Source organism: Rhizophagus irregularis, chromosome 10 (genome assembly GCF_026210795.1).
Source record: "Rhizophagus irregularis chromosome 10, complete sequence".
NCBI lineage: Eukaryota > Fungi > Glomeromycota > Glomeromycetes > Glomerales > Glomeraceae > Rhizophagus > Rhizophagus irregularis.
Genome location: NC_089438.1, coordinates 2,888,088 through 2,958,454, shown reverse-complemented (window position 1 = coordinate 2,958,454; position 70,367 = coordinate 2,888,088). Strand labels below are relative to the sequence as shown.

General features: G+C 26.2%; 12 protein-coding genes across 12 annotated transcripts in view; 6 read left to right on the top strand and 6 right to left on the bottom strand.

Annotated features, from left to right (window-relative positions):
• Positions 1-4,470, top strand: part of OCT59_002150 (uncharacterized protein) — a gene marked incomplete at its 5' end in the record, with an annotated part of 5,870 nt that extends 1,400 nt beyond the window's left edge. The window contains 8 exons of the mRNA XM_025312355.2: positions 1-253; positions 320-1,381; positions 1,464-1,764; positions 1,850-2,381; positions 2,457-2,901; positions 2,988-3,651; positions 3,741-4,111; positions 4,210-4,470. The exon at positions 1-253 is cut by the window's left edge and continues 278 nt beyond it. Coding sequence (XP_025189938.1) covers positions 1-253; positions 320-1,381; positions 1,464-1,764; positions 1,850-2,381; positions 2,457-2,901; positions 2,988-3,651; positions 3,741-4,111; positions 4,210-4,320 — 3,739 coding nt within the window. The 3' untranslated portion in view covers positions 4,321-4,470. The remainder of the gene's footprint in view (positions 254-319; positions 1,382-1,463; positions 1,765-1,849; positions 2,382-2,456; positions 2,902-2,987; positions 3,652-3,740; positions 4,112-4,209) is intronic.
• Positions 4,471-11,460: 6,990 nt separating this feature from the next.
• Positions 11,461-13,555, top strand: OCT59_002149 (uncharacterized protein; the record flags this gene model as incomplete). Its single annotated transcript, XM_025309744.2, has 2 exons — positions 11,461-12,787; positions 12,870-13,555. 2 exons carry the CDS (start codon positions 11,461-11,463, stop codon positions 13,553-13,555), a joined length of 2,013 nt encoding a protein of 670 aa, XP_025189939.2.
• A 4,549-nt stretch (positions 13,556-18,104) lies between these two features.
• On the top strand, positions 18,105-22,302 carry OCT59_002148 (uncharacterized protein; the record flags this gene model as incomplete). The annotated part of the gene is made up of 10 exons (XM_025308936.2): positions 18,105-18,599; positions 18,664-18,739; positions 18,819-18,988; positions 19,068-19,389; positions 19,466-19,762; positions 20,058-20,360; positions 20,430-21,248; positions 21,329-21,964; positions 22,111-22,185; positions 22,265-22,302. 10 exons carry the CDS (start codon positions 18,105-18,107, stop codon positions 22,300-22,302), a joined length of 3,231 nt encoding a protein of 1,076 aa, XP_025189940.2.
• Positions 22,303-25,974: 3,672 nt separating this feature from the next.
• OCT59_002147 (uncharacterized protein) lies at positions 25,975-27,465 on the bottom strand. The gene has a single exon (XM_025323771.2). The coding sequence runs from the start codon at positions 27,455-27,457 to the stop codon at positions 26,039-26,041; it is 1,419 nt and encodes a 472-aa protein (XP_025189941.1). The 5' UTR covers positions 27,458-27,465; the 3' UTR covers positions 25,975-26,038.
• Positions 27,466-28,250: 785 nt separating this feature from the next.
• Positions 28,251-30,852, bottom strand: OCT59_002146 (uncharacterized protein; the record flags this gene model as incomplete). The annotated part of the gene is made up of 6 exons (XM_025312356.2): positions 28,251-28,276; positions 28,357-28,428; positions 28,502-29,134; positions 29,214-30,231; positions 30,312-30,706; positions 30,774-30,852. 6 exons carry the CDS (start codon positions 30,850-30,852, stop codon positions 28,251-28,253), a joined length of 2,223 nt encoding a protein of 740 aa, XP_025189942.2.
• Positions 30,853-32,506: 1,654 nt separating this feature from the next.
• Positions 32,507-33,155, bottom strand: OCT59_002145 (uncharacterized protein; the record flags this gene model as incomplete). The annotated part of the gene is made up of 3 exons (XM_025329310.2): positions 32,507-32,745; positions 32,832-32,843; positions 32,906-33,155. The coding sequence occupies 3 exons, from the start codon at positions 33,153-33,155 to the stop codon at positions 32,507-32,509; spliced, it is 501 nt and encodes a 166-aa protein (XP_025189943.2).
• Positions 33,156-35,901: 2,746 nt separating this feature from the next.
• On the bottom strand, positions 35,902-38,454 carry OCT59_002144 (uncharacterized protein; the record flags this gene model as incomplete). Its single annotated transcript, XM_025308933.2, has 7 exons — positions 35,902-36,365; positions 36,429-37,101; positions 37,173-37,348; positions 37,413-37,826; positions 37,897-37,946; positions 38,065-38,228; positions 38,308-38,454. The coding sequence occupies 7 exons, from the start codon at positions 38,452-38,454 to the stop codon at positions 35,902-35,904; spliced, it is 2,088 nt and encodes a 695-aa protein (XP_025189944.2).
• A 1,083-nt stretch (positions 38,455-39,537) lies between these two features.
• OCT59_002143 (uncharacterized protein) lies at positions 39,538-39,964 on the bottom strand (the record flags this gene model as incomplete). The annotated part of the gene is made up of 2 exons (XM_066144304.1): positions 39,538-39,618; positions 39,713-39,964. The coding sequence occupies 2 exons, from the start codon at positions 39,962-39,964 to the stop codon at positions 39,538-39,540; spliced, it is 333 nt and encodes a 110-aa protein (XP_065995478.1).
• Positions 39,965-43,659: 3,695 nt separating this feature from the next.
• Positions 43,660-45,778, top strand: OCT59_002142 (uncharacterized protein; the record flags this gene model as incomplete). The annotated part of the gene is made up of 2 exons (XM_025329878.2): positions 43,660-44,977; positions 45,093-45,778. The coding sequence occupies 2 exons, from the start codon at positions 43,660-43,662 to the stop codon at positions 45,776-45,778; spliced, it is 2,004 nt and encodes a 667-aa protein (XP_025189945.2).
• Positions 45,779-56,979: 11,201 nt separating this feature from the next.
• On the top strand, positions 56,980-57,587 carry OCT59_002141 (uncharacterized protein; the record flags this gene model as incomplete). The annotated part of the gene is made up of 2 exons (XM_066144302.1): positions 56,980-57,011; positions 57,218-57,587. The coding sequence occupies 2 exons, from the start codon at positions 56,980-56,982 to the stop codon at positions 57,585-57,587; spliced, it is 402 nt and encodes a 133-aa protein (XP_065995477.1).
• Positions 57,588-59,830: 2,243 nt separating this feature from the next.
• OCT59_002140 (uncharacterized protein) lies at positions 59,831-60,566 on the bottom strand (the record flags this gene model as incomplete). The annotated part of the gene is made up of 6 exons (XM_066144301.1): positions 59,831-59,919; positions 60,000-60,033; positions 60,105-60,137; positions 60,212-60,228; positions 60,310-60,326; positions 60,556-60,566. 6 exons carry the CDS (start codon positions 60,564-60,566, stop codon positions 59,831-59,833), a joined length of 201 nt encoding a protein of 66 aa, XP_065995476.1.
• Positions 60,567-70,096: 9,530 nt separating this feature from the next.
• OCT59_002139 (uncharacterized protein) overlaps positions 70,097-70,367 on the top strand; it is a 2,351-nt gene continuing 2,080 nt past the window's right edge. The window contains exon 1 of the mRNA XM_025312357.2: positions 70,097-70,367. This exon is cut by the window's right edge and continues 1,174 nt beyond it. Within this exon, the coding sequence (XP_025189948.2) occupies positions 70,182-70,367 (186 nt within the window). The 5' untranslated portion in view covers positions 70,097-70,181.

Sequence of the window (70,367 nt, the reverse complement as noted above, 5' to 3'; positions counted from 1 at the left end):
AAATTTAAATGTTAACGTTAACGATACGTTTTCTGCGGAAATGGAACGAATTACCAAAAAGAAACCACCAAGAAATACGACTATACAAATGATTTTTACTGGATTTAATGAACACGAAAATTATAATGGAACTATTTCTCCGGTCTTTAAAGATTTACTTCCATATCCGGAGCAAGGAAGAATATATATTGGTTTCTCAACTCATCAAACCACCGGATGTTGTTCCCATTTAGCAGCTCGCGTAATCCCTACTGTATGTATTAATATTGATAATTATACACTTTTTACATATATTTATTAATATTTTATACTATTTTAGGTTGAACGAGAATCAATTGATTTAGCGGAAAAAACTCTTTCGGTATATAACAATGAAATGTTATGTTTAGCGGGAACATTATGTAGAATTTTATATGAAGACGAAATGGCTTATATAGAACAACTTTATAATGAAATGATTAGTGATGATAATTCTGATTCTTTTCGTAATTGGATTGATATATGGGCAGCATATAATTTAACATATTGTACGTTTAGAAATAGTACACCAAATGAGAAAGTTGGTAGAATATTAGAATCACAATTTTTTAATTGTACAAAGAAAAATTTACCAATCTTATCAACGAATGGCGTCCTTCCGATATCTAATGTTCGTATTCCTAATCCAGAAATGGAGGGGTTCATAAAGATCGTACCACTTGTTCCGAAAATATTATTTGATCAATGTATCGGATTTTTTATGAAAGCAAAAAATTCTTTTCAAATTATAGGAGAGTTAACCCTTAATGATGTTTTATATGAAATAAGAAATCGAACACTTTCTGAAGATGAAATGGCTAAACTTTTAAATTGGATGATCTCTTATAGGTCAAGAGGAAATATTGTCGAACCTTCTGAATTTAATCAATTCATGCAATTTGCACGCATCGATAAGAAATCACAATCTTTAAGTACAATTTGTTATTTTTTGAATCCAGGAACAATTACTTCAGATGTAGATATTCCGGATGATGTGTTACCATATACTATTTCCAAAGATTTGAATCATCAAGATCTTGTAAAATGGTTTGGATGGTCGGAATTACCTTTAGTTAATTGGGCAAAATTTATTATTAATAAACCTGATATAGAACTTAATCCCGCGTTTGCTGAAAAAGTTCATTATATTTTAGCAAATAATTTAGATAATATTTCACAGAATGATAAAGAAACAATTCGTCAATTATTCGTCCAAAAGCAATGCATTCCAACTAGATTTGGTATGATGTATCCTAATAAAGCTTATTATGAAAATGTTAATTTATTCCCCAACTTGCCAACAATTCAATTTCAAGTACCTTCAATGGTTCAGAATATAATGGATCTTCTTGGCGTTCGAAAAGTAAGAAAAAAAAATTTTTTTTTTTTTTTAAATATTCCTTCCTTGAAATATTAAACAATGGAACTTGATTAAACTTTAATAGGTTGTTGAATTACCACTCATCTTTAGACGCCTTCTTGATCGGGGAGATTGGGATCATATGCAACTTGTAAAATATCTTGCTTTAAAATTTAGCGATCTCAATGAAAATGAAATAAAGATACTAAAGAGCGTAGCCATCTGGCCTAAAAAAAATCCACAACAAGGCAAGAAAGCAGCGAAGCAAGCACAAATGATTCAACGTTTTGTCGCCAATAGTTTGCATGTACCTTCGCCAATCCATCGTGATCTTGGTTTACCGATAATTGATTGGCAAGGAAGATGGGATTGTAATGCACAAGAAGGTATATTAATTTCGTTATGTAGTAATAATTTTATTTACTAAATTAACCTTTTGTAATTCAAATAATTTTTTTTTTAAAAAAAAAGAAAAATTTCTCATTGAATTGGGTATACGAGAATATCCTACACTTCAAAAGATCCTGGAATTAGCATCACCTCCAACTGATCCTGAAATTTGTAAAAAAGCTCTTAAATACTTTATCACTAATTTCGACGAAAAATATTCTAGTGATTATAATCCAACTGCAGTTAATGTTGCATTTTTACCTTGTTCAATTCAAGGCATTTATGCGAAACCTTCAGAGTGTTTTATTAACCCTAAGTGTTCGATAATGGGATTTCAAGTTATACGACAGGATTTAAAGTTTCAAGTGGAAAAATTGGGTGTTTTTCAAAATCCTGATCCCGTTAAACTTTTAGATATGTTAAAAGCGAATCGACCACAAGATGAAAATAAAGGAAAAGAGATATTTGAATATTTAGCATCACAACAGGGAGACTTTATCACTGCTGATTGGAATCTTCTCACTTATCTTGAATTTATTCCATATAGAGTTTACCCTGACGTAATTGCTCATGCCAGTCCATCTAAATGTTTCTTTAAAATTCAAGAAGATTTGTATGTATATCATTTGTTTCATATAAGTTCATTCTTTTAAAAAAAATTAAAATAATTTTTTTTTTTTTTTTTTAGTTTAACTGGTTTCTTTTTACGTGTTGACTTTGGAGAAAAGGCTAATAAATTTTTACAAAGTTGTGGCGTTAAATGTGAACCAACTTCAATAGATTTTGCTGAATTATTAGTAACTTCATCGAGTGAATTAATGAATTCAATTCAATTAAATGGAGGTGATGTAGAAAAATATTTATCCATTTTGAGAAAGATTGCTATGGATGTTAAACTATATGGTTCTATAACCCGTAAACTAAATTTGATTGAAAAGATGAAATCAGCACCCATTCTAATAGCAGTAAAGAGACAAGATAACGTTAATAATATGAATGTTGTTAACCAGGAAGTTCAAAAACATCAATTAGCTACAGCAAATGAAATATATATAAATGATGACATAGTATATCAAGAGATTTTTAATACATTGACGGCTCCTGAGGAAGATTACTTGGAACCTTTATATAAGGTATTTAATTATTTTTATTTGTTTATCAATGCGTGTGAGATTAGGAATGAGGAAAGTGTCTCATTTTTATTGATTTTTTTTTTTAGTGGTTAGGATGTAAATCATTGCATGACGCTGTAAGAGAAGCTTCAGTTCCAAGAGGAATGATTTACCAAACTGAAAATTCTCAACAATTACAATTAACGATTAGGGAAAGAGCAAGCTTATTCTATTTTAAGCATCCAAAACATGATATTAAAAGAGATGAAGAATGGCTTAAAAGGTTAAAAGTTATGGAGGTTTATTCTATAGTAACAACATATTCATTAGGATCAAAGAGTCATACTAAAGAAAATAGTACTAGTATTCTTCAAGATGCAGGAGGCATGAATTCATGGACTCTTTATATAACATCTAAACTAAAATTACTCGATATTTCAAAACATATAGCTAAAAATATCTTCAAAACACGTGAATTTAATAGTACATTTTGCATTCACACACTTTTAACTACGTCCTTATCAAGTTTAAAAGGTATGGGATATCCGGTTGATCGTATTTTACAACATCCCAAATTAAAATGTTTTGAGAATAGTCAACAAAGATCACTTAAGAGGAAAGTTTCCGCTACTCCTGATGTTATTCAAAATTTAAGAAAATCTTTACAAGATTCCATAAATGGCTGTAATTTATTTGGTGGAAATATTGATGGTATTAATACTCAAGAATATTTTGAAAATATTCAAATAAGTTATTGTGATATTATACCTGGTAAGTATTATAAGTGATATTGCACAATTAACGTATATATATATATATATTTTTTTTTTATTAATTGTAATTATTTCGTTGTTTTTTAGCTCAATCTTTAACACATGTTGGATTTTTACAAGAAATCAAACTTTTCACTTATAAAGATGCCGATCCATCGGAGATCATGTCTCATACACGCACGGCTCCATTAACACGTTTTATTAATATACTAAAAGATCTTTCGGGTGTTTTTGGAATTGTACCAACAAAAGTTATTCATTTATTTTACGATGATAATACGACTTGTATTGCATTCAATTTTAATCGATCATTATTTTTTAATTTCAAATTTTATTTGGGGTATCACGATAATGAATGTATAACAAGACCTACGGTTAATGCTATGACTTATTGGTTTATGACATTTTGTCATGAACTAGCACATAATTATGTTCACGATCATAATGCTAAACATGAAGTAAGTGTATTATTTTATTTGAATAATTTTTTGTGATTCATGAATTTTTTTGTTTTTTTTTTTAACCATAATTTTTTTTATTATTATTATTTCAATAGCATTATTTTTCATCATTTGCAGAAGTATATATGCCAAAATTTTTAGATATATTAAAAAATCATGAGGCTCCTAATGAGTTACTTCATAAATCAAAACGAGTGAAATATTAAATCTCTCTCTTTTTACATTGTATATTTGTTTTTTTTTTTGGAATCATTCCTATTTTCTGGTTTTATTATACAAATTTTTATATTTATATTTTTGTAGAAAATATTTATTTAATCTTGTATAAGTAGTATATACTGTATTGTAACAAAAATTATTTAAAGGAACGATCGATATTTAAAAAAACCTTATTTATTAAAGATCAACTTTTTTTTTTTTTGTAAATTAAATTAAAATAAAAATAAATAAAGTTGTGAATTTATACATTTTATAAATTTAATTTTTTAAAAGTAATATAATATTTTTTAAAAACAAAAAGTTCATCATTAAAATATAATTTAAAAGCGGAATGCTTCGCAAATAATTGAAAGCGAGCGCTTTCTGGCCTGCATTAAGATGATCGCGCTTAATTTTTGGAATTATTTATTTAGTATTCAATAATTAAAAGATGAATTGATTATTTTATTTAATAAAGATTGAGAATTTTAAGACTTTCGCACGTCTATCAAAAAATCTATCAATACCATAGTTACCATACGGGTTTATGTACACATCTAGATAAAAATCATTACTGCGTAAAATCAAACCAACGTACCATACATTACCCATTATAGCTAAACTAACGAACGCCAGACTATTATTTACAATGATTACAATACAAAGGATTTGTTACGTAAATTGATTATTAATTATTAATTAAATCACTAATCAATCTATAACCGTGAAAAAAAGAGATTTTTAAAAGAAATCGTATGATCCGTTGGCGTAAAACTTATGCATGATAATTTATATCTTTTTATCGCGAAAACGAAACATCAAGAAAGATGTATAAAAACTCAACAAACTTTTTAGCTTTTTTACTTGTGAACGTTACTCTTTAAAAAAAAAAATAATTAAAAAAAACAATTATGTTTAAACATTTTTTTTACACCTAATTTCCGTTAACAAAAATGTAATCCTTAAAATAATTCCCTATAAAAAACGAAAATTTTTTTAAAAAGAATTTTTAAGGTGTAAAAATGAACAAAAATCTCATTTTATTATGACATACACTATTTTTTTTTTTATTAAAAAAAAAATGACTTCCTTTATAAAAATAATTGTTAATACAATATGAAAATAATTCTGTATACGTGCCGCTCCTATAAAATTTTATTTTTCTATTTGACTTATAAAAAAAAAACTTATGCTTATAAACAATCTTATGCTTAAAAATAAAAACTTTTAAGACGATAAAAAAATCTCGTTATATAAATCCGGCTTCAAATTAAAACCCGTAAAAAAATTACAATCCCGGCACTTTAACGAACGTAAAAAAGAAACTCGACGTGATTTCGAAATCTAAAACGCTTGTAATAAAAACGATGAGATGAAAAACGTAATTCGAATAATTCAAATGTAAAAAAAAAATGTAGTAAATGGCGCAGTAAAAAAAAACGCAAGAAAAATAACAGGTTTAATTTTTAATTTTTACTCTTAATATTCGATTAATTAATTCCACGCGAATCATATCGGGTCACCTAATAAATTTACGTAAACGTGACTCCTATATAAACTTTTTTTTTTTTCTTTTATTCGATTAACTTTTTTAGACTTTAATATAGAAATTTTTTTAGAAATATCATTGTAATATTAAAATAATTAGTTTTTTATCGTTTACTTACTTTTTTTCTTTTTGTTAAATAAAAAATTATTTGCTTAATTTATAATATATTATTATTTACGAAATGACTAGTATGTTTAACAATAGACAAATTGTGATCTTTGAAATTTGTTTATAATAAAAGATAATTAAACACGTCTTAACAAAAAATATGAATGGTTCGTGTTGTAATAATTATTACAATCATATGATAATACATAATTACTGTACATTATTACATAAATCATTAAAATAATTGAAATTCCATAATCCTCATCATTTTGAATTTTGTTATAAAATGACATTGCAATACATCAAGTGCAATTTTTTTGTACTTCCTAATAAAACTTTTAAAAAAAATCTTTTATAAATTTGATGACTTTATTGATAAAGGAAACACTTGATTTTATAGTTCTTATGATAGTACGAACCATACCCTTTACTAAGAAGAAAGATAATTTTTTCTTTGGTAAAATCATGTTGTGATCCCAAAGATATATCAGGAGCTCTTATATTTTAGCATGTTTTATATAACAACATAGAAATGAGACACATATCCTGGTCAAATACAATTCTATCTTGAACATACAGTTCATCTTCCGGATGGTCATGGTGTTACTTGGTGAGAGATGCAAATGTATCATTTGCTTGAACAAAAGCAGACAGGGTCTTTCATGTTTGGTTAAGGGAAACTTTTCATTGAAGTAGAACCAGTAGAAATGAATGGATATGGCACAAAGATCATTCTTGATCAACTTGGGATGGTTCTATAAATTAAATGCTGCAATTTCAAGGGGTTTCATGTGAAACATTCTTAAAAAAAAGTGTTTTTTTCTCTATATACATACAGCTGGTGCTTGAAATATAAACTTTCTCAAATAGTAAAAGAATGAAAGATCCAAATATATTTTAACCATGGAATTTTCACTTTATTATTAAAAAAAGTAATAAATGGTTCTATTAATTGATTGTACATGTTAGCCTAACCTTTTTAATGCAAATTAATGAATCTGTCAATTATGAAAATTAGTTGTTAGTTCTTGGACACTATATTGATAAATCTTCTGATGGTAATCCAGTACTCCAAGCTGGTATAACTTACTCTAACATTACCATTTTTTTATAACTACCAAAAATACTTTTAGGTTTGTTGTTAAAGGAGTTTACTTAGAAATGAAATGAAAAAATAAGTATTATACTATACACTATTAATGGTAAATATCCAGCAAAAGATTTCTTGATATTGTTATATTGTATTTAATTCCATCTATCAATAACTTACTATGCTATTTAAGATTCTATTATGTCTATAATTATGATCATTTCTTTATTTTATCTTAATCTTATTAGTGTAATTGGTTTTAAATATATAAATTTTATTCTTAGTATATATGATTTCAGATTTTTTTAATTTTTTATAGTATTATACTTTTTTTGGTTTATCTTCAATTAATGTATAAGAAGAATAAGATGTAAATAAGGATGGAGAAGAAGACGAAAATCAAAAAGAAGAGGTGTAAGCATCATATCAGAGGGAATATGATAGTATTAGTGAATAGTGATTAATAATCAGTGGGATGGTCAAAATAGTGTAAATAACAATTTAGCAATTGGTATTTCTGTAAACCAATTTTTTAATATATTAAATATTTTAAATATTTTTAAATAAAACCGTAAATTTCAAATAAATTTTGAATAAAAATGCATGACAATCAGAAGATTTCTTATTGTTATAAATTAGCCAAAAAGTTATCAATTGGTACACTGATATTTAATCAAAAAGTTATCAATTGGTATACTGATATGTCAAATAGTAAATATCCTGACCTGGCCCGGATCTGGATCCGGGTTTGGGCCGGCAAACTTTCTTCAAAATTCACCTGGGCCGGGTCCGGGCTGGCACATGAATTTTCGTTGAACCCAGATTTTCGTAATTCTGGCCAAAATCGTCTTAATTCCGGCCGAAATTAAACTGGCCAAAATTAAGTCTGGGTCAGACCGGGCCGTGCACTTTATGTTAATTTCCAAGTGCGGGCTGGGCCAAGTTGTAAAATAGTGGTCAATGCAGACCTCTAATCCGGGTTACTGGATTTCACCTGATTGGCATCATTTGACTGGTGGTAGTTAATATTTTATTGATCTAGTATGTTAGCATATTTTTTTTAATTTTATCTTACATTTACTGCTTTCTTAATTTTATTTTAATTTATATTTGATTTCAAAGGGTTTCTACTTATTTTTTGGTTAACAGTTACTGGAAATGTCACAAAAAAAGAAGGCAAATTTTTTTCACTAAAGTTGGTAAAAAAAATTTTGTGGTACAATATCCTCTTTAAGTATACAATATATGTATATAATTAAAGTTGGCCAAAATTAATTAAATCGGGATAAATTTGCAAATCAATAATTCATAATTCTGGCCAAAATTTTGTTAATTCTGGCCAGATTTATAATGCCGGCCTAAATTTAGGTAAAATGAAAAAATTTAGGTTATATATCACATCATATTTATACAATATAATCAGTTTAATTAAAAAAAAATTTCAAACTTATTGACCACTTCTACAATTTTATTAAAAAAATATTCACATAATCTTTATTATTCAACTTGAATCTTTATTTAAAGTTAATGTATTTTTTATATTAAAAATAAAAAAAAATAAAAGATCGAAAATTAGTACTATTATGAACAATGACAATTGCGCCATGAGTATTAATCAAAAATTCATAAAATTTAAAATACAAATACTTTTGACATTGCTGAACATTTTTTACTTAATTTACAAAGTCGATTTACTTAGAGCCGAAGTACCGAAATTACGCTCTGAAGTTTCAGATCAGGTGTATAAAATATAAACACTAATTACGCCATAAGCATCAATCAAAAATTCATGATAATTAAGATGTGAGTAGATTCGACAATGCTGAACAATTTTCACTTAATTTAATAAGACGATTTACTTAGATCGAAAGTGCCAAAAATACGCTCTGAAGTTGTTGATCAGGTGTAAAAAAATTTAAAGATCGAAAATTAGTACTGTTACGAATAATGACAGTTGCGTCATGGGTATTAACTAATAATTCACGAAAATTAAAATACAAGTATTTTCGACCTTACCGAACATTTTTCACTTAATTTACAAAGTCGATTTACTTAGGTCTAAAGTGCCGAAATTACGCTCTGAAGTTACTGAACGAAATTTAAAGTTAGTTTAATTATAAAAATTAAAGTAGTTACGCCAGTATTATTAATAAACTTACAAAATTTGAGATATAGGTAGTTTTGATCTTTCTGAACAATATTCACTTAATTTACAAAGGCGATTTACTTAGAACTAAAATGGAGAAATTACGCTCCAAAAGTTTAATAATATTAAGAAATAATGTAATTTTTCTATTTTTTCATATTTTATGTAAAACCTACCCAAATAACCTCCATTACAAGCTTAGAAAATCTTTTTCTACTCATAAAATTACATATATTTTTGCTTTTAAAACTGCATATTTTTTTATACTTCAACTTCAATCTTGAAAAAAGTGCGTTTTTAAGGGAAGTTTTTTGTGAATTATAAAAAAAAAAATTGTTAATAAAGATCGGAAAATAAGGATAGAAATTGATAGAACACATGATAATCTATTAATTTTTTAACTTGTATAAATATAGTATATTGGAATTTAGCATTTAACTATAAAATAACATAATTTGCTCAATGTTACACAAAATAATTTTAATATGAAAATGATCTGCATGTGACATTTCCAGTGACTGTTAATATTTAATAATTGGCATAAAAATATTTTTATGAAAATCTGTATTTGAATACTTTATGCAATGAAATTAAGAAAAAAAACATTAAAAACATTAAATAAAGTAAAATAAATACCAAAGTACCATAAAAATAAATATTAAAAATCTGAAATTATTAAAAAAAATATATATATATACAAAATAATAAAAATTTAAAAATACTAAAATTAAATTAAAAGAATTTAAAATTAAATATTAAATTGAAGAATTTCTATAAAAATACTACTGTAAACGGTTGATTAAAAAGAAGGTTCATTTTCTTCTGATTTTCATTATTCAAATATTATAATTTTGCCTAGGTATTACATGTAAATATTTTTTCTGATTATTATACACGTTTTTATTTTTTTATAACAAAAAATCGAGTAATATACATGGTAGTACAAGGTTAACCCCTGGAATTTGTATTATACCCGGGTATCTTAGACGGTAAAACCAAAAATTAATAATAAATTTAAGAAAATAAGTTACAAAGATAAAATTGATAAAAATAAAAGAGAATGCTAATATAGATCAAAAAGACAAATTACATTAACAAGATCAAGATAACATAAAGAAAAAATCTTAATAGAATCCTAAATAGCATGGTAAATTAAGCAAATTTTTTAAATTTTATACTATAATAGACAATTTATTTATTTAATAGTATTTATTTAAAAAAAAAATAAAAATAAGAATCAATTTTATAGATTTATTCAAACTGTAAAATTTATTAAAAAAATTTCCAATAAAATTTCCCAATAAGTTTCTTATAAAAATTTTTGATGAAATTTTTTATTAAAAGACTACCAAACAAAATTCTTCATCAAAAAAGACTCACTTATAAAAAAACTCTTCAAACAACAAAACCTCTACTAAAGAAAATTCTCAAAAATTCCCTATCAAATTTCTATCAAAAAAAAAAAAATTCTCAACAAAATTATTTATCAAAAAAATACTCCTCTTTATTAAACCTCTACTATCAAAAAAACCTCACCTGTTAAAAAATGTTTTTCCAACAAAATTATTATTAAAAAAAAACTACTCTATTAAAAAAGTTTATCCAATGAAATTTCTATCAAAAAAAAAAAAAATTCTTTTCTATAAAAAAAATTTCTTCATTAATTATCTCGACCCATTTTATGCAAAACCTTTTAAATGAAATATGCAAATTACGTATTTTGATTAATGAAGTTCAAGTTAAAAAAAACTTCCCTATTAATTTTTTATCGAAAAAAAAAATTATTTTTTTTTTCCAAAGAAATAAAAAAACTTTGCTTATATTATCGATAAAAAAAAAAATCTTGAAGCTTTAGTCGAATTAGAAGAATTTGAAGAAGAAATGGATGAAGCTACTGCTGATTTAACTGATCAAAAAAAAAAAAATAATTTTTTTTTAAAACTACGCTAGACTTAAACCATGTGAGTGAGTATATGCGGTTGACAAGGTTGCCTCAACCCCGGTGGTTCTGGCAATTTTTGTCACTATGCACTACAAGATAAAAATCCATACACTACATGTTATCGTAATACCCATCTTTTTTTTGTCGAACCTTTTCGTCCAGCTATACTCCTGTATTACGTTACAGTAATATAAAACAATATTATCGTAACCAAGGGGTAAATGTAACTAAAACAAAAAAGGTGCACAAATTATAAATATAAAAAAAAAGTATAAACGAATTTTTCAAAGCAAACGAAGATATTGCTGTCGTAATGGAGGAAGTTAAAGAAGCTCTCAATATAGTGGGGGATATTATGGGTACATATTTGCCCTTAATTCAATCGGCCACAATTGTGATTAATGATATAATAAAAATTTGTGAAGCAGCAGAATATAACCAAAATATATGCAATTCTCTATTGGACCGAGTGAAATTAACTAGTACCGCTATAGATTCATTAAAACGTAGAAAACAGAAAAATGAAAATAAATTACGTAACGAAGTATATTATCAGGCTTTTCATAAATTTATTTATGTTTTAAATGAAATTGAAACATATACTGCGGATATTTCAAAAATTCACGGTTTTTGGAAATACAAAAAAGCAGATTCCGTTAAAGAAAAATTTATGCAAATATCAATAGATTATGATAAATCGATGAATGATTTACATTTTACTATAGCAGTTGCTAACGAGGAGCAAAAAAAGATTGACGAAGAAGCTTTAGCAGAAGATCTTGCTGACTTTGATAAATTTCTTAAAACTATAGATAGAAAAACTGATGATCTTCATGAAATAAAGTATATTAAGAATCACACAATTGAAAAGTCTTTACATAACGTAAACAAGATTAATCCGATATACCTAAGCCTTCCTTTACGAAGAACTCATGATGATGTCCGACGTGGAAGTAATTTTGTAATAAAAAGAATTTTTAAAGGACAAGAAGTTGCTTGTAAAAAAAGTTTAATGAACGATAAAGAAATAAAATCAAGTCCGGAAGTGCGAAGACTTATTATGATTTTAATCAAATTATCAAATTGTAATCATATTCTTAAATTTTATGGTGTCTCGAAAATTGGTATTGATAATGTGATGATTTTTGAATGGGCTGAGCGTGGAACTTTGAGAGAACTTTACGAAAAAAAAAATATTAGTTGGCATTTTAAAGTTAGGATCGCCCTTAATATTTGTCGTGGGCTTGTATTTTTACAACAGGCTGAAATCTTACACCATAATTTAAAATGTGGTAATATCCTAATGACGCAAACTTTAGAACCTAAAATTTACAATTTCGAGTTAGCACGGTTTGATTCTGGATATTCCATTTCAATAGGGAGCGAAATCCATGACGCTATACGTTGGATAGCTCCTGAAAAATTAAGCAACTTTAGTCGATATACAACATGGTGTGAAATTTTTAGTTTCAGTATGTTACTTTGGGAGCTTGCTTTTGAAAAAGTTCCGTATAGAAATTGGACATTAGAAAAGATTATGGCTCATGTGACTAAAGGTGGTAGAGAAACGATTAAATTTGAAAAATCAACTCCCGAAATTTCTATACTTCAAGAAGGTTATAAAAGAATTATAAATGATGGTAAGTATTATCAATACCTTTTGTTAAGTTTATTATCTATTATGCACTTTAAATTTTCTAATCGATTTTATATATTCTATAGCTTGGAAACAAATTCCACATGAACGTAAACCTCTTTTGAAAATATTGGACATGTTAGAAGAGTTACATAAATCCATTAGCTATATGTTTGATGACAATTTACAAGAATTATTTCCTGATAAGGTATTAGATTTAGATAAGCTAAATGAAGTAAATAACGATTTAGATATGCAAGATGATGTCGTTAGTGATGTCAGTGATTTAAGTCCAATAATTATTTCATTAGATGAAGGCATATTAGCTTTTCAGGCAAGTTTACATCAAAAAGCATGGAAATGCTTTGAATATCATGCAGGTAATGATAATGTAATAGCAAAATATTGGAAAGGTCGTTATTTATGGGATGGATTACATGACAATGTAAAAGAGCGCGAAGAGGGTAAAACATTACTTAAAGAAGCTGCCGATAAAGGAAATCCTGATGCTCAATTACGCTATGCGTTTACCTTATTAAAATTTATTAGAGAAGGCAATAATCGGGAAATAATGATGGATTATATCACTAAAGCAGCCATTGGAGATAATAGCGCTGCACAATTTCACTTGGGTGAAATATATTATATGGGAAAATGCCGGATTTCAAAGGATGAAAATGAGGGTATTAAATGGTTAAGAAAGGCTGCTTTACGAAGTAATAATAAGGCTATTAAATTATTACAAAAATTAGGAATAGATGTTTTAGGTTAAAATATAAATATATTACTAAAATGTGAATATATCATTTATTATCATTTATATGTTCTATATGATTATTAAAAATTCAATAAACAACTTGTTTTTAATTAGGTGATTTAACGCTTAATTACATTACATGAAACATCTGAAATTTATAATATTAATAACCAACTGTAAAAAGGAAAACTCTCAGAAAAGATAGAACTGACCTTTGTGTAAGTCTACATGTGTCTTTCTTTTTTGCATATATAACATACTTTTTCACTATTCGTGTTATTGAAGTTTACCGGTTGTTTTATTGTTGTTATTCATCTAACGCCGCCACAAAAAGTGGCTACCTTCAAATTGTTCGCTCCTCGCCTGTAAAAACGTTGATCCATGTTTATATTTCCGTGATTATATCATTTTCACGGAATTTTTACGAATGCCACGGAAATATTCGGATAAAAATTTTTTATAGGGTCGCCCTTTGTAAATCTTGCTATAAATCAAATTTAATTGCAACGAGTTTTTGTCATTATAGATTATTTGCCAATCTTTCGCTTTCATATGCAACATTTCTTGATTTACACTTTATCTCTTGGTAAACCGTTAAAATTTACTTCTTCTTGATCATTCCTTGATGCTTAATTTCTCCGGCCATATTTCAATTCCGTGATTTCTTAATGTTAGTCTAGTAAACTTTCATTATTAAAGATTTTTATGTATATAGTCTAGTACCTATACGATAAATAAACATTTTCCTAGTTTTTATTCCGAAAAAAATTCAGAAAATTTTTTATGGAGCGTAAATTTTATTATTGAAAATTTTTTGATAATGGTGTAGTTAGCCAAAAAATTCAGCCGAAGGCGCAGTAAATTTTCGGCTAACAACATCCAGCCGAAAAAAATTCATGTTGATTTTGAATATTTTATTGATTCAACATCTACTATTTTCGGCTGAATATTTTCGGCTAAATACACTTTTTTTAAATAATAGCATCAGGAGAATAAAATAAGCGTAGATCTACAAAATATTACACGTGTGAAAAACTACGCAAATCTACACCACTCGCGACGATATACGAGTGTGAAAAATTTAGAGTAATTTTCAATAGTATAAAATAGTGTATTTTTAAAATTGACGTAGTTTTTTTAATAGTTAAATTAATGTATAAAATTTTTCTTTTAATTTTTTTCACGTTTTTATTATTTTTTTTACTTACACTAGTCAAACTGATTGCATTTTATTATTTTTTACTTACATTAAGAGTCGAACTTACCTCACATTTTATTTATTTATTTTTTTTACTTACACTAAGAATCGAACTGAATACCTCAAGATTAACTATGATATTAAGTCTCATTATCCGACCACTACACTATTTATTCTTTTTTTTTAATTATTATATTATATTTCATATTTATCTTAGAGTAAAAATGTATTTATATAATTTTTTTAGTGTTAGACTATAAAAATACCAATTATTTTTAGTGTATGTCTATTTGTATAAATTTTATGCAACTTTTTTAAATACAAAATTATTCAAAATATTTTAAGTTACATTTTCGCGTGGGTTATGCAAAGTCATGTATTTATGCAAATTTCTAAAGCGTAGATTGCTGGAACTACCTACTTATGTAGAATTTATGAAACTTTTTAAGTTACAAAATCAACAAAATATTTTTTAAAATTGTTTTTATGTGTAGATTACTTAAATCATATAATTAAGAAGCTATTTCAAGATAAAAAGTGTCATAAATTTTCATAAATGGGTAATTTCGAAGTTTTATAAGATACTCCTTATTAAATAACTATGTTTAAGTGTAAATTATGCAAAATTGTATATTTATAGATTTTTATGGAGTATAAATTTCCAGGGATTATACATATTTGACAACTTTACGCTAATATTCGCCTCATATAATCTCCTGATGAGTGTAGTTAGCCTAAATATCCAAATAGCAGTCATTGCTAATGTAACCTCCTAATTCACTTTATTATGGCAATAGCACCCTCTTTAAATTGATTTAAACTTTGCAAATGTATTATATATTTGAACTTGTTTAATTGGCTAAATTAATGATTTTCGAATCCATAATTCTGGCCGAAATTTTCTTAATTCTGGCCTAAAATTGGTTAAATTGAAAATTTCAGGTAAAATGTAACATCGTATATATACAAAATAATCTCCAAACTAAATATGGAATATATAACTTCTTGTCAGTCTCTAAGTGTTTATTGAAATATTTTTTCAAATGCTTTTTGTTTTTTGAATTGGATCTTAGCTAAAAATTAGTATATTAAAAATAAAAAATAATGCAAAAAACTTATAATTTGTGAATAATATAAGATTTTAAATTAAAACAAAAAAAATTTTAAAAAAATAAAATAATGTATGTATATTTTCAAATACAATTCAAATCCCTTAAAAAAATTTCCCTTTTTTTATTTTATTTGTATAGTTGTATTGTTATAGTTTTAATGGTTAAATAAACTATTCATTAATTTAAAGAGCAATTAAATATTAAAAATATTTCTTTTTTACAATTAAATTACTAAAATTCTAATATTGAAGTATGATTGGACAGAAATAAATGAGTTAAAAATAACAAATATTTTGTAGTTTTATTTAATAAAAAATAATATGCACTGTCCAAAAATAAGTATAGTAATGTTATGTACTTCTTGTTTTCTATAATAAATAAAATTTTGTCATTATTTCATATTGATTGCTATTTGGATATTTCGGCTAACTACACTATTATTTAAAAAAAGTGTATTTAGCCGAAAATATTCAGCCAAAAATAGTTAGATGTTGAACCAATAAAATATTCTAAATCAACATGAATTTTTTTCGGCTGGGTGTTGTTAGCCGAAAATTTACTGCGCCTTCGGCTGAATTTTTCGGCTAACTACACCATTATAATTTTTTGTAGTATTTATTATTTTATTAATAAAATTATTAATACATATAAATATATGAAAACTACGTATAATTTGTAAATAAATTATTGAATATTTCTTTTGCCTGATTTTCTCCAAATAGACTTATAACTTTCTCAGCTATTGTACAATTTTCCTTTGTTCTGTACGTACTTACGTATTTCCTTGAGATTGTTAATAATATCTTCTTTATTAATGCTACCCGCCGATGATAATTGTAATTTTAATTCTTTCATATTTAAAGTCATATTTGGTGAGTTTTCAGATCCAATTTATTAAAAAGTCTCTCAACCTGCTGCTGATGAATCATAGTAAATTCGTTCTGGTGTATAAGTTAGTATAATCGTAAAGTTCAGAATTTTTAACCCAACAATATGGATCACATGTGGATCGGCAATTAATTAAATGCACCATTTGGCTAAAAAAAAACAATTCTTTTATTCTTGTACAGGTTTTTTATTTTATCATTAACGTTAAAAAACAAAAAAATCTAACTACTATAAAGTTAAATCGTTTTGAACCTAATTGGCATCCAGATTAGAAATTTGATTATGGATGCACAGATAACTTGTTAGTAGGTTAGGTCTTGCTTATATAATCATGATCATCCATCAGCCTATAAAAAAGAAGTTCGGACATTATCATAAAAATGTCCAGAAATTGTCAGGCTTGGTGTCCTGAAAGTGTCCAGAATGTTGCAATTTTTCAGACATTTTTCATTTCTGGACATTTTCGATGACAATTTATTTCTGGACCATTCTTTTTTAATAATAGGTATAAAAAATAAATGTCCGAAAAATAAAAAATGTCCATTTTTTTGGTACAAATCTGATACTTAAAATTTGATATATCTGGACCTTGTCCAGAATTGTCCAATATTTGTCCAGTATAAAAATTTTGGACAATTTCTGGACACAGGACAAGCTCTGGATGAGTGCTATTTCGTAAGTAAAAAAATGCAAAAACTGGCATTCTTAACCTTCTTTGCCATACTAATTTTTGCTGAGCAAGCAAAATACTATATATCTGCGATATAAAAGTTCAGGTTATGTACAGCAGTAATAACGATCTTCTATCAAATTTTACGAAAATGTATTTCTGGTCAAATTTCGGACAAATATCGGAACAAAAATGAGGTGTTTTCGGAACAAATTTCTGGACACAGTAGCCCTGTTTATTTCTGTTCTGTTCCGTTCTGTTCCGATTTTTGCATATATTTTTTTAGCCAATCAAAGAACAGAATAAATTGAGCAGAAAAATCGCATTTGATCCATTCCGTTTGCTCCCAACCAATCACATCAATTAAAAAACCAAGCTAAAAAATTTGCAAAAATCGGAACAGAACGGAACAGAACAGAAATAAACAGGGCTAGTGCCTGCACGGACAATTTCCGGAGATTTATTTTTTATAGAAATCATAAAAAAATAAAAAATGAAAAATCAATTACGTAATCGAAATGGTCAACCAGTCACTGTGGCGAGTGTGGCGTCATGACCGTCATGTGGTCTGAAATTTTTGTGATACTTCTGTCACATGGGATACTGCATTCCATATGCCTTAAATAAGAAATCATGCAATTTCACAATTTTCCTATAAATAGTCAAAAAAAAAAAAATAGTATTTCGGTTGAAATCATGTCAGAAGTTCCCTCATCTTCTTCCGCTACTAGTCGACCTATAAGAAAAGCTTGTCAAAAATGTAGGCAATTGAAAATCGAATGTGATGGAAATGCTGAAAATGATGTTCCTTGTTCAAATTGCGATGTTGGAACATGTATTTATGGTAAAAGTTCAAAGAAAAATTATCAAATTGAAAAAACTAGTGAAATTCTGGAAAATACTTTATCGGAAACACAATCCAATTCAGAAATGGTTCATATTAATTTAAACGAAAAAGAAGACGATGATTATAAATTTTTGAAAAAGAATGATTATGCAGATTGGTTAGAACTATCAATTTCCAATGAACAAATTGCAGATTATAAATATTCAGAATTTAAAAACGAAACATTGATAGGAAAAGGTTCATTTGGAAGCGTCTATCGTGCTTTTTGGAAAAATACGGGTCAAGTTTTTGCTTTAAAAAGCTTCAATAGAGATAAGACAAAACTGAAAGAAGTTGTTAATGAGGTATTAAATTTATAAATGATTTTGATAAATATTTTTAACTTTTACTAATTAAATTCTTTTACAGATAAAATTACAAAAAAGAGTGGATTTTCATGAAAATATTTTACGATTTCATGGAATCACAACAGTGAAAAATCCTAGTAAGACTTTACATGTAATAATATATATATTATTAAAGTACTTTTTAATGAACATAAATTTTGCTTAATGCATATTTAGATATAATTCAATACGTATTAGTTTTGGAATATGCTGATAGCGGCACATTAAGGACTTATTTAAGTCATCATTTTAATAATCTCAGTTGGGATGACAAATACCAGTTAGCATTGCAATTGGCCAGTGCAGTAGCGTGTATACACGAATGTAATATTATTCATTGTGATCTGGTAACAATTAAAATGTTCTTATTTTTTAATGTTGATCTTATATAATCAGTATTAAACTCTCTTTATTTTATTAAAATAGCATGCTGATAACGTATTTATACATCAGAAAAAGATAAAGTTGGCAGATTTTGGTTTATCAAAAAAAATCGCTGCATCAAGTATTAATTTAAAAATATTTGGATCGATACCTTACACTGATCCAAAAAGACTAGGTGATAATAATTATAAATTAAATAAGAAGTCTGATGTATATGGCGTTGGCGTTCTAATGTGGCAAATTTCTAGTGGATATCAACCATTTGGTAATAACTATGACGTAAATTTAGCCTTATCAATAATAAATGGAAAAAGAGAAGAAATTATTGACGAAACACCTGCTGAATATAGTAAATTATATACAGGTAATAAATATTTCTATTATTTAATTATTGCTTAAGTTAACGTTAAAATATAAAAATATTTGATTTATTTAAACAGAATGTTGGAAATACGAACCATATGAACGTCCAAATATGCAAGTCGTTGTTTCGACTCTTAAAGCTTTAGTTATTCCTGAACAAAATGATACACACTTTGATGATATTAACAATAATGAAGGAAGTAATTCATTAAAAGAAATTAAATCAATTCCAAGATCGAATGAAGAAACCATAGATGTAAATGTGGATTTATCGGTAGGTTCAGATATTACTATGCTAAACAATATAGGATCTGGGAGTAGTTTATGCTCACAAAAACAAGTATCTGTGGTACAATCAAGTATATTAAGCATAGGTAACTTATTTATTTATTTTATATTTTTCTTAAGTAATTATGAATTTATCGCCGTTTTCAAAATAGTATACGCAATTTATTTGTGATTGTATATTCGAATACCAATATTCGCCCGGTTTTCGTCCGTTTTTTGTCCATATTTCGTCCGGTTTTCGTCCGGTTTTCGGTTTTCTTTTTTTTTTATTCAATTTAACTGAATACATCATTTTGAAAACGGCGATAATTCACTAATTTACTTATCAGTTATTCCGAATTTTTCTAACTAAATATCAAAATATATCTGATGATTTTCAAGGTCAAAATGTTAATGTGATTGAGCGGATTTTACCAAATAAAAAAATTTTAGATCCATTAAAACTGATTAATGCCATTATAAATGGCGATATAATTAAATTAATTAAAATGAGCGAATTATTAAATATGGAAAATATTGGTAATATTTCGAAAGCTATATGGAAAAAAACAAATAAATTTGTAATTTGTAAAAGATTAAAGAATAATGAATTAATCACTAATAAATCTATCAAAGATTTGCTTTATGAATTAAAAATGCATAGAATATGTCCAAGAATAATATGTATATTCGGTGTTACTTTAGGTAATCTTATTTAATTTTAAATTCGTATTACTATATTTACGATAATTAATTTTCATTGTTTATTTACAGATGAAATCACAAAAGAATATTTTCTCATAATGGAATATGCAGATGGTGGGAATTTACGCACATATATTAAACAGCATTTTTCAGGATTAACTTGGGATGATAAAATAAAGTTAGCATATCAAATTACTGAAGGAGTAAAATTTCTACATGATTTAGATATTACTCATCAAAATTTGTGCTATAAAAATATAGTAGTACATGAAAAAGAGGCTAAAATTATGCTTAATATTGTAAAAAATACAGAGAATGATTATGAAATGATTTCATATATTGATCCTAACCTTTTTGAAACTCATTCTTATCAATTTGATAAGAAGTCAGATATTTATGGTTTAGGAGTTCTTATGTGGGAACTATCTAGTGGTTATCCTCCTGAAACTGAAAATATTTCAAAAAGTTACATAATAGGTGGTTATAGAGAAATTCCGATTTCCGGCACTCCCATTGAATACTTAAATTTATATAAATCATGTTGGAATTATGAACCAAATGAAAGGCCATCAATTATTCAAGTATATAATAAATTAGAAGAAATGAGCAAAAATTCAGCATCACAATTGATTAATTTAATAGAGAAACATAAATTGATTAAAATTATTAATATAGATGAGTTATCAGATGTAAAAAATATTGATAGCCATATTGGCATTATTTCAAGAGCTATATGGAAAAGAACAAATAATTATGTCATTTGTAAAAAATTAATAGATAATGAATCAATCAGTAATAAACCAATTGAAGCATTTCTTCATTTATTAGAAATGCATAGAAGATTAGACTTTTGTCAAAGGATAATACGCATATTAGGCGTAAGTTTAGGTAAACCAAATATAATTTCAATATTGTTATTACTTATAATATATATATATTAATATTTATTGTCTTATCTTTTATTGCAGATGAAAGTACGAAAGAGATTTTACTCATAATGCAATATGCTGATAGTGGAAATTTACGGCAATATCTTAAACAAAAGTTTTTAGAATTAACTTGGGATGATAAAATAAAATTGGCTTATCAAATTACTGAAGGGATAAAATATCTTCAAGGAGAAAATATTCTTCATCGAGATTTACACTCTGGAAATATAGTGATACATCGCGGAGAAGCTAAGATTATTGATCTTGGTATTGCAAAAACTACAGAAACTCAAGCGGATCTTTATTCGGGTGTATTTGGGTCAATTCCATATATTGATCCTAAACGATTAGAGAATTATTTGTATGAATACAATGAAAAGTCTGATATTTATAGTTTAGGAGTTCTTATATGGGAACTATCTAGTGGTAGACCACCTTTTACCGATAAAATTATTAGTGGAAATCTTTTAATAATTGATTTAATAAATGGTCTTAGAGAAGAACCAGTACCTTGTACACCTGATGAATACTTGAAATTATATAAATTATGTTGGGATGATGATCCAGATATAAGACCAACTATTTATGAAGTTTTAAATACACTAGTTAGATTAGGAAGAATGAGAGGTATTCAAGGCTTCCGAGATATCAGATATGAAGATAATGATATGCAAGGTTAGAATATATAACAAAAAAGTATAACTTGCAATAATAATGTCTGCTAGAATATCAATGCAGTTAATGATTTATTTAAATTATTTCACTTACAGTACTTACAGTGTAGTATTTATTACATTAATTGTATATTGATTAATTATTAGGCGAAATTCAAGATGTTCAAGATGTTCAAAATGATCAAGATGTTCAAGATAATGATTATAGTACTGATTTACAAGGTAAACTGGTAAAGATTATTAATTATTAACAATTAAAGTTATATAAATAGTAATTTTCTATTTTTAATAATTTATACAGAAGTGACTAATATTAAAGATGCAGGTAATAATTGTTAATGCATAAATATATGTTTTTGTTTTAAAACGATTATCTATAAATTCTAATTGTTTGTAAAATTGCTCATGAAAGGTTATCATGATGATTTAAACAGTAAGTTCATTTACATTAACTCTTTATTATTTACTATATAAACTAATAATTTTTGTATCCTTAGTTCCCGATAAAGTTGACTAAATTGATAAAATTGCCATAAATTTCTTAATAGTTACAGTATTATATTTAAAATATAGAATGATACTGAAATGTTTGAAATGGTATATTTTCAAAATTGTTTGTACCCGGTATTTTTTATAACTTAAAATAGTTCTTTTAAATTTAAGATTTCGGAGTTTAAATATAAATATTCAATTACAAGTTTATGAAAATAAAATTTATATATAATCAAGTTAAAAATATTACACGAAATATTCTATAATTTAAACGACTTAGTTTTTTATTAAAAAATTATCAATATGCATGAAAACCTGATGCGTTATTTATTATCAGTAAAAATTATCTAAAATTAATTTTGCTTAATCAATTAAATCTAACCCACTTATCTATTTTAAGTAAGGAACTGAATATTTTTCAATTCATTAGTAATCAATAATAAATTAGTTAGTTCAATAAATAATAATTTCGTTATTTACCAAATAGCCGCAGTATAACATCTATCTATTTATCCATGTTCTTATCCAAGTTCTTATTTAGCTAGATAATTAGTAAATAATTAAATAATAATTACGTTACTTACTAAAATAATGCAGATTCCACCATAAAAGTTGAAATTAGTGATTTTGAACAATATAAATTATAAGTTTTAGCATGGATGAAATAATGAAATAATAACAATGGTTCCCATTGATAACAGCTATTTTTGCAAGATTTCAAAGGTTATATTAAAAGGAAATAGTTCAGATTAGGGATGGCAACGGTCGGTCATGGTCGGTCATCGGTCGGTCATGACTGGTCAAGAACCTTTGACCGACCGACCGACCGTTTGACCGACCGTTTGACCGATCATTTTTTTTTATATTTTCGCAGTGTTTTTATTAAGGCAATTGAAAAAACGTGCAAAAACGTTTATTTTTTATTAAATTATTAATAAAAAAACGTGCAAAAACGTTTATTTTTTATTAAATTATTAATAAAAAAACGTTTTCGCAACGTTTCTATTAAAATAATTAAAAAAACGTTGCGAAAACGTTTTATTTTAATTATATTATTAATAAAAACGTTTTCGCAACGTTTTTTGTTAAAATAATTAAAAACGTTTGCGAAAAACATTTTTTTTTAATTAAATTATTAATAAAAAACGTTTTCGCGACGTTTTTTATTAAATTTTTCATAAAAAAATTTGGTCGGTCAAACGGTCGGTCAGAAGTCTTGACCGACCGATATCGGTCACGTTCATGACCGATCATAATCGGTTAATGACCGTGACCGTTGCCATCCCTAGTTCAGATGATTTAGTTATTTGTAAAAATTTAGAAATATTCTATTAGATAAAGTTTCTTTTATATAAGTACCATGTATTAAGCGTAAGGTTATGTATGCCTAATGCCTTATTGATTTTAATAATTTTATTGTTTATTATAATGGACTAATTTATTGTTTGTTAATAGATGAAAATAGTGAAGACTTTTTCATTAAAATTTACCCAAAAAAAGAAGCTAGATTTAGGATCAATTTTGTAAAAAGTATATATAAAAACAAAATTATTAACTAAATGCATGTAATAAAGAGAAATGATAAGATGAAAAACGTAACATAAATGTACTAATATAGTAATAAGTGCAATAAAAATGTAAAATTTTAATAAAAAAAAGAAATTTTTAGCAGACAAAAAAATAAAACTACTTTTATTTTGTCTTATTATTAACTTCAATACCACATGAGTCAAACTTATAGTTCCTGGTAACAACACCTATAAATTTACGCAAATGTAACTCCATATTGTAAACTTATTTTTTTTATTAATTAACTTTTTTTAGACTTTAATAGAAATTTTATAATATAATTGTAATATTTAAATAATTAGTTTTTATCATTATTTAAATTATTTGCTTAATTTAGTTATAAAATATTATTATTATATACAAGAATGACTAATAAATATGTTTAATAAAGACAAATTGTGATCTTAAAATTTGTTTATAATAAAAAAGTTTTAACAAAAATATAAGTGATTTGTGTAGCAATTTCAATCATATATACTGTACATTATTACATAAATTATTGAAATAATTGAAATCCCATAATTTTTCATCATTTTAAATTTTATTATAAAATGACATTGCAATACATCAAGTGCAATTTTTGTACTTCCTAATAAAATTTAAAGAATACTCTCTTATAAATTTGACTTTATTAATAAAAGAATCTTTGTCTTTATAGTTCTTATGATAGTTATTCATTTACAAACCATACCATTATTAAGAAGAGGAAAGATAATTTTTCTTTGGTTAAATCATGTTGTGATCCAAAAAAATATGACAGAATCATATATAGTGATAAAAAATTTGAATACGATTTATTGCATTTTTTCTGTAATTTACTAAGAACCTTTTAGCCTAGTTCTTATATTTTAGCATGTTCTACAGAATAACATAGAAATGATATAGACACATATCCTAGTCATCAAGTAAAATTCTATTTTGAACATACAGTTCATCTATCAAATGACTAATCAAATTGTCAGGTTCTTGAACTTTCATTAAAGTAGAACATTTACAGTAGAAATGAATGGATATGGCCACAAAGATCATTCATGATCAATTTGGGATGATTTCTGTAAATTGAATACTGCAATTTCAAGGGGCTTCAAGTGAAACATTCTTAAGAATAATCTATATACATACAATTGATGCTTGAAATATAAACTTTCTCAAATAGTAAAAGAATGAAAGGTCCAAACATATGAAATTTTCCACTTTATTATTAAAAAAAGTAATGAATGGTTTCTATTTGTTAATTGCACATATTAGATTATAATAACCCAAATTTAACCCTAAATGCATGAACCTCATCAATTATCTAAACTTCCTATGATCAAAAAATATACTTACATTGATAAATCTTCTTATGATAATCTCTAAGGCTGGTATAACTTATTTTAGCACCTTTGTCATATCTGATTACTTATATGAGTAAACACCTTTGACAACTACTACCAAGGATACTCTTATTTTTCATTTCACATCTGTGTGTATATAAATCTAACTGGTATATAATAAATGAGGAAATTTTTAAAAATTCCTGGAGGAAGTGACCGAGGAACAAAGTTGATTTAGCTGGATAGAAAATCATGGCAGCACAGAGAATTTCTGAGAGAACCAGGTAAACAAATAAATGGAATTTTTATCAAAAATTAAAATTATAACTTTGTATATTAATATTATATTTATTTTTAATTAGTAGATATATATGCCAGTATGACATAAGAAGAAATGTAATAACCATAAGAAAGAGAAATGTGTAGACAAATGTTTACAGATGAAAAATATTGCAGAGCTTAATAAACAACAATCTAGTTATTTGAGTAGTTATAGCAATCCATGGCTTATAGTCACTGCATCATAACAGTTATATTAGGACACAAATGTTTATTAATGTAAGAGTTTACTTTATATTGACTGTTGTTATTATGTAATAGGTAAATTAATAGTAAAAACGTAAAAATGTATATTTATTTATATCCGAAATACAAAAAATAAACTAAACAAATTAAATAAGATTGAAGAATAAATATTTTTAAACCCATTTAAATACTTCAAAAATATCTTCACTCAAAACATTTTCATATTTTTCAACTATACCTTTTGCTTTATAACTTTCTATTAAATCAAAATGACTATTTCCATATCTTCGATATTGAACAGTTTGTAATAATATGGGATGTCTATCTTTCCAATTATCAAATAATAATTTAAAAGATTCCAATTTAGGTTCAATATTATAATGAAATTTAAATTTAAATAAACTAATTGGGGATGATTTGGCTAAAATTTCAAATACATGATCATAATCAACCGTAACATTAGCATCCCAAACATCTTCAAAAATAATAAATAAACCACATAAATATTGACATTTGATTAATAATTTTTCTAATTCTAAAATATTACTATTTTTAAATAATAATTTAAGATATTTAAGATTTGGACAATTTTTATAAATAGCTTGAATAATCATTTTATTACCAATCTCATTATGACTTATATGATCAATTTTTATTTCACTAAGATTTCCAATTGTATTTCCAATTATATTTGTTAAAAATTTAATTGGAACACTTCGAGCTTTTAAATTTTGTAATAAAGGGAAGGATAAATCATCTAAATATTCCCATGATATATCATCAAATAATTCTAAACTTTTTAAATTTACAAAAGATGAAAGAATTGTTGTACTAGGTTGTTTGGTTATCTTAAAATGTTGTATGTGATTTGCATGTTTAATCAAAGATTTTTCGAGAATTTCATAAAGTGGACTATGTTTTTCTGAACAAGCCCCAAATAATAAACGAACGTCTATTAATTTTTTAGGTGTTTCAATTAATTTAACAATTCCATAATTGTTATTTTGAATTTCAATAAAAAGTTCCAATTCCTTAATAGATTTACAAATTTCCACCAATCCAGTTAAAACATTATCACTTATATTGACATTACAACTAAGATATTTTAGTTCTGAAAAACATTTTTCTGATCCAGGAATAAGATTTATTTGATAATCAAATTGATAAGGAATATAAAGATGAGTAAATTTAGTATTTTCATTAATAAAAAGATTTAAAATTTCATTTTTAATAGTTGAAATTTCATAACCTTCAAATAATGAATATAATACTTTATAAATTTCATTTAAATTTAAATGTCTACAAAAATTAATGTAATTAAATAAAGGTTTTTGATATGAATCTTTTAAAAAATTGAATTTTTGATTTAAAATATTTCTAAAATTATTCGGTAAATATGAAATAATTACGTTAAATAATAATTTATAATTTTCAATCTTTAAATTTAAATATTTCCAAGGATTATTCCATAAAATTGGAATAATCATTTCACACCAAGTTTTATTAACTGAAAGACATGAATAAAGTGATTTTTTATCATCTTGTAATTCTTGTAATATCAGATAAATAATGTCTCTATTTAATTTCGACATTCTTTTTTTTTTTTGAAAAAGAGAAGACAATGAATATTCAAACGACCTTTTATTTTATTGTGTTGTGTTGTACCTGTATTACGTTGTCAAATGTCGTAAATGTGACGCACTTAGCCAATCTACGTTACTCCATAATGATAGTCATGTGATTAATTACTGCGGCTATTTTAGACCGATCGTTTAAAAAAGTGGCTGTATCGTCTGTATGTGTGTGTTCCATGCAGTCGTAAAAATAAAAACTAAAAGAATGGCTTTACTGTTAATATAGCGATAGTGACACTATGGTTATTATTTAGAAATATAGAAATTCTACACCGTGAAAATGATTCTAGTGAAAGTGACAAGTCGACAACAAATTCAACATAATTAATCACTTTAGTGCATTATTTACATTTAACCTATATAATCAATTGGGATTCTTCCGACTTCACTTATTTACTACGAAGAATGTTTAAAGGAAGTCATGAGGAAGGATTTCACTATCATTACCTGATCAGTGCATCTCGGTAATTTGGAACCATATATTTCAGATAGTATTAAATTTAATTTTTTTTTACTTTTAAGTCAGAAAATGGTTGAAAAGACAAGTAATATCAATTATTAAATCAAAGCATCATGACTTTATTATGTACGTGATAATATTATTATATTAATACTTATGATAATATTAAACAAATATAGTATAATGGTTGTAACTTGTAAATGATTGTAATTTGCCTTTAGTTTAAAATAATATTTAAATATATAAAATGATTTGAGTATTTTATGTTTTCAATTAAATAAAATAAATATATTATTGATCATCGTCATCAGATGGAACTAATAATACAGTAAAATGAATAATTAATATTTATATTATTTAAATAGTGACATTACTACAAAAAGTAAATTACACTTACTGAATAAATCATCGCAATCATTATGAACATCGTAAACTGTATTATTGTCATTTTTCTGTTCATTATTAGAATCTGAAATTTTAAACAATGATTATTATTTATTTCATTATTACAAAAAAAATAAATTGAATTTAAATAAATTTACCTTTTATATCATTATTATCATCGTTGTCATTATCATCATTAGCATCATCTTGAATACCTAACATCTTTCCTAATTTAGTAAAAACCTTACTAATAGTTGGTCTCACTTCGGGTTCAGAATCCCAACATAATTTATATAATTTCAAGTATTCGTCGGGTGTATCAGGTATTGGTTCTTCTCTACGACCACCAATTAAATGAATTCTTAAAAGATTTTCATTTTCATTGTTAATGAAAGGAGGATAACCGCTAGATAATTCCCACATAAGAACTCCTAAACTATAAATATCAGATTTATCATTATATTTGTATGTATAATCCTCTAATAATTTAGGATCTATATATGAAATCATTCCAAATACGCCCGAATGAAGATGTGTCTCGGTTTCCGTACTTTTTGCAATACCAAGATCAATAATTTTAGCTTCACCCTGATGTATTACTATATTTTTAGAGTGTAAATCTCGATGAAGAATATTTTCTCCTTGAAGGAATTTTATTCCTTCGGTAATTTGATAAGCAAATCGGATCTTATCATCCCATGTTAATCTTAAGAAATTACATTTAAGATATTTGCGTAAATCACCACCATCAGCATATTGTATTACAAGTAAATATTCTTTTGTACTTTCATCTGTAAATAAATAAACGAATATTGAGTAAACATGATAACGTAATCATGATATGTCAGTTAATGTTTAAAAATTGCTTACCGAAACTTATACCTAATATACGTATTATTCTTGAACAAAAATCCAATCTTCTATGCATGTTTAATTCGTGAAGAAAGGCTTCAATTTGTTTTTTACTAATTGATTCATTATTTTTTAATTTTTTACAAACAACTAAATTATTCGTTTTTTTCCAAATAGCTTTCCAAATGGTTCCAAAATGACCATCACCAATAGAAATCATTGTTGTTAATTCGTTTATATTAATAAATTTAATGAAATGATTATTTATAATAAAATCAATCAATTCTGATGGTTCCAAATTTTTTTTATTTGGAAGGACTATTTCTTTTAATTTCGTCTTATGTGGTTTTAATGGAGGTTTTGGTTTAGAATAATTTCTATTATTTATAGTAAGAAATTCTATACATACTGAATTCAAACACTTATGATAAATGAACGACCACCAGTGCAATAAGTTATTATATATTTCATTAATATCAGGGCATAATTCTTGTACAGGATTCCAACATCTTTCCATTAATTCTTTGAAACTTTTTGGTATATTCTTAGAAAATTTTGGTGCTAATCTATAAAGAGTTAAAAATGTATTACTATCAAATGATTGAGCACAAGTCAAGTCATAAGGAATATATCCGGTTCCAACAATATACATTATCATTCCAAATTCATATATATCGTTAGCTTTTTTATAATTATCATCTGTGTTTGATAAAGGTAAATCTTTACGACATTTTGAGAATGTACTTATTGCACATAAGTTATTATCAAATACTAATATATTTGTTGGATAAAAATTGTTATGAACATATCCAGAATCATGTAAAGCTTTCAAATCTTTAGAAAGATAGAGAAGCATATGCAATTTTATTTCCCAATTCAAATTATTGAAATTTTTTAAAACGTAATCATATAACGAACCATTTTGAGAATATTGTTTTACAATAAAATATTCATTATTTTCAGGGTGTTTAGATATCCCATAAAATTGAATTAATAAATCACAATCTTGTGTATGACAATCTAAATATATTTTAAGCTAAATAAATACCGGTTAATATGCATTAATTACGTATATTAATGAATTATATGAATATTTTAAATTAATTATTTATTTACCTCATTTATAATTTTATTGACTTGATCCTTGTTATACATCTTGATAAGAACTTGAATTTTAGATCTCTCATATTGTTCATTTTCTTCATTCCATAAAATTCTTGGTCCATCTATCCAAATAGCTGAATATATGGTACTTCTTGTTGGTTTATAAAATTCTTCATCTAAATATTTTATATTTTCAAGTCTTTCAAAAGGAATCCATTCTAAAAATGTTTGAGGTCTCGTAGAATTTAATTGTGAACTTTGTAGAAATTCATCAATTATCTCGTTTCCACTAGTCCAATTTGAGAAATTTTCTTTACATTGATTTCTTTCACATGATTGGCACCATCGATAATGACTTCTTGATTGTCCACATTTTTTGCATATCCCATGTAAAGATAATGGAAGTTCTTCATTTAAGGGTAAAATTTATTTAAGATTATATTTATTTATTATATATTCATCGATGAAATTTACCTTGGATTTCTTCAAATAGATCTTGTGGCTCATCAACAATATCATTATTAGAATCTTGTAAATTACAATTCAATTCCATAATTATTGAAAATAATCTTATCAATGTGTGCAGAATTTTTAATTTATGAAACCTGAAAGGCGAGTTTTAATATAAAAATCAGTTCAAAAATACAAAAATTGGGTTTCTTTCGCCACTTAAGGGTGGCGAGTATATTTATAACACCTAAGCTCATATGATTACGACGTCAAACACAAGGACTCCGATTCCCGAAAAATATATACCATAAATAGGTAACAAGAGATCGACGCTCATACTATTAGCACTACTGATCTACACACTAAACTACCCTTTTATGTATTGAAAATTGAAATGTGGGTCGTACGTATTAAATTAAAAATTACACCACATTAGTCGTACATCGGTACATTACATAATTGAATAGTCGTGCTTACACCAAGATATTTCAATGATTATAAATAATAATCCACGCCCTATTTAGCAGTTTTCTAGTTGAAAATCTTATTGGCGAGAAAAAATAATTTTATAAATTTAGGCGGCTGTCCTCCCCTGTAGTAAACCATGTGATCGGATGATCTACAATCACGTTATATTAATTTTACCGCGAAAATGAAAATTAAAATAGTTTAGAATTTTGAAATGTCACATAAAAAACATTGTTAGTAGCATTCCTAAAAATTTATTTTTTTAAATTGTTTATATTAAGCATAATTTTATTTTTACAAATCCATAAAATGGAATATTAAAGAATACATGTATTGTTATGAAAATAAACTAAATATTTCTAATTTCTCTTTAATTGGCAATTGTGAGAATTATGTCAGAATGATGGCAAGGAGTACATTTTCTCACTCTTTGATCGAATTCAGAAAGATCTCTTCTATCTAGTTTATGTTTTTAGTATTACTTTTTTTTTTTAATAATCGTATGTATGAACATAATTTAAGACCTTTAGCTAATATTTTTATTAGGCAAAAATTTGTGAGGCGATTTTGCTAATATTTAGGCTGATTGACAACTTTTAAAATTATTTGCGAAACATTAATGGTAAGTTTTTAAAAGTTATTTAAATATATGAATATAGTAGAGTATATGTCAAGGGTTTTCCAGTCAACATTCAATCGATTTGGTCAAAAATTGATGCAATTTACCTATGTAAGAAACGCAGATTTGGAGTATTCGAGACGATGCTCCGATTGCTTTACGCGAATTACGAATTAACATAAATATCTAATCAGTACAATGTGAAACTAGGTTGTTATAAAAAAATCTCAATTTTGGATAATTAAAATAAAAACATTTTTACATCGTATAACCATATATCTGCGATATATTAAAATTATAATTTATTTAAGAACGTTGCAACGATCTAATTTTACACAAGCAACTACATCGCAAGAAAAGCCTAAACTGAAAAAAACTAAAAGAGAATTTATAAAAAAAAAAAAATTGGCTTAAAAAGCTTAAACTGAAAAATTAATTAAAAAATTTACGGAAAAAAAAAATTTCCGCTGGTTAATGCATAATTTTTTTCTGATGCATCAATAAATGAATTAAATACTTTTTCATTAATTTCTCTTGTTTTAATTCCATGTAATTAAAAAATATTCTAGTAAAAAAATGGAATTTGAATTATTTTGATTATTTAATAACCAATTATAAATTTCTTGTGAATCAATATTATAATTATCAAAATATTCAGTAACTTTCTCTTCTATTGATTTCCATTTAATTCTTTATTTTTTAATTTAATAATCATTTCATTTATTTCATCAATTATTCTGTTAAAATCTTTTTCATATGAAAGTTTTTCTTGCTTTTCTGATCCAATTATATTATTAATATCATTTGTATTCATTTCATTAAATTGTTGAATAAGTCTAGATAAATCTCCTTGTGAATATGAATTATTGATACTTAAAGGCGGTGTTGTGACTGGGACTGGGACATGTCCTTTCTATTATTATACTTGATTTTATAATGATTTCTTTTAACCAATCAACTACTTGATATATTGTTGGACGGATTATCTGGCTCACCATCCCAACATTCTATAATTATTATTTTAATCTTATTTTAATATTATATTTATTTAACTCGAAATTTTACTTACTTGTATAAATTTTTACATATTCTTCAGGTGTATCAGGAACAACTGTTTTTCTATGACCTTGCGAAATTTCTAAAATTAAACCAACATCGTAATTTTCACCATAAAAAGAAGGTTGACCACTAGATATTTCCCACAATAATATGCCAACACTGTAAACGTCACTTTTTTCATTTAACGAATATATTTGCGTTGTTTGGTTATTATTATTTTTTCGCCTGTTAAAGGTTTTTGGATCAACATAAGGAACCATTCCAAATAATTTGGATTGAAAATCGGATGATGCATGATTCTATTCTTTTTGCTTAAGTAGTACCCTGGTACTACAGTATTCAGCTACAAATTTTGATATTTTTGATTAATACCCGGTGCTAATTTAGGCCAAAATTCGATATTTGACCAAATTTAACGTATTTACAGGAAGCCTTGTATAGTAACCCCGCCCCTCTTCACACAGTACCCCGGTGTACTATTTGATTTAAGCTGACTTTTTTGAATAGTACCGGGAGTACTGTATAATATATATCGTATCTAACTTTTGGCGAATGTAAATATTTTATGCGTGATTTATATAAAACAAACAGCTATTTACAATAAGCATTATAAGCATTTGAAATATTTTTTTGGTTATACGCATTTCCTTATTATCTAAATTATCATGCATTACAAGAAGTCTTAAGAAGATCATATGTATAGAAATTAATTAAACTGCCTATATTATTATGTGTAACCCAAGTATTTCATTAATTCATAGACTAAGTTTATGCACTATCATTTTATTTTTTGTGTTTTTTTTATTTTTATATTTCTTTTTAATTTTTTAATATCTTTTGATTCATCCTTTTCTATTTCTTAGGACCCTGGAAAAGTCTTATGTAGGTCGTACATAATTAATTTATTATAAATATCATCAGATTTTTTAATTATAAAGATTTATTAAAGAGAATTTATTCTAAAAAACAAAAAAAAAACAAATTAATAAATAAATTATTAATTAAAAAATTAATAAATTGAAAAATATTAATTTAGATCAATTAACTATTACTTATTATCATTAGTAAAACTTAGAATTAATTTTTCAAAATATAAAATTATTCAAATTATTTTAACTACAACATAAAATAAGATCGAGTGCAGACACATCACGCGTTTCATGCTATGCAATTCAAACTATTTATACAGGAGGATAATCTTAGTGCCGATTTAACTGATGGGTTTTAACAGAATTATTAACTAAAGCAAAAAACCAACGTTGTTGAAGTTGTTAAATCACTAAGATATACATACATTAGACTCAAATACACTGAAAAGTCTAATTTTATTACATGGAGACTTTACATTAGAAATTTCCTAATTTTGTTATTATTCGTTATTATTCCATAATAAACCCAATTTTGGAATGTATTATTATTAAATGCGAGTTATATACTATACTTTAAACATATAGCATCTAATTTAACATTTGGTTTCAGTTAAGTCGGTAAGTCACCGACTTTTTATAGTTATATAGATTATGAAATTAATTAATTATTATATTTTCTATCTAAATTACAAGAAAATCGGGTTGGCTAGAGTTAATGAGTGATAAGTTAAATTTCGACCGAAATTAAAGTAAAATTAAAATGCTTGTTGCTTATTGATATTTTTAATATCCTAAAAAACTCTTCGGATAAAAACAAAAAATTCTCATTTGCTATTAAAATTTTTTTTAATATTTCTTTTACAACATAATGTACACAAACAATAACCATAATAAAGGCAATTTGTCTTTTTTTTAAATATGTATAAAATATTTGAATTCCATAACGTGTAATAATCTGTAGTATGTCTGCGTCTAATCTATTCCATTTTTTTATCAATTTTATATGCATCTTTATTTCATGAATGAAAGCTTCATAATGCATACTTTGGATCTATAAATAATGTTGGGATTCTGAACCAAGTGAAAGACCATCTGCTGTATTAATCAAAATTTTAGGGAAAATGCTGTATAATCAAACTAAAACAAATTTGAAACAATCAGAATTGATTAAATTTGGTAAGACTATTTATTTTAATTAAACTTTTAAAATTGGTGAATTATCGAACATTAGTGAAAAATCAAACATTAGTGGAAACAATAATTGGAAAAAACTGTTCCTTTTCAACTATTTGTAAAAGATATAAATTTGCTCGATTAAATGGAGTATTAGGAATTGATTTTTCTCTATGGCCTTTTATTAGATCGATTCTAAAAGATTTTCAGTTTCATTGTAATTGAAAGGAGGTATCATGTTAAATATAAATTTTTTTGAAAAGTGCAAGATAAGAAACTGCCTATATTTCACGATAATAAGTTAATAAAATTACTTTAAATGAAACTATCTCATCTAGAATTTAATTAACAATCATCGGGACTAAAAATATAAATAAATATTAGTTATATCTTTAATTAAACAAGTCATTTATTATAATGAACTTACTATTTAAATCATCATTATCGTCTTCCATATATTTATTATCTAATCAATATAGAAATTATATAAAAATTTATTAAAGCAATAAAAAATTATACTGTATATTCAACTTTTTACCTGTATCGTTAACATTTAATTTTGTATCTACATTTTTAGAAATTAATAATTAAAAATCAACGTCATTATTTGTAATTTTTCATACTATAAAATAAATAATTTTTACCTTTTATATCAGTATCATTATCACCGTCATCGTGAATGCTCCGAATATCTTAAATAAATTCATTTTACAATCAATTAATATATAATCAGAAGTTTAGACAAAAAAATATATATTTATACAAATTATTATAACATACTTACTTTGTGTATTGTCGTCATCATCTCTATCATATTCAATATTCTGAAAATACTGAATGTACATCATTTTCCCAATTCAACTAATTTACTAAAAACTTTATAAATAGTTGGTCTTACGTCTGGATCAGGATCCCAACATGATTTATATAATTTCAAGTATTCACCAGGTGTATCAGGTGCTGGTTATTCCCTACGGCCACTTATTAAATCAATTCTTAAAAGATTATCACTAATATTTTCATCAGCAAAAGGAGGTCTACCACTAGATAATCCCCACATTAGAACTCCTAAGCTATAAATATCAGATTTATCATTATATTCGTACAAATAATTCTCTAAGCGTTTAGGATCAATATACGCAACTACTCCCAATACACCTGAATGAATATATGTTTCAGTTTTCGTACTTTTTGCAATACCGAGATCTATAATTTTAGCTTCTCTCTGATGTATTACTATATTTCCAGAGTGTAAATCTCGATGAAGAATACTTTCCCTATGAAGATATTTTATTCCTTCAGTAATTTGATAAGCTAATTTCATTTTATCACTCCAAGTTAATTCTGGAAAATTTTCCTTAAGATATTTACGTAAATCTCCACCATCGGCATATTCCATTATAAGCCAATATTCTTGTACATTTAAATCTATTAAAGTTTTAATTAATAGCGAATTTTATTTAAAAATGAAATAAAAATATGTAAGCTTACCAAAACTTATGCCTAGTATATGTATTATTCTTGAACAATAATCTAATCTCTTATGCATATCTAATTCATGAAGAAAAGCTTCAATTTGTTTCTTATTAATTGATTCATTATTATTTATTTTTTTACAGACAACTAAATTATTCGTTTTAGTCCAAATAGCTTTTGAAATACTACCAAAACTGCTACTATAAATTTCGGTCATTGCTGTTAATTCATCTTTTTTAATAAATCTAGTAAGTTTATAATCTTTTATAAAATTGAGTAATTCCGATGGGTTTAACCTATTACGAAAGTCCATTTTTTTGAATTCATTGATAATTTCATCAATAGTTGGTCTTTGTTCAGGTTCTTGCATCCAGCAATTCTTATATAATTCTTCATATTCTATAGGAGTACCAAGAACGGGTTTCTCACGAACACCATTATTAATAAAAGAAACAAGCTCAATTATATTGTTATAATCTTTAAATGGAGGATGCCCACTAGAAATTACCCACATTAATACACCATAACTATAAATATCTGAAGATTTAGTATACGAAAATTTTGTGTCCAACAAACGCTTTGGGTCCATATAAGCAATAACACTTGAAGCTTGGCTATTTCGACTTTTTAAAATTCCAAAACCCGTGATTTTAGCATTATTTTCATGAATAAGAATATTTTTAGAATGCTAAATAATAAATAGATTTATTAAGTTAAAAATTGATTATTTGTAAAATCGAAATATGAGATATTACTTACTAGATCTCTATGTAAAATATTTTCATCGTGCAAATAATATAATCCATCTAAAATTTGAAATGCTAATCTTTTCTTATCATCCCAAGTCAAATTATTAAAATTATTTTTGAGATAATTTCTAAGATCTCCACCATTAGCATATTTCATTACAAGTAAATAGTCTTTTGTTCTCCGATCTAAATAAAAAATTATTTAAAATTATATATAAATAAAACAATCATGCCTGTTATTATAAATTACCTTTACTAAAACCTAAACAACGTATAATTCTGTCATTACCGTTAAGTCTTAAATGGATTTGTAATTCATGAATAAAAGCATCTAATATATTATGCTCTACATATGTCATTCTAGTCAATTTTTTACAAATTACATAGTCGTTTGTTTCAGTCCAAGTTGGCCTAATAACAGATCCAAATCCTCCTTTATTTAGTGGTTCTGGTTTTATTAAGTTACCAAAGGGTATATATTTAATATCATCGTTTTTTAGGACATTTTTAATAAATTTAGCAGAATTGTCAATTAAATTATCGTCATCATCATCATCAGATAAATAACGATCAACATCTTGAAAGTCATCAGATAATAAAAAATTAAGAGTTGGAACAACTTTTTGCATAGTTGGACGTTCATTTGGCTCATATTTCCAACATCCTAAATAAATGAATCGATTAATTGAATTATCATTTTTTATTTTAAAAAAAAATCATATAATCATAATTACCCGCATATAATTGGTTATATTCATCAGGAGTTTCAACAGTAAATTTTTCTCTGTTACCCCAAAATAGATGAGATTAAATGCGTATCATCAATAATGTCCGTAGTAGAATATGGTTGTCGTCCACTTGATATTTGCCACATTAAAACTCCAATGCTATATACATCAGACTTTTTATCCAATTCGTAATTATGATTACTCAAAAATTTTGGATCTATGTAAGGTATTACACCAAATATTTGAGGTATATTAATAGTTGATTCGGAATTTTTTTTTGCTAAGCCAAACCCTGCAACCTTAATATTCTTCTGATGTACAAGTATGTTCTTTGGGTTCTATAATTGCATTAAAAAAAAACAAAAATTAAATAAATAATGTTAAAGTAACAAACCGAATAATATAATTACATATTACCAGATTACGATGAATAATATCACATTCGTGCATATACAATACAGCACTTGCAAGTTGGATTGCTAACCTATATTTATCGTACAAACTAAGTTTGACAATATGTTTATTTAAATAAGAATCTAATGTACTCTCATCAGCATATTCCATAACTAAGCCGCATTCATTGATTTCATCAACTACAGTATAATAAGAGTGAAATAAACGTATTTTATAAATATATATTAAAAGGAGTCATTATAATTATATACGTTACATTGGGGTGGTCAGTCAACTAAGTAAATCAAAACTATATGTGGTTAACTAACTATAAGCTTATTTAAATTTTTTGATCAACATAATATTTATATAAATTTATATATATAAACGTAAAGCTTATTTTTTTAGATGCCCAGATTGAATAACAACTTCTTTCTCGGTTATTTTGGTATTAATTAATTTTTATGAACTATGACCATAAAGTTACGAAGCATTTTTTTACATTAGCCATTAAATTTTCTAGCATTATAGACTAAAAATCCATCTATCTATCAAAGTTTGACTCTTCAAACCAAATACTAGGTATCTTATATTAAATGTAACAAATAGCTTCGTAACTTTGTTTATATGGTTGCATTAATGATTTTCATATAGTTTTTTTCTTAAGATACAAAATAGTTAAAGCTGTACATCTAATTTAACAGTAAGTTATGGGTATATATAAATAATACAAACGCCGGTTCCATTTAAAAAAAGCAAATAAATCACGTCTTGATAATATTGAAAAACTAATGAAAAAGTATCATCTACCAGTGAAGATGTATATTCTGTCAATGAAGAGGTGTTTTTTGATGAAGAAGTGTTATCTATTAATGAAGAGACGCCTATTGATGATAAGAATCCACAAAAATCCCATTTAATTTCGATGATACAAGAATTACCTGATAAAGATATATCTCAAGCAAGAAATCTTATTTCAATTATGTGATATCCAAAAGGGCCAAATAAAGAGAAGATATTTTCGCCATATTTACAACAAAAAACATAGCTATTTTTTATAAGCATCATTCTTCTCATCAATTTTTAAAGACTCAAATTTAACAATTTACGATAATGATGCTACCTCAATATTACATAATCAAGGATCGACATCTTTGTTTCACAAAAAATTCGATAATAAGATTTTATATGTTACCACATATAGTTTTGATTTACTTAATTGACTGACCACCCCAACGTTACATCATGTTTTTATTACTCACTGCCTTTTATCTTTGTGGCCCCATAAAATTGAATAATATTTGGATGAGAACTAATTTTTTGGTGTAATTTTACCTGTACGTATTAATATTTTAATTAATAAATCTTTTTTTTTTTAAAAAAAAAAAGAACAACTAAATAAATAAATATATTTTTATTTAAATTATACCTCATTGACAACATTTTTAAAAGATTTGCCATGAAAGGATTTCAAAACATAAAAATGATCAATATTTTTCAATTTGGCACGATAAACCATTGAAGTAGCTTTATTTCCAATTTCTTTTATGTTTCCGAACTTTGAAAATTCATAATAATGAAAATATTCTTCGGTAATCGATTTTTCCAACCAATCAATATAATAATCCGAGTCTCTTTCGAACGCTTTTTTAAATATTTTTTTAGACAATTTTTTGGACATTTTTTTTTTAAGAAAGTAGAAGGAAAGAAAGAAAGTAATTAATGATTTACTAACTTCCTAATCTATATCTATAAAAAAAGCATTATGCGACGGTGACGTCAAGACTACCCCGCATAAAAAGGTGGATTTTTATAATGCGCCATACTGTTCAAAAATCCCGGGTGGCCACCCTGGATGCATCCAGGGTAGCTACCCGGGATGTATCCAGGATTTACCCTGGATTATTAAACGCCATACTGTTCAAAAATCCAGGATTTACCCTGGATTGATCCCGGGTAGTTACCCTGGATGCATCCAGGGTGATCACCCGGGATTTTTGAACATTTACCCTGGATGCTGGATGATCATTGAATTTCTACACCTGTTGTTACATATTACCGGTCACGTGATATATCACATTAAATTTCGCAATATTTTTTTTAAATTTTTTTTTCTAATAATCGTAAGACAGATATTGTATAAATAAAATCTAATCTAGTACCAATAGATATAACAGAATTTTTTTAATTTTTTTTTCTAATAGAATTTTCTGATTTATTTTTTTAATAATGCCAATAGATTGCTATAGATCTTTTGGAAATTTTTTTGAAATTTTTTTTTCTAATAATGGGTATAATACGTAAGATGAATATTGTATATTTGTATAATAAAATTTCCTATTTTTTTTTTTTGATAATGCCAATAGATCGTTATAGACATAACAGAATCATTCAGAATTTTTTTTCTAAATTTTTTCTAATAATAATAACAATAAATCATATAATACATAAGACAGATATTGTATAAATAAAAATTCCGATTTATTTTTTAATAATGCTTTTTCTAATAATAAGTATAATACGTAAGACGATAGTATTGTATAAATAAAATTTCTGATTATTTTTTTAAATAATCAAAAATTTTTCTAAATTCTTTTCTAATAATAACAATAAATTGTATAATACATAAGACCAACAGATATTGCATAAATAAAATTTCTGATTTGATTTTTTAATAATGCCAATAGATCGCTAGTATAGATCTTTCAGAATTTTTTTTCTAATAGGTTAAAATTTTCCATTTTTTTTTTAATAATGCTAATAAATCTAACAAAATCTTTCAGAATTTTTATTTTCCATTTTTTTTTTAATAATGCTAATAAATCTAACAAAATCTTTCAGAATTTTTTTTTTAATTTTTTTTCTAATAATAACAATAGATTGGTATAATACATATGACAGATTTTGTATAAACCAATTTTTTTTTAATAATGCCAATAGATTAGATTGTTATAAATATAATAAAATCTTTCAGATTTTTTTTAAAATTTTTTTTTTTTAATAATAGATATAATATATAAGATGCTATAGATCGTTATAGATACAAAATTTTTCAGAAATTTTTTCAAATTTTTTTTTCTAATAATAACAATAGATCGTATAATACATTGCAGAAACTTAATTTCCTTAATATGCAGTAACTGTGTATTTACAATATTCTCACTATGCAGTTACTATTACACTATGTAGTTACTGTATGACTACGATGCAGTTACAATACAGTTACTGCATATTAAGGAAAACAGGTTTCTGTAATGTACATAAGGCAGATATTGTATAAACAAACAAAATTTTCTGATTTTTTTTTTAATAATGCCAATAGATCGCTATAGAAATTTCAGACTAAACTAATTAATTATATTAAAAATTCAAAATAATTATACAAATATTTTTCTTTTATAAATACTTTAACATTACTTATCTGTTATATTCAAAAATAGGGTTAAAAATATATATCTTTTTTTTCGACCAGCATTAAGGTTAATTTCTAGTATTTTACCAGCATTAAGCAAATTAAGCAAATCATTTATTTAATAAATATGTGATATTTTTCTATGACTGTTATAACTAAAATTATATTAAAATAAAAGATACATATAAAATATATAAAATAAGGTAAAAAAATAAATTAAAATAAAAAATTTTTTTTCAGTTTACAAATTTACTATGAAATAATTGACAATGTTTATTAAACTGATTAAAACTTATTAGACTAAAATTTTTAATATTTAAAAGTTATAAAAATATTTTAAGAACTCTATAAATAATAAAACATATACCAAGAAAAAGTGTTATATTATATAAACACGTTGATTAAAATTTTTGAAATTACCAAAATTTAGGCCGGCATTATAAAATTGGCCAGCATTAAGAAATTTTTGGCCAGAATTACGATTTAATAATTGGCAATTTAAAAAAGTTTAATATGTACTCTATATTTAAAGGCAATATTATATTGAAAATTTTGTTATAATAAAAAATATTTCCTCTGACTGTTATATTATTATTGATAAAAAATGTGAAACATTTTTTTCTGAGTGTTTAATATAAAAAAAATTTTTGAGACATTTTTTTATATTAGTATTGATAAAAAACGTTGCAAAACGTTTTTTTCTGAGTGTTTTAATATAAAAAATGGTTCATAACATTTTTTTATATTAGTATTGATAAAAACGTTGTAAAACGTTTTTTTTTTAAAAGTGTTTTAATATAAAAAAACGTTTCGCACTGTTTTCTTATATTATTATTGATAAAAACATAGCGAAACATTTTGAAATATTTTTTTTTATATATTATTGATGAAAAAACGTAGTATAAAATATTACTTGAGTTATCCTATAATCTAATAATTAGAAACTAATAATTTGTATCTCATTGGCTTCATCTTGCTTAGATGAATTTAAGTGTGATAATATATCATAAATATTGAATCCTTATTGGCTGAGATATGTCAATTTGACAAATGTGATATATCACGTGACCGATAATATGTAACAACCGGTGTAGAAATTCAATGATCATCCAGGGTAATATTTGCATCCAGGGTAAATTTACAAAATCCCGGGTGATCCCCCTGGATGCATCCAGGGTGGTCACCCGGGATTTTTGAACAGTACGGCGTTTAATAATCCAGAGTAAATCCTGGATACATCCCGGGTAGCTACCCTGGATGCATCCAGGGTGAACACCCTGGATTTTTGATCAGTACGGCGTGTCATAGATTTTAAATTGGATCGTCCGGATCATGTGTCTGCGCCTTGTGCTACAGATTTTTATATAGGATTCGGAGTGGCGCATCATTTGCCATAGATTAGCTTAATTGGGCAGGCTCTAATCCCAATACAATTTTGAATTAGGCTGCATAGGTAGAACAAATTTATAGCAACAAAATGAAACTAATCCGATCAGCAATTGTAATGTAAAAAAAATATAATATAAAAAATTTATTAAGCTATAAAAATAATTTAATCGTGACAATGAAATTCTTAACATGATCATTGTCTTTTTAGTTGTTTTTTGAAATATTGTCAGACTAGTTCGGACCGATCCTTAGATTATGTGAGGGACTTGCCAATCTGATTGGATTAATAATTTCTAATTCAAATGCGTTTGAACGTGAGTTTTTTCATTTTGTCTACCGAATTCAGTAATTGTGTAATACCTAGGGGTTAAAGTTACAGTAATACAAAACAAGAATTGATTGTCAATCAATTTTAATGTATTGATTTTGTGATATGTCGTACGAAAAATTGTGGAACTGTAATTTTCTTTTATAAAACTTTTTTTTTTTCGTACCCGCTATTTAATTGCACAAATTAAATTATAAACGAGTTTTTTAAAAAACATATATTTCTAAAAGAATATATTGCTATCGTAATGGCGGAAGTTAAAGAAGCTCTCAATGTAGTAGGGGATATTATGGGTACATATTTGCCCTTAATTCAATCGGCCATAATTGTGATTAATAAGATAATAGAAATTTGTGAAGCAGCAGAATATAACCAAAATATATGCAATTCTCTATTGGACCGAGTAAAATTAACTAGTACCGCTATAGATTCATTACAACGTAGAAAACAGAGAAATGAAAGTAAATTACGTAACGAAGTATACTATCAGGCTTTTCATAAATTTATTTATGTTTTAAAAGAAATTGAAACGTATACTGCGGATATCTCAAAAATTCACGGTTTTAGGAAATATGCAAAAGCACTTACCATTAAAGAAAAATTTGTGAAACTATCAAAAGATTATGATAAATCAATGAATGATTTACATTTTACCATAGCAGTTGCTAACGAAGAACAAAGAAGGATTGACGACGAAGCTTTAACAGAAGATCTTGCTGAATTTGATAAATATCTTAAAACGATAGATAGAAAAGTGGATGACTTACATGATGAAATAAAGTATATTAAGAATCATATAAATGAAAAATCTTTACATGGCGTAAATAAGATTGATCCAAAAAATCTAGAACTTCCTTCGCAAGGAACTGCTGATGATGAACGACGTGGAAAGAATTCTAATGTTGTAGTGAAGAGAATTTTTAAAGCACAAGAAGTAGCTTGTAAATCATTCTCAACGACTGAAGAAGGTCCAAAAGAGGGACATCTTGAAATTTTAATGAAATTATCCGAATGTAAACATATCCTTAGATTTTATGGTATCTCAAAAATTGACAATAATGGTGTTATGGTTTTTGAATGGGCTCAGCGTAAAACTTTGAAAGAGCTTTACGAAAAAAAGGATATTCAATGGCACTGTAAAGTTAGGATCGCTCTTAATATTTGTCGTGGGCTTGTATTTTTACAACAGGCTGAAATCTTACATCACGACTTGAAATGTGAAAATATCTTAATGACGCAAACTTTGGAACCTAAAATTTACAATTTCGAGTTAGCACGTTATTATTCTGGAAATACCACTTCAATAGGGAGCGAAATGAATGATACTATGCGTTGGATGGCTCCTGAAAAATTAAGCAACTATAATTCTCGATACACAACATGGTGTGAAATTTTTAGCTTTAGCATGTTGCTTTGGGAGCTTGCTTTTGAAAAAATTCCATATAGAAATTTGAAATTAGAAAAGATTAAGGCTCTTGTGACTAAAGGCGGTAGAGAAATAATTAAATTTGGAAAATCGACTCCTGAAGAAGTTCAAGAAGCTTATAAGAAAATTATAAGTGGCTGTAAGTATTATTAAAGTTATTCAATGCTTTTTGTTTAATTTACTATCCATTATGTAATGATTTATGCGTAGCTACAAATTTATAAAATTTCTAATCGATTTTATATATTCTATAGCTTGGAAACAAATTCCACATGAACGCATTTCTTTTCTGAAAATATTGAGCATGTTAGAAGAATTACATAATTCTATTATTCATATGTTTGATGCCAATTTACCAGATTTACTTGATAATGAAGCATTAGATTTAGATGGATCAAATGAAGTAAATGGCGATTTGGATATACCTGATGATGATATTTGTGATGTAAGTGATGTCAATCCAATAATTATTTCATTGGATGAAGGTATATCAGCTTTTAGAATAGGTGAACATGAAAAAGCTTGGAAATGTTTTGAATATCATGCAAAAAATGATAATGTAACAGCAAAATATTGGAAAGGTCGTTATTTAAATGAAGGACTACTTGCTGATAAAAAAGATCCCGAGGAGGGTAAAAAATTACTTAAAGAAGCTGCTGATAGAGGAAATCCTGATGCTCAATTACGCTATGCGTTTACTTTATTAAAGATACTTCATGAAGGTAATAATCGGGAAATATTTATGGAATATATCACTAAAGCTGCCAATGAAGGTGAAAATACCGCTGCACAATTTCACTTGGGTGAAATATACTATAAAGGAAAATGTAAAATTCCAAAGAATGAAGAGGAGGGAATTAAATGGTTAAGAAAGGCTGCTTTGCAAAATAATAGTAAGGCCATCGGATTACTAAATACATCAGGAATAGATATTTATTAATTGAAAAATGAATGAGCGCTTTTAAATTTTTAAATATATTTATTATTTGTTATATTATAATTACTAAGAATTCAATAAATAATATTTATTTATTCATTATAATTTCTGGTAATTTTGTTTTTAATAATTAGTGAATAACTTCAACACTTTGTAATTTAAGTTTGAAACTCAAAAATAAATTGCTTGAATGATCAGAAAAGGAAATTTAAAAGAGCCGCTTGACTCTTCCTGGTGGCATCATCTTGACCCCCCATTGTAAAATATATTTATTATGCGGGTCAGGTTAGCACCGCGTGGTGAGTTAAGAACGATACATTTGCGCCAATTACATTATAATTCGTAATTCAATCATTCAAACGGTTTTGAATGGAAATTACACTAAAATTAAATTAATATTCTCACGTGCGACATTTGGGATTTTGCTATAGTTATACATATTGCTCCTTTAAAAATCAGTTTGATTGATGCGGGAAAGTGATAGGTGCTTATCGTCCGGATATTGAGTAATAATTCGAAAGTAATTTTATTTTGCATAATTACTAATAATAAATTGAATAGAAAATGAAAATAGAAATAGAGCGAACAATTTAATATCATATACAGCGCCATTTGATAGTTTGATGTCGTCTAACACCATACTTTGAAAAATAAATATTTATTAATATAAATTTTGTATACGACAAGGTATGGAACAATTACTAGTTAATAATTATGTAACGTCAAATCGTCAAATCATCAGGAATGATAAACTCAGATTGTTCGATGTGAGACGCTATAATTTAAGAAATATATTGAATTAAAAAATAAGTATTATATATAATACGCTTATAAATCATTTATTGGTTTTACCATTACTTTCGTAGTACTTTTTGGTTCAAACTTATGTTCTTTAGCTTTCTTGTACTCTTCTATGTTCTTCTGACTTCTTGAATTGTCTTTCGATCTCATGATTATCATTATTTTTCCCTTTTTTAATAAAGTTGACGTATGAATAGTAAAATAACATAATCGTTTCTTTTATTTCAACAGCATTTGATCTATTTTCTTGATTGGGATCCCAACATTTTTCATTAAATTAAGGTGCTCCTGGCTCATTTAATTCAAGTCTAATTCCATACGTATATTTAATATTAAAAGCGAGCGTTTCATGAGGGTAAAGATGTAAAATGGTCTTTCAGTCTTTTTCAGTCTTTGAAAATTTTTCAAAAAAGTAACAAGACTACACACTCAATTTTTTGTAATATAGCAGAATTGGCTAAAGACCAAAAAGTGGCAAAATTTGGCCTTTATCTTGCTTTTTCTAAGACCAGCAGAGATCTAATTAGCTTAAAGACTGCAGTCTTAAGACTTTTGTCATAAAAACCTATAAAAGCCTATTTGATTCTAAATTGGCTGATTGAATTAAACCCAAATTTTGACACATTTTGGTCTTTAACTAATTCTGTAACATAATAAAAATTTGGATGTGTAGCTTTATTACTTTTCAAAAAACTTTTAAAAACTGTCAAGACTGGGTAAGTCTAAAAAAAGACCATTTACCATCTTTACATGAGGGTGATTGTCAAAAGGTTGTCTTCCGGTTGCAGTAAAGTACATAATCATACTAAAACTATAAAACTATATATATCTGCCGCTTGAGTATAATGCTTTCTTTTCAACACTTCAGGAGCTACGTAAGGTAATACTCTGTAAACCTTTGTTTCAGATGCATTATTAATTCCTCCGCATAATGACATGTCCGAAATATATGTTCCATTATGCCCAGCAAATAATATTTTTTTGTATTAAGATCACGATGGATCATTTACCTTTGATGGATTTTTTCTAGTCCATTAATAAGCATCTGAAACCTTTTCGTGTATCTTATTGATTATTTTATATAAATATCAAATATTAATTTCTTTTTTAAAAAAAAGGAAAATTCATCTCAGTAATAGAACTTAATAAAGATTATAATTTACAAGATTCCGATTATTATTCAGTTTTGAATAATGTTGTTGAAGAGCCACACATTTTATTGGAAGAAAACGAAGGTACAGTATATTAATAATATCTAAACAGTCTGATAGCGATGATTATTTTATAGTGAAACAGTTTCCTCAAAATAGTTCACTAGCGGATTATATTTTTAAAAACTTTAATAATTTAGATTGGGAACGAAATTGCATTTACTTCTTTATTTGCCTAGGATTTAAAAGCAATACACAATGCTAGATATATTCATAGATATTTACATCCATTTAGTGATAATATTGGTAGTAGTTATGATAGTAGTTTTAGTAACTTTGATGATGGCTGCTTTTGCGCAATAGGAGAATTTTCGAGATGATGCAAAGATTTGGTTTTGACAAACACGGAAGAAATAATTGGGTGGTAACATTATATGGCACCAGAATATTTGCGTTACAAAACTTATACAAAAGCTAGTGATGTTTATGCACTCGGAACTATGTATTGATCATTATTTAACTCATGACATTATGCAGGGATTAAGGTCAAAACTCTCTCATAATATACCAGAAAGTTTCAAGAACTTGGTATAAAGATGTTGGAATACTGAAGTCGTCTATCTATTAATCGTAATAAATGCTTGGATTCATTATACTCAGCAAGTTTAGAATTTCTTGCTGCAGATAATATTGATCAAATCTCAAGAAACTCTTTTACAAAAGATAGAATATAGCAAACCAAAGGATATAGATCTTTCAGGTATAATAAATTTAGAACCACCAGAAATGATTAATTTTATTAAAAAAAAGAATTTAGTTAAATTTATTAATAAGAATGAATTAACAGCAATGAAAAAGATTGATAATGGTCATTTTGGAAGTATTTCAACAGCTATTTGGAAAAAAGCAGATAAATTGGTTGTTTGCAAAAAATAAGAAATAATCAAAAAACAAACAAAAGATTTCCTTCATGAATTAGATATGCATAGAAGATTAGATTTCTGTCCAAGAATAATACGTGTATTAGGCATAAGTTTTGGTACTTAATCACTTTGTACAATGTACAGTAATAAATATCATAGCTGATAATGTTAATCAATCTTTGAATAGATTCAAGTGTACAAGAATATTGGCAAACTACATTTTTCAAAATTAACTTGGATGATAAAATCAGATTATCTTATCAAATTACTGAAAGAATAAAATTCTTCAGGGAGAAAAAATTCTTCGTCAGGATTTACACATATATTGATCCTAAACGTTTAGAGAATTATTTGTACAAATATAACGATTAGTCTGATATTTACAGTTCAGGAGTTCTTATGCGGAAATTATCAGGCGGTAAACCTCCATTTGTTGATAATGAAAGTGTAAATCATCAAATCATCTAAAATTACATTTAATAGATGGTCTTAGAGAAGAACCAGTACCTGATACTCCTGAAGAAGGGTCGCGTTTAACTCACCGACAAACGTTTCACTGACAAACGTTTCACCGACAGGCTTATTTCACCGACAAACGTTTCACTGACATATATATAAAATTAAATATAAAAATTTTATAAATATTTTTACACATATCTTTATATGAAATGGAGATTTTTTTTTTGTTAGTAACACGTATTTCTTTGTTAGATTTTATAAAATACAAAAAAAACTACTACTATAGATTTCCTTAGAGAATAGCACATACTTTTTACAATAGTTTATTTTTTTAATAAACTAGAGTAACTTGGTAATTGTTAGTGAGTTATAATCATTATACTGTCAGATTGACTCGAAAATTTTGGGTCGGGTCATCAAACGTTTTTATAATTAAATATAAAAAAAATTGATTTTTTTTATTAAAAACGTCAGACTTGACATTTTTATGATTAAAAAATCATTTTTACGTTAGATTTGATTAAAAATCAAAAAAATTGATTTTTTTGGTAAGACTTGGCATTTTTGTAATTAATAATCAAAAAAAAATGATTTTATTAATTAAAAACGTCAGACTTGACGTTTTTGTAATTAAAAAATCAAAAACTAAATTTTTTTAGTTAAAAAATGTCAGACTTGACGTTTCTGTGGTTAAAAATTAGAGTTCTGAACAGGTTGTCCAAATTCAGGTAACCTGACAGGTTGACCTGAATTTATCAGGTCAGGTTTAGCAATTTCGATTTGGCATCAGTTCAGGTTGTAACATCAGTAAAATCTGAATGACCTGTTGACCTGAAACTAACAATACTATTATTTTATAATAATATATTAAAAAAACATTGGGAAAATGATTTTTCTATAAGATTATATTAGAAAAAAACACTTCGCAACTTTTTTTTTGATATTTTATTGAAAAATGTTGCGAAAACATTTTTTCTATAAGATTATATTAGTAAAAAATGTTTTGCAACTTTTTTTTTTGATATTTTATTGAAAAACGTTGCAAAAACAATTTTTCTATAAGATTATATTAGAAAAAAACATTTTTAAAATTATTTTTAAATTAAAACTAATACTAAATTAGCTAAATTAGAATTAAGCAGTATTAAGAAAAATTCGCGAGAATTTTCCTTGATACTGCTTAATTTTTTAAATTAAAACCTAATACTAAATTAGCTAAATTAGAATTAAGCAGTATTAAGAAAAATTCGCGAGAATTTCTCTTGATACTGCTTAATTTTTTAAATTAAAACCTAATACTAAATTAGCTAAATTAGAATTAAGCAGTACCAAGAAAAATTCGCGAATATTTTCCTTGATACTGCTTAATTTTTTAAATTAAACCTAATACTAAATTAGCTAAATTAGAATTAAGCAGTATTAAGAAAAATTCATGAGAATTTCCCTTAATACTGCCTAATTTTTTAGGTTAAAACCTAATACTAAATTAGCTAAATTATAATTTAAGCAGTATTAAGAAAAATTTGCGAGAATTCTCCTTGATACTGCTTAATTTTTTAAATTAAAACCTAATACTAAATTAGCTAATTAGAATTAAGCTATTAGGTTGTAACATAGATTTTTTCAAATGTCATGATTTTATTGAAATGGACAAGTTCAAAATAAATCATATTTCATATACTTTACATTTTATAGTCCTAACTCCCCTTTAAACAGAACTCTTGTTTTATTGAAAAATATTGCGAAGACGTTTTTTCTATAGAAAAAAACATTTTGCAATGTTTTTTTTTTGATATTTTATTGAAAAACGTTGCAAAATACTTTTTCCTAATATAATGTTATAGAAAAAAACGTTTTCACAACATTTTCCAATAAAATATCAAGAAAAATGTTGTGAAATGTTTTTTCCTAATATAATGTTATAGAAAAAATGTTTCGCAACATTTTTCTTGATATTTTATTGGAAAACGTTGTGAAAACGTTATTTCTATATCATTATATTAGGAAAAAATGTTTGCAACATTTTTCTTGATATTTTATTGCGAAATCGATTTTTCTATAAGATTATATTAGGAAAAAATGTTTTGCAACGTTTTTCTTGATATTTTATTGAAAAACGTTATGAAAACGTTTTTTCTATAACATTATATTAGGAAAAAATGTTTCACAACTTTTTTTTTGATATTTTATTGAAAAACGTTGCGAAAATGTTTTTTCTATAACATTATATTAGGAAAAAATATTTCGCAACATTTTTTTTTTATATTTTATTGAAAAATGTTTCAAAAACATTTTTTATATAACATTATATTAGAAAAAAACATTGCGCAACATTTTTTTTCAATAATTTAATAAAAATCATTTGGGTTAACCTGAAATTTTTTAGGTTTCAGGTCAGGTCAGGTCAAACAGATAATCTGATATAACCTGACCTGACCTGACCTGACTAGAGCTCCACACGGGTCAGGTCGGGTCGGGTAATTTGTCTGACCCGAACCAAAAATTTTTATCAGGTCGGGTCGGGTCAGGTAACCTACTCTGACCCATCCTGACCCGTTTGACCTGAAAGTATTCGGGTCATTTCAGGTAACCCGTTTTGACCTGAAAATATTCGGGTCATTTCAGGTGACCGGTAACCTGATTTATAAAAAAAAGAAAAAACGTTGAGAAACGTTCTTTTTAAATTAATTGTATATTAAAAAACGTTTTTGCAACATTTTTTTTTATTTAATAAAATGCTAAAAAATGCTGTTTCGGCATTTTTCCATCAAATAATATAAAAAAATGCCGTTTTGGCAATTTTTTCATAAAAGAAGTGGAAAAAAATGCCATTTCGGCATTTTTCCATAAGATAATATGAAAAAAGCCGCTTTGGCGATTTTTTTCATAAAAGAAGTGAAAAAAAATGCCTTTTTGGCATTTTTACATAAAATAATATGAAAAAACACCGTTTTGGCGATTTTTTTCATAAAAGAAGTGAAAAAAATGCCAAAACGGCATTTTTCCATAAGATAATATGAAAAAAGCCACTTTGGCGATTTTTTTCATAAAAGAAGTGAAAAAAAATGCCGTTTTGGCATTTTTACATAACATAATGTGAAAAAACGCCATTTTGGCAATTTTTTTCATAAAAGAAGTGAAAAAAAATGCCGTTTTGGCATTTTTACATAAAATAATATGAAAAAACGCCGTTTTGGCGATTTTTTTCATAAAAGAAGTGAAAAAAATGCCAAAACGGCATTTTTCCATAAGATAATATGAAAAACGCCGCTTTGGCGATTTTTTTCATAAAAGAAGTGAAAAAAAATGCCGTTTTGGCATTTTTACATAACATAATATGAAAAAACGCCGTTTTGGCGATTTTTTTCATAAAAGAAGTAAAAAAAATGCCAAGACGGCATTTTTCCATAAGATAATATGAAAAAATTGCCGCTTTGGCGATTTTTTTCATAAAAGAAATGAAAAAAAATGCCGTTTCAGCATTTTCCATAAGATAATATGAAAAAAGCCGCTTTGGCGATTTTTTTCATAAAAGAAGTGAAAAAAAATGCCAAAATGGCATTTTCCATTAAATAAAATGAAAAAACGCCATTTTGGCAATTTTTTTCATAAAAGAAGTGAAGAAAAATGCCAAAATGGCATTTTTCCATAAGATAATATGAAAAAATGCCGCTTTGGCGATTTTTTTCATAAAAGAAGTAAAAAAAAATGCCGTTTTGGCATTTTTCCATTAAATAATATGAAAAAACGCCGTTTTGGCGATTTTTTTCATAAAAGAAGTGAAAAAAAATGCCCAAACGGCATTTTTTCATTAAATAATATGAAAAAATGCTGTTTTGGCGATTTTTTTCATAAAAGAAGTGAAAAAAAATGCCAAAACTGCATTTTTCCATAAGATAATATGAAAAAATGCCGCTTTGGCGATTTTTTTCATAAAAGAAATGAAAAAAATGCCGTTTCAGCATTTTTCCAATAAATAATATAAAAACGCCATTTTGGCGATTTTTTTCATAAAAGAAGTGAAAAAAAATGCCAAAACGGCATTTTTCCATTAAATAATATGAAAAAATGCCGTTTTGGCGATAAGAAGTGAAAAAAATGCTGAAACGGCATTTTTCCATAAAATAAAATGAAAAACGCCATTTTGGCATATTTGTTTATAAAAAACAATGCTGAAACGGCGTTTTTTCATAAAATAACATGAAAAAACGTTGTTTCAGAGTATAAACTCTATTAAAAATAAAAAAAAAATGATTTTTTTAATTAAAAAACGTCAGACTTGACGTTTTTGTAATTAAAAAATCAAAAAAAAATGATTTTTTTTAATTAAAAAAATGTCAGACTTTACGTTTTTGTAATTAAAAAATCAAAAAATATTGGTTTTTTTTAATTAAAAACATCAGTATTGACGTTTTTTGTTAAAAAAATAAATATGAAGAAAAAATGTTTTTGTGTTATTTTTTATTATAATTTTATATGGAAAAACGCCAAAATGTTTTTTCTTAATAGTAATGCAAAAAAAAAAGTTTTTGGCGTTTTTTTTTTAATAATATTATATGAAAAAATGCTGAAACGTTTTTTCTACAATTTTTTTTATTTTTTTGCAATATTTTATGAAATTTTAATGATCAACAAAAAAATGAAATTATGCAAATATTGAATGATGCAACAATTTAACAGGGACTTTTAGTGGCACAGGAAGAGTTTTTGCGAAAAGTTGGCATTAGAAGTTTTTTTCATTGTCATTGTCATTGACATTGACATTGACATTGACATTGACATTGACATTGACATTGACATTGTCACTGACATTGACATTGTCATTGACATAAAGTTATATAAGATTAATCTGAGAGTTTTTTACCAAAAAGGAAATTTTTTTATAAAAAGGGAAATGATTTTCAATTTCAAGGCAATTCAGCAGGTGTTTTAATAACAAATTGAGAAATGATTTCCATAGAAAATCTCGTGACAAAATTTATAATAAATTTAAAATAAATGATCAACAAATGATCAACAAAATCGTTACTAGTTTTATAAAAAACGCCCAATAATATCTTTTTATTGTTTTAATGTATTAATGTTTTGTTGTGATCAAAAACTAAAAAGTTTATTATATATATATATTTGTTAGTTTTTATTATTTTAATGAAATTTATAATAACATTTATAAAAAAATAAAAAATATATAATAGTTATAACTATATGTTATTCTATATACTAACCCGTCTAAGATGAAAGTAAAGTATCAATACTTATTAAATCTAAACTAAATAAAAAAAGTTTTATAATAAAATATCTCATATTCAATATTTATTTTTTATGTCAGTGAAATGATTGTTGGTGAAACGTTTGTCGGTGAAATAACCCTGTTGGTAAAACGTTTGTCGGTAAAACGTTTGTCAGTGAAGTAATTGTCGGTAAAATGAACCAGACCCCTGAAGAATACCTGAAATTATATAAATTATGTTGGAATCCTGACCCAGATGTAAGAACACCTATTAATAAAATTTTTACCAAATTAGGAAAAATGTCAGGTATTCAAGATACTAGTTATGATGATAATGTCATTAATATAATGAAAAATAAGAATTTTTTTTATCAAAAGACAAAGAAAGTAAGTAAAAGAATAAAGAAATTTGTTGTTAATCTGTTTTTGATTTTAGATTCCAATAATGAACAGACAAATAATAATATTAGTTCAGGTAATATGATTATAATATTTTTGCAACTAATTAGTACTTATTTAAACAATACTAATTATTTAATTGGCAATAAAATTCCGCAGTTATTAGCAATGATGGTTTTGGAAGTTTATTCAGTAAGTTCTTGATTTTTCTTTATATAGTTTACTTATTTCATTTCTGATTATTTATCTCTCTCTCTATATTTTTTTAGTTCCTGATAATTTATAACATATAGGAGTGCACATGTAATCAAGGTTATTGTAAAAAAAAAATATTCTCCGTAAATAAATATTGTCTCAGATTAGTGGATTTTGTACCGGTAAGGAGGGCCTCTGAATATACTATGATAGAACCCTTTTTGGTACTGACAAATTTTCTTTTTAGATGATCACGTGTAGCTACATTTAATAGTCTACAAGAAAAAAAATCTGTTTTACATTCAATATATTTATAAAAGTACTTTAAGCTCAAATAAATATTATTATTAAGTTTTTATTTATGATTATAATTTTTATAAATGGAATCAAAGAAATATGAAAAGTCAACAATACTAGAAAATTTCAGTATAAAATAATTGATACAGGAAGAATTACAAAAAGAAATACATTATTAATTGTTCAGGTCTGTAAATTGAAATGAAAATTACATATGCTATTATGCTACACGTTAGTGTTTAAATATATGTGTATATGCATGCATGCATATATCAGAATTTTGAAAAACTGAACTTGATTTTATTTTGTATTTAAAGAATTTAAACTGTTTGAGAGATTACTCAAAATACTACACAGCACCACATCAGATTGCTGCTTCATATGGAGGTTCTCTTTCTTTTATCAAGTTATATTTATCTAACTTCTTGCTGTTCAATCCAATTTTGAACCTACATACTCTGTACATCTAGGTTAGCATCTTCATCATCATTTCCATGTCTTCTACTAATTTTAGGAATCATATGTGGAGTTTTTATTTGGGTTCTTCCCCAGAGCTCCTTAGATATTAAGATCTACTTTCTTCCTTGATGAAGATTCAGAAGAGTCCGTTAATATGGAATTTTAGATTAAACATGGGACTATTTTATCGAAAATAGTTTCGATTTCTTCTTTATATTGAATAGTAATTGGAGGTTCCCCACTTTCTTTTGACTCTGCAAGTTGTGACAAAAATAAAAAAAATAAAATTAATAATTGAAAGTTGTAATACAATTTTCATTGCCTTATACTGTAGTTATTAGCTGTAATACAATTTTCATTGCCTTATAGTTATTAGCCACTATAAAACTGTTCTAAGTTAAAAGCCAGAAGAAAAACTTTAGCATCTTTCTACAATTGAATGCTCTCTGGATTATAAATGGCTCTGCGTGTATATTTTTACTCTTCAAGTCTATTTTTATATTTAAGGAGAAAATAGTGCTTTTATAACACTTGCATTCCTTTTTTTCTTTTGTCGTTTTTTAACTTTTTTGTTATAAAAAGAAATGGAATAAGTTTAAAATATTGTATATTTTTTACGTCTAAAAAATCAAAAGTTGCGTTTCACATTTTGGTAGTTAATTTTTTACTTCTTAATCTTTAGCAAGCAAGATTGACAGTATATGATTTCAACTTTTAAGGGATCATCAACTGTGGGTGGGAATATGAAAGTTTTGGTCAACTATGTTTACATAATACTAGTAATTAAAATTTATCTATTTATTGAGTCTTTGCATTATCTACAATATCTAAGAATAATTATAAAAATTTTTTTTTTTTGTAATCGACTCAAATTTGATAAGATTAACAAGTTTTTAGCCATGTCCTTTGATATGTCTACTGTATCTATAAAGATTTATTATACAATTAAGGTACAGTACAGTACAGTCAACGCTCGTTATAGTAAAGCTCGTTATAGTAAATTTGGCTTATAATAAACTTTTTTTATTCCCCCGGTTCACTTACTAATAAATCTTGTTCGTTATAGTAAACTTACTAATAAAATCTTGATATCAGATATAGTAAACTTTTTTAGAATTTTACTATAGAACATATATTATAAATATATTCTCGTTATAGTAAATATCACGTGAAATCATTAGATTTGCATTTGCAAATCATTTTTAAACACATGTAGTTAGTTTAATTTCCTTTTTTTTTAATGATAAATGCCTATTATTGTAATACAACTTTTTTTCGTTGTTCTTTAAAATGCCACCCGTTGGAAAGGCAAAGGAAAAGAAGTAAAAAAAGCTAGTAAAAGAAAAAGTTTGTCATTTGTGCAAAAAAAAGAATTATGTGAGTGGAAAAGGGATAATCCATCATATAATCAAAATGATCTTGCTAAAAAATATGATATATCAAAACCGCAAGTTTCTAGAATACTAAAAGAAAAGGAAAAATAGCTGTGTATTAATATTGCAAATAAAGAATTAAGTAATCAAAAAAGGGATAGAGGTGCAAAATTTCTAGAAATTGAATCTGCATTATATTTATGGATGCAGCAAGCATTAGCTTCAAATTTAACAATTACGGGTGACATATTAAAGGCTAAAGCTTTGAATTTTGTGACTCAATTACAAACAACAACTTTTACTGCTTCAGATGGGTGGTTATCAAAGTTTAAAAAGCATTATAATATAAGACAATTTATTAAAGCTAGTGAAGCGAACAGTGCACCATTAGAAACATTAGAAGAAGAACGTGTGGCTTTGCAAGAAATTATTGAACAATATGATCTTTGTGACGTCTATAATGTTGATGAAACAGGTAAATACAATTGGAGTTACACAAAATATCATTATTATTATCATTATTAATTGCAATAATTTTGTACTTTTTAGCTTTATTTTGGAATTTAGAATCATCCAAGACACTTTCAGATCATTATATTTCTGGCACTAAAAAATCAAAAAATCAGATTACAATTGTTTTAACCTGTAATGCTGATAGTAGTCATAAGTTACCTGCATTAGTAATACACAAGTGGCAGACTCCACGTGTTTTAAAGGGAATTAAAAAGGATGATTTACCCATTTGGTATTATTGGAACCATACAGCTTGGATGCAAGTATCAGTATGGTGTAATTATCTTAATAAACTTAATCAATTAATGAGATGACAAAATCACAATATTTTATTATTAGTGGATAATGCACCCACACATTTAATCGATGAAACTATACAATTATTAAATATTAAAGTACATTTTCTTTTTCCAAATACAACTTCTCACTTGCAACCTTTAGATGCTGGTATTATCAACAGTTTTAAAGTAAGAATAAACAATGTCGGACAACTTCCTGACAACCTTTTTTCTGACATACTCTTTACCTGACAACGATTACCTGACAAGACTTTACTAAAAATAACCAATTTTTTGAAATATTTTTATAGACCTAGATACAATGGCTTTCAAAACAATTGTGCAATTATTTTGTAAAATTTTTAAAATATATCAAGATATATTTAAGGTATTTTTGAGATTAAAATATTAAAATAATATCAAAGTTAATTATATTATAATAATAAAATAATAACAAAAACATTAAAAAATTATTGTGATATTATTTTGAGTTATTTTTATAGACCTAGATACAATACAATTACAAAATAATAGCAAAAATATAATAAAAACATTTTGATGTATTAAATGTATTTTTGTAGTATTTTAAAATTATTACAAAATCATTTCAAAAAATTGGCCATTTTTAGTAAAGGACATATTCCCAAATGAACATTTTACTGACATGACACATTCCCTAATGGACATTATACCAACATTCTAGTTTTCCTGACATAACATTATCCCAACAACATATATCCTGACAGACATTTTCCTGACATGTTGAAAATGATTACGAAAAGTAATTTATTACTGCTGTAATAATGTATCATGTTTATAAATATAAATATAATTTTCTTACATACTACCACAACCAAAAATTTCAAAAAAGATTAAATTTGTAAGGAAACAATTTATTTAATTATTTAGATATTGTAAAATTTTGAATTATATGATATAAAAAATGTTAAATCATTGAAAAAACTGTTTTAAATGAAATAATTAATAGCTTTATTTAAAAATAGATAATTTCATTACTATAAAGTTAATTTTTTCCACAATGATTAATTGAATTCATATGAAATCTGATAATAAAAGATTTTCATAAAGGGAAACCAGTATTTTTGTCTTATGAAATAGAAACTGCATAATAATAACGATCTTTTAATTTTAGGAATTGTTTTATAAATAATTTATTATGTGATTATGGGAAGAAATTTGATTGGCTTTATTTATACTTTTTTTTATCTTTACTTCAAAATTTACAGATTTTCAGATTTTTGGAATTTTTCACTTATCCATTTTTTGCAACTAAAATAAATTTTTCTAGGTACGCAATGGGTTGCTGCTAGTGATTTTGTTATAAAAATTTGCACTATAAAAATGAAATATACAGTATACATGAAATTGCGAATTTTTATTAAAATAAATGTGAATAAACAAATAATAAAAATTTTCTCCATATATTTTATCTTAAATAATTGGGAAATCACTTTTTTTTAATCAGGAAAATGTCTGTCGGGATATGTGTTGTCGGGATAATGTCATGTCGGGAAAAATAGCATGTCAGTATAATGTCCATTAGGGAATGTGTCATGTCGGTAAAGTGTTCATTCAGGAATATGTCTTGTCAGGTAATCATTATCGGGCAAAGGGTATATCAGTATACATCGGGAAATTTTTACAGGTGATATATAGCGATATATATCACTTTATCGATATATATCCCATTATTTATAAAATGTGATATATATCGATAATAATCGCACTCGTCGATTATTAACGATATGATTAAATTAACAACTATCATCACTAACGATTATTATCTTACAGTAAAACAACGTTAGATTATTTATTGTATTAAATAACATTACATTATTTATTGTTAGATAATGTTAAATTACTTTATTGTTAAATGTGGTTCACTTTTATTATATCAATCAAATACATCGATGCTAAATCTATACTAAGTTATACTAATAAAACTATACAAATCTATTATGGTATATCTAATCGGATCCCATTGAAATTCCATGCACCAAAAGATTTACCAAAAAAAAAGGTCAATTTCACATGTTCAGACCTGTCTATGAAAAAAGAAATTTTGAAATGTTAATAAACGTTTCATTATTGTAAAAAAAAAAGAAATAATAATAAGGAAACCCACCCACTGAATCCCAAAGTGTCCAAAGACCAGGCGTCTAATAAAAAAGAGAAAAGTCAAAGCGTCAGTATAGAATAAATAAATTAAGACAGAAAAAAAAGCTTTTACCGAAAACTGATATCTTGCTTCCAAGGAACTGATCTAATAAGAAAAAGAATAGTTAGAAATCATTCGTTAAAATAAAAAAAATTAAATGAAAAAAATAATAAACCTACAGAATTGCCGCTAGAAACTGAAAAAAAAGAAAATAACGAAACCTTAATAATCGTTTCGTTAAAAAATATTTTTTTAAAATAAAAAACCCGATATCTACCTTGAAATCTGGTGAACCTGATCACATAAAAAAAAAAGAAAATAATGAAACATTAATGATCGTTTCGTTATTTTTTTTAAAAAATATTAATACCTCCCCTCAAAATCCAAAAAACTGATCACCTACAAAATAAAAAAAAAGAACTATTAGTAAAGTTCGTTAAAATAATAAAAAATTAAAATAAAAAAAATTAAGTCTTTATACCAAAATGGCGAGTCTAAGGAAATTTGAAGGCAAAAGATTTACCAGAATGTCATGTCTAAAGAGACTGAAGAATGCCTAGAAAAAAGGAAAGGGAAGAAGAGAGAAAGAGCAAAGAGAAAGGAAGACGAGAAAAAGAGGGATATGGGAAAAAAGGAAAGAAAGGGAAGGGAAAAAATGAAAAGGGGGAAAGGGGAAAAATGAAAGAAAGGGAAAGGGAAAAAAACGAAAAAAAAAGGAAAAGGGAAAATTTACAAAAAAATGTTTAAGCTTAAACTAAAAAATGCTTAAGTTTTAATGGTAAAATGATCAAACTGCCAATGAAAAAAATGGGAAAAATGAAATAAAACGAAAGGTGAAAATGAAAAAAAAGAAGGAAAGCGTAAAAAGGGGTGAAGTAGGTGAAAGGAAAAGTGTGAAAGAAAGACAGATGAAAAGGGGAAGGAAAAAGAAGGGTAGAAGAATGTGAATGGGAAAGGGCGAAAGTAATGTTTAATTAAACTTTAAACTTTTAAAAAAAAGTTTAAAAAAATAGTACTTATCGCGTCACGTTTTAGTAGTTAATCAATGGAAAGTTGTGTCACATGATATGATACACGTGATTGTTAAATAGCCTCGTTACTTTTAATTAATTATAATATCATGTTACACTAACAATGGAGTAATGGAAAGTAATAGAGGAAACAAAAAGGAGAAATAGGACATGCACAGGTCGAAATTAGTTAAATAGGGTATCAATAGGTTATCAATAGGTTATCAATCGGCTATCAATAGGCTACCCTATTGGTAGCCTATTGAACTTGCGCCATAATCTGTCACCAATCGGGCAGGCTGATTGATAACCTATTGATAACCTATTAATACCTTATTGATAACCAATTTGATAAAAATACCAATAGGATACTAATAGGTTATCAATAAGTTATTAATTGGCTAACAATCAGCCTGCCCGATTGGTGACAGATTATGGCGCAAGTTCAATAGGCTACCAATAGGGTAGCCTATTGATAGCCGATTGATAACCTATTGATAACCTATTGATACCCTATTTAACTAATTTCGACCTGTGATGATGAGAGACGAAAAGAAGGATGAAAAGAAATGATGGGAAGATGAAGAAGAGTAATAGGAGACGAAAAGAAATGATCGAAGATGAAAAGAAATGATGGGAAGATGAAGAGAAGGTGAAAAAAAAAGAAAGAAAAAAGAAAGCGTAAAAAGGGTGGAGTGGGTGAAGGGAAAGTGTGAAAGAGACGGGTGAGAAGGGAAGGAAAAAGAAGGTTAGAAGAGTATAAATGGGGATGGGCGAAGGAAATGGTTAATTAAACTAAAAAAAAAGTTTAAAAAAATAAACTTATCATCGCGTCTTAGTAGTTTAACTAACGGAAAGTCGTGTCACATAATATAATACACGTGATTGTTAAATAATCTCATAACTTAATTATAATATCATGTTACATAACGCAAATCTATACAGGATTGATTAACATTAAATAACTTACAGAAATTTATTGATAAAATCTTTTAACACTTAATATCATTATTTATTTTTCAGATTATTGTCAATAAATATCATTAATGTTAAATATCTTATAGAAATTCATCGATAAAATTTTTAACACTTAATATCATTAAATATCTTTCAGATAATTATCAATAAATATCATTAATGTTAAATATCATTATATTTTTCCAGTTGTTTATTGATGATCATCATAATACATTAATTATCGATTTATTTAGTATGATAAAATGTGATAATTATCAATAAAGTGATAATTATCGATGAGATCCCCCAATTCCCTCTGTCATCAATTTACAGAGTTGCCACATCGAACGGGCATTCCCATGGTCGAACGAACGAATGAACGAACGAACGAATAAACGAACGAACGAATAAACGAACGAACGAACAATTAAACGAACAAGCAAATAATCGACGGCATAATTAACAAATAATATAATCAACGCACAACAACAATATACAACAACATTCTTGGTTCACAACATAAATAGCGTTAGTAATATAAAACATCAAACAACATAAAATAAAAATTAACTTCTCGAAATTTCCCCAAATTATATCCACTTTTACCTTTAATTTCAAACTTCGATAGCTCTCGCTACGAATTATTACTTTCCAAAAGTGTATATTTAATTCATCTTAAAATTTCCATTTATTCAATTAAAATTAATTAAGCAAACATTAATTAAAGTTTAGGGCGAACCTATTACCTTTAATTAAAATTATACTTCATTAACAAATAATTAAAATGAAACTTATATTTTTATTGAGTTCTGTGGATGAGAACTGTGGAATTACCTTGAATTCCGCTCTCTATATATACAATTTTTATGCTACTTTCTATTCTATCTATATACTATCTTTTATGTTCTTTTTACATATTATCTTTGAACTATCTTTCTAATATACTATCTATATTTTAAATACGCTATCTTTTAATATGCTATCTTTTAATATGCTATCTTTTTATATATGTTCTTTTTAATATATTATCTTTTACGTTCCATCTTTATACTATCTTTTTATATTATCTTTTACATTATTTTGTGTTCTTTAATCTTTCTGACATTATTTTATATGTTCTTTTAATTCGCTTTATGTGTTTTGCTTATAATCTATCTTTTGTGGCTTATAATTATTCTTTCTTATCGTTCTTATTGTTAAAGATTGCTAAGCCGCAATTGATCGACTCTAATTATCCTATTGGTTCTTTGTCAATTATTTGATGAATATTACGTCATGTAGATCATTACTCTTCCTAAATGTTTATCAACATTATAGATATCACTTAGTTTATATATCACTAAGAATTTGAGTTCATAAAAATTATGGGATTCCCATTACTCTTCCTAAATGTTTATCCTTTTCGGCTAATTATTTATCCATCTACGCCAATTCACAATCAATTTGTTCGTTCTTAATATTTGGAAATTACATTTGGTGGTTAAATTTTATCATCTTTTCATGCTTGATATTCGACCGTTTACATCGATATTTATCCTCCAAAAAAATTTCCCGATGTAACATCTAAGCCCATGATAAATCACGTTGCCACCTTAGATATTAACAAAATAACTCTTTATTAATAATATAAATTTATACAATAATATGCTTGGTTTAATAATGTTAAATAATAAATAAATAAATAATATTGAAAATTTATAAATTCGAATTTTGACTCTAAAATTATAACTTCTGTCCTTTGGTTACATTTTCACTGCTATTTATATTTGTTTATGTTTCACAAAATTAGTAATTTTCATTCATAGATTTTAATTTTAACAATTTTTCCATAAATTATTTTTATAAAAATATTATTTCCATGAATTATTTTCCTTTGTTTACTTTAGCTCATAATGATCATCATTAACTCCTTAATTGTGAAACTATATTATCTCATCATTAATATCATGATCTACAAATTATTCACCTGACATTTTAATACACCTGATTTAATGATCTACTAGTTTAACGTCAATTTCGGATGCTAAATTATTTTTATGTCACCTGGCCTATAGTTTAACAATACTGCAGATTAATTATTATCCCTAACTCACATGATTGTTAGTTTAACATCATCCCAGACAAATTATCCTTAATTCACCTGATTAATAGTTTAACGACTTTTAGGTCCAATTAAAAATACAACTAAAAATAAATTAAAATTTTATATACTAAGATTAAATATAATACTGCACCCCACAATTAATAAGTTTACTATGTATACTATGGCATTACATTGGGAAAAAGGTTGTCGGGAAATCGTGATGTAACCAGAATAAATACTAAATATTTTTTAGGACCAGTATAGAAAACTTTTGGTTGCAAATAGGGTGGAGGCATATGATATTGTTAATATCAGTTCTTTTAGTGTTTATAAGAATAAACAAAAGGTTAATTAGGGTAGGCAGAAGGTGTATAGTATGTATAAGTAATATGATGATAGTTAATGCAAGGTTAATAAACAAAATTAATATCTTTAAGTTACAATTGACCAATATATCTTCAAATCTGATCAGATGTGAATAAAGTATTGCACTCCCAATGGCAAATACGATCAGACACAAATAAAGGATTTATGACGATAAATAATGATAAAACAATGGGTTAGGTGTATATGACAACAAATGACAATGAGATAACCAAAGAAATTTATAACAATAAAAAATGTTTTTTATTTAATATCGGTAAATATCTTATTAACTGGATACCTATTTTAAATACATCAAAAAATAACGCATCTATTTATATGTAAAAACACTAAGCTAAAAATGTTTAAAATGTTTGATATGTGCAATATATTTAATATATGCAATATAGCTAATATATTTGATATATTTGATATATCAAACATTTCGAACATTGATCCTCCCGTTATATGATGTTGATCATCCAATGGTAATATTAATCATCCTGATAAATTACCATCGATCAACAGTTATATCACGTGATTTTATCACATCATTTTTTATCGAAGAAAATAGTTTGGATATAACACCAATTGATATTCTTGATGTTATAACATTTGCAAGTGAGGCATGGAAAATAGTAAAATCAAATACAATTAAAAATTGCTGGAGAAAAATGGGTATTTTACCAACGATTTTGACCAAAATACTATTGATGACGATATCAATGAAATTACTTTATCTGATAATGATTCTATTGGAATCTCGTTATCAATACAAATAAACTCCTTAGCTGTAATAGGATCTTGTAAATTTAATTCATTAATAATGTTTTGTAATTCTAAAGAAATTATAGATGCGGTAATTTCAAATCCTGAAAATAATAATACAGAAGAGGATGAAGAATCCAAAATAAGTATTATAGTCCAGTGCAAAAAGATCACCCCATTTGGGTGATCATCAAAGGTTATAACCTTACGATTTATGTCACAAATGCATAGGTTATAACCTTATATGGGCGGCCCATGGGCCATAATTTAATGTCACGTGACCTGATTTTTTAATTCTGGCCCAACATGCGCAATTTTGGCATGTTAATTTTGGAACACGTTACATGCGCTAATTACTGTACATGTTACCTAAATGTAACATGCGGTGATTCAGACGCATGTTATTTATCTATAACATGCGATAAATTGGGCGCATATTACCCATCTGTAACATGCAGTGATTCAGATGCATGTTATGGATGGGTAATATGCGTTAATTTTGGCGCATGTTACTCATTCATAACATGCGCTAATTTGGGCGCATGTTACGCTTCTGTAACATGCGTTAATTCTGGCACATGTTACTCATTCGTAATATGCGTTAATTCTGGCGCATGTTACTCATCCGTAATATGCGTTAATTCTGGTGCATGTTACTCATCCATAACATGCGTTAATTCTGATGCATGTTACGCTTCTGTAACATGCGTTAATTCTGGCGCATATTACTCATCCATAATATGCGTTAATTATGGCGCATGTTACTCATCCGTAACATGCATTAATTCTGGTGCATGTTACGCTTCTGTAACATGCGTTAATTCTGGCGCATATTACTTATCTGTAATATGTGTTAATTCTGGCGCATGTTACTCATCCATAACATGCGTTAATTCTAATGCATGTTACGCTTCTGTAATATGCGTTAATTCTGGCGCATGTTACTCATCCGTAATATGCGTTAATTCTGGCGCATGTTACTCATCCGTAACATGCGTTAATTCTGGTGCATATTATGCTTCTGTGACATGCGTTAATTATGGCGTATGTTACTCATCTGTAATATGCGTTAATTCTGGCGTGCATGTTACTCATCCATAACATGCGCTAATTTGGGTACATGTTACTAGCGCATGTTCCCTACAGTAACATGCAGTAACTCTAGTTCATATTTCTTACTGTAATATACAGTGATTTTAGTACATATTTTTATATCCAAAATACCAAATATTTAATACTGAGTATTACCAAAATCAATGCATATTATATTATAGAATATTGCATATTATGCATTAGAAATATATATAACTTTATTAAAGATGGCCATTTTTTTAAAATCAAAAAAATAATAAAACAATAAAAATAACAAAAAAAAAATAAACAAAAAAAATAAATAAACAAAAAAAAAAATAAAAAAAAAAAAAAAAAAAAAAAAAAAAAAAAAAAAAAAAAAAAAAAAAACAAAAAAAAAATAAACAAAAAAAAAAATAAACAAAAAAAAAAAATAAACAAAAAAAAAAATAAACAAAAAAAAAAATAAACAAAAAAAAAAATAAACAAAAAAAAAATAAACAAAAAAAAAAAATAAACAAAAAAAAAAATAAACAAAAAAAAAAAAAAAAAAAAAAAAAAAAAAAAAAAAAAAAAAAAAAAAAATAAACAAAAAAAAAATAAACAAAAAAAAAAATAAATCAAAAAAAAAATAACAAAAAACAAATGATTTGCATAGTATATTTTAAAATTTATAAGTAATTAATTTTATAATCATGTAAATCACTTTACTGATGCAAATATAATAATCATTTGTTTTTTCTTATTCCTATATATTTAATTTTTTCTTTTTCATTTTTTATTTTTTTTTATTTTTTTTTTGTTAATTTTATTTTTTTTTTAATTTTATTTTTTTTGTTAATTTTATTTTTTTTTTATTAATTTTATTTTTTTTTTATAATTTTATTTTTTTTTTTGCTAGTTTTATTTTTTTTTGTTAATCTTATTTTTTTTTTTTGTTAATTTTTTATCGTTTTACTATTTTTTTGCTGAAAATACTATTTCAAATAAATATAACAATTTAATATGAATTTTCTACTATAATATGTAGTAATCATGGCATATATTCCAGATGCTATATATTATTTATTAATAAAATATGAAGTAATTTAACGTATATTCCAATGTAAATTTATAATGTATTTACAACAATTCTTGCATATATTCCTGATGTATAATATGCAATATTCTATAATATAATGCAGTAATTCTGGTAATACTTAGTTTAAATATTTGATGTTTTAAACATAAGAACATGTGTCAGAAATCAGAATCATTGTAGTAAGGAATATGCATCAGAGTTACTACTAGGAAACATGCACCAGAATTAGCGCATTTTACAGATGAGTAATATGTGCCAGAATTAATGCATATTACAGAAGCGTAACATGCGCCAGAATTAACGCATGTTACAGAAGCGTAACATGCGCCAGAATTAACGCATGTTACAGAAGCGTAACATGCGGCAAAATTAATGCATGTTACTCATTCGTAACATGCGCCCAAATTAGCGTATATTACGGATGAGTAACATGCACCAGAATTAACGCATATTACGGATGAGTAACATGCACCTGAATTAACGCATATTACAGAAGCGTAACATGCACCAGAATTAACGCATATTACGGATGAGTAACATGCACCTGAATTAACGCATATTACAGAAGCGTAACATGCACCAGAATTAATGCATATTACGGATGAGTAATATGCACCAGAATTAACGCATATTACAGAAGCGTAACATGCGCCTAAATTAGCGCATATTACAGATGAGTAACATGCACCAGAATTAACGCATATTACAGAAGCGTAACATGCGCCCAAATTAGCGCATATTACAAATGAGTAACATGTGCCAGAATTAACGCATATTACCCATCTGTAACATGCGTCTGAATCACTGCATGTTATGGATGGGTAACATGCGCCCAATTTATCGCATGTTACAGATGAATAACATGCGTCTGAATCACCGCATGTTACATCAGAGAACATGCGTTTGAATTAGCGCATATTACATAAAAGTAACGTGCGATGATATTAACGCATGTTACATCTGGATAACATGTACAGTAATTAACATATGTAATGTGTTCCAAAATTAACATGCCAAAATTGCGCATGTTGGGCCAGAATTAAAAATCAGGTCACGTGACATTAAATTATGGCTTATGGGCTGCCCATATAAGGTTATAACCTATGCATTTGTGACATAAATCGTAAGGTTATAACCTTTGATGATCACCCGAATGGGGTGAAAAAGATTTGTACATCACTAAAAAAGGACAAGATTTACGCCAAAGAAAAATTTTGTAAAACTAAACATAATGGGCTGAGATTTACATATTTATTAGTAAATAATTGCCCGAATTTGCTGATAAAAATTTTTTTTATTGTATGATACTTCCTTCTTCCTTAAAATGAAGTGGCATACCACTAACAGACAACAAAAAACTAATGATAATAAAGTATGCATAATTATCTTCCAAAGGCTAATTTTACAAAAGAAAGTCATCTGGAGCTTAAATTACGCAAGTAAGTTGCTGAAACACTAATTGTACCAAGGGTACAGTTGGGAGCATTGCATTAGACTGGAATAAGTACAGTGATTGCACATTTACACCACATAAAACACTTTGGATGGCCTAATCCAACTTCAAGCATGAAAAACTGGAAGTCAATATTGTTTTTCAAATGAATTACAGAAACTAGAACTATTGGAGCTGGTTTAAATGCACAAGAAAATGGTACTATTTTCTTGCATTAAAATGGCAAAACAATATGATCATGAAGTTTTTATATGTCACCTATTATTATGAACTACAGCCAATTGAAGGTGTTTAAGCAGTTGTAAAAGGTGAAATTGTAAGATCCTAAATTATTGCCTGTTTGAAATACACTTTTAAATGCATTAAAAAATGAAGTCAACTTAAAGATTATAATGAATTTTAGAAAAAAGTGCTTAAAATACCAAGGCATATTTTAGTATATTTTGAGGCTAACGAAAATGTCCAATTAATTAATAAAGAATCTAATAATTATAGTGAATCCGATGGTGATGCACAATTTGGTGTAATAATGATATTATAATATTTCCGAATATATACTAATAAGATTTATATAAAAAAAATGAAATTTAATTTATTAAAAAATTTTTTATTGACATTTATTTTGATGTACAAATCTTTTTGCACTGGACCATATTACTAATAAAGAGGCTTTGAATAGTTTAGAAAAAGTAATTCTTTATTTTAAAAATCCACCCGATGATATTACACAGAATTGAAATCTCTTAATATTTTAAAATCAAAAATTAACAAAAAAATTCAAGATAATGCAAAGAAGTTTACATTAGATAGTTATATGAACTTATGTTAAATACTTGAAATATGTAAATACATAATTGTTGATAAATAAAATTCAAAAAACTTTCGTTAAAAGAAACTTTTTTTTGTGCTAATATAAAGTTTACTATAAAGAGAACTTTCGATTTTGTAAATATTCGTTATAGTAAACAAAAATGACTGGAACCAAGGGTTCACTATAACGAGCTTTGACTGTAATACAGAGTTTCAAAAGATACACTGCAATAGTCCGACCGGTATTACATCTTTCGCTCTACATGCATACTGTATAGTTTGTATGATCGACATTTATCATATTTCAGTTTGGAATGGTCTAGACCGTTGTCACCGGGTGTGATGCTCACTGCGCATAAAATCAATGATCATCGTGGAACTATATTTTATTTACAAGTATAAAAAAGGTTAGATACCATTTAATGGGAACAATAGAAATAGGTTTGAATTGTTATGCGTAATTGCTTTACACAATACATGCACAATATATAAATAGTTTTTTTAAAGGGAAAAAATAAACATATCTCTTTTAAAAAAAATTATTCATGTCATAATGGTGGATATTAAAGAAGCCACCTGTTTAGCAGGAGATGTTGTAGGTTCATTTGTCCCCTTAATTGATGTTGCTACAACTACAATTAAAAAAATAATAGAAATTTGTGAAGCCGCGGACTATAACCAAAATATTTGCGATGTTTTAACAGTCAGGGTGAAAATAACCGGTGCTGCTTTGGAGTCA

Coding starts and splice junctions, on each gene's coding strand:
- OCT59_002147 (XM_025323771.2), bottom strand. CDS start 27,457: ATGTCGAAATTAAATAGAGACATTATTTATCTGATATTACAAGAATTA.